The sequence below is a fragment of the Phytophthora cinnamomi genome, assembly GCF_018691715.1.
Source record: "Phytophthora cinnamomi strain GKB4 chromosome Unknown Contig48, whole genome shotgun sequence".
Taxonomy (NCBI): domain Eukaryota; phylum Oomycota; class Peronosporomycetes; order Peronosporales; family Peronosporaceae; genus Phytophthora; species Phytophthora cinnamomi.
This window is the reverse complement of record NW_027150981.1, coordinates 244,769-312,509: the sequence shown is the minus strand read 5'-3', so window position 1 is coordinate 312,509 and position 67,741 is coordinate 244,769. Positions and strand designations below refer to the sequence as shown.

The following is a 67,741-nucleotide window of genomic DNA, read 5'->3' as shown; positions in this document are numbered from 1 at the left end:
TGTGCGGTGGCTGCAAGATGGTGACCCCCCAAGGTGACACAGCTGACGGAGAACGAGTTCCTGGCCGTCAAGTTCCTAAAGGTGAGCACCGAGGCGCTGCCAACCCCTTTCATAGATGATAAACAGTTTTAGCAGATTTAGGAGGAAGATCAATTTACAAACAATACAGTTCTCTTTTTACCTTAAACTAGCTACTTGGTGTTTTATTTGATTTATATTATACTTGTGGACTCAAGTATAATTAATTCAAATTATTAACTAACTCCTACGCTTCCTCATACACGTGGCGCGACGTGTAAGCTAAAGTAGTGAGCCAAAGTAGGCCCACTACACCGAGGCACAGAACGTTGCTGCGCCTTTGCGCATTGAATGCAAACCAAGCTCGTCTCGATCAACACCTCTCCGGCGCAATTCTTCAGCCACTGAATCAAATTGTAGGAGGTGCAGCAAGCATTTGCGGAACCGCTCGTACTGATTGCTACCGGGAAATAGTTGATCGCCTTCATCGAACACTGTAGTGGACCAGAAGATACCTAAGGCAAGAACTGGAGAGATCGGTGGTCGGAGAGGATTGGCGTAAATGTGCCTGGGGTCGCGCGGCCTGCTACCATCTTGGTCGTTCTTTTGGTAAAATACACGCACAGTGCATCCCCACTCCACTCCATGTGTGCGTACCGAATCCCAAAAGCGTTAGCTGATCTGCACATCAGATTCCAGGCTACAATCATGTATGTTCGCGCGAAAATCATGTCGTTTGATGGAAACTTGAGAAGCTGTTCACACAAGTAGAGATACAATTCAAACGACAATGGATCCTTGCCTGTCTTCGCGCGCACTTTACCTCGCGACGCAGCACCCGCCATCTCACGCTTCAGTCCTTTGACGTAGCGGCGCAGGTTCTTCTCCATTTCGGGGGCCCATAGTCGCGATACAAATTGAAGAATCCTGCTCGATGGGTGTTGAGAGCGGAGTAGCTTAGACACAAACTGAAGGGGGGGGGCGTGATTCGTCACCATCAAGACTGAGAACTAAGTATTAAGTCCGATGTAAATTCCACTCTGATTTATTGTTAGACCGGGGCGCTAGCCCTTAGGACTAATGTGAACCACTCAAACAAAGGTCGACAGCTGATTGGCTGAAGATGGGGACTGGCTTTCCCACCTTTCAGCCAATCAGAGGATGGCAAGTCAGCACACGCTAGTCGTGTGCCGACCATGTCTATTTATGCAATATCGGAAAGATGTCTAGCTACTTATGTAAATGGAGGGCCCATTACACCTCATGCCACCTGCATTTACTGAGCGGCTAGGTGATTTGTCTGGGCTCTCTGTTAAACAAGTTCGTGGGCGCCTCAAACCCCTTCTTACTGAGAACAAGACGCTTCCTCAACACCTAGGTGTAAGCCAGTAACGGGCATACACCAGGCCCGTTACACCTGGTAGCACTTTGTAGTCCTTCCCATGACCAAGTTCGAGATGAGTGAGAACCAGCCCGCCGGTCCTCCAGCCATGACGCAGGAGCACGCAGCCTTCCCCCACCTCACGTCCATCGAGTGGCAGGCGCTCCACCGCCTTGCGGCGGTGTCAGGAGAAGTGGTCATCACGTCGCTGCACCCGACCAGCAGCGCCAAGCCATCCAAGAGTTCATGGTCCGCGAGCTCGCCGAAGCAAAGCGGCGAGTATCAACTCCCTCGCAACCCTCACGGAACGACGCCGTGAAGATGGAGACCTCTTCATATTCTGGGACGGTCCCAGATCGTCTTCCTCTGAACCGCTGGTCCAGAGAGATTGATATCGCAATCGCCTCGAGGTTGATCGAGGCACCGTCGGCCAAAGTGAATTTCCTACTATCCCGCCTCTCCGGCAAGGCCAAGGAATGGGCCCTCGGCAAGCTCGTCGTCGACCAACACGCGTTCCCGACTCTGGACACATTCCAGAGTGACCTTCGTCTCGCATTTGAACCACCACAAGACGAGTCACGCGTTCGAACGACGTTCTTCGCCCTCAAGCAAGGCAAGATGTCCATGCGCGACTATGTCCAGAAGACGCGCCATCTCGCTTCTTGCATCGTCACGAAGCCGATCGACATGGCGTCCCAGGTCCATGTCTTCGTATCCGGGATGCGCGAAGGGATGACGCGATACTGGCTTACGCGGGCCGAACCCGCGACACTGGAAGAAGCTTTCACCCTCGCGTTACGCGAGGACTACGTTGTGACATCGTCGTATGCAAGGACAACCCCCACAGAGACTAGTCAGCCGTTTCCTGAACCCATGGAGATCGACGCCGTTGAGGCGTCGCAGCGTCAGCAGTGGCCGTCCTCGAGGCGAGGACGAAGCAGCCGAGACGACCGTCCGATGGTTTGCTTCCGGTGCCGGAAGCCTGGACATCGCGCGGCGGTGTGCCGCGCGCCGGATCCCGTCGTTACCTACGTGGAACATTCCACGTCCGGCGAGGCAACCCCGGCCGCGCAACCAAAAACCGGTCGGGACCAGTAGGGGCGGGGTGCCCTACTGGTTGGAACGGAGGTCCGGGTCCACCGGTGGCAGACCGACCTCCTAGCCCCCCCCCCCCCCCCCCCCCCCCGGCGTTTCACGCACACTTCAATGCCACCGCTGCCAGCGGCGACTCGAGACTGATCATCGCCAGTCTGTTTGTCGCCGGCGCCCGGCGACCTCTCCGCGCACTCCTGGACTCAGGCGCGACGAACAACTTATTCCGCGCGCCGTGCCTGTCGGTGCTCCCCGATAGTGTTCGCGTCCGGAATGGTCCGGGCGAAGTGGTAATCAAGCTTGCTGACGGACAGGCTCGCCGCGTTGCGCGGCGCGAGGTCTCGTTGCCGTACACGTTCGACGGCTTTCACAGCAACGACGATTTTCTCGTGATCGAGATGAATTACGCGTTTGACTGTATCCTGGGCATCCCATGGTTGACCCGGTACCAGCCCCAGATCGACTGGCTGGCTCGTTCAGTCAAGCGTCCCCAAGACTTCGACGTGAGCGAGGTATTCACACATCTCGTGGTTGCACCAAGAGATTGGCCCCACGTCACAGTCGTGGACGGGGAGTCCACGACGCGCATTGTGCACAGAGCGAGCGATGGCCCTCTCTGCACGACCTGCGCAGTGCTGTTGACTGGCGAAGACGAGAAAGAACACGCGCGGGAGGGCGCGCGTGAGAGACAAGCAAGCGAGCATCCGCGCTTCTCGCGGATGAAGAACGAGGCGGTCGAGCAGTGGCTCCCGCGTACTACCGAGGCGGTGGAGCAGCGGCTCCCGCATGTCAACGAGGCGGTCGAGCAGCGGCTCCCGCATGTCAACGAGGCGGTCGAGCAGTGGCTCCCGCGTACTACCGAGGCGGTGGAGCAGTGGCTCCCACGTACTACCGAGGCGGTGGAGCAGCGGCTCCCGCAAACTATTGAGGCGGTCGAGCAGCGGCTCCCGCATGCTACTGGGGCGGTCGAGCAGCGGCTCCCGCATGTTACTGAGGCGGTCGAGCAGCGGCTCCCGCACGACGATTCAGCGGTTGGTCCGCAGTTACCTCCGCGCACGACCGGCGCGGTCGAGGACGAGCTCTCGCGCCTAGAGGAGGGTGCATCATCGTCCAGCGGGAGTGACACCTCAGTCTCGAGCAGGGGCTCGAGACGCACAAAGACCTCCCGCAGGTCGCGGCGACGATTGAAGCCTCGCCGGAGTTTCGCTGACCCACCTCCAGGACCGACTGAATCGGTCTGCGCAATCGAGTATGCGGACGGCGCTCCCAGCCAGACGCGCGTCATCGAAGTCGCGAGCCCACCTCGCGACGCCAAGTCCATCACCAGCCTCCCAGGCCTCTCCTGGAAGAAGTTCCTCCGAGACCTTAAGGCCGGGGACATCGAGCAAGTCTGTCTGATCACCGACGCTAACTCGGTGCCTCACGAGATTAACTCTGTTGAGTTCGACGACGCGTCGTCAAGACCTAAGAGCGCTGAACCAAAGTCAGCGCGCGAGGAGCGCTTCGCCGCGCAGTCTTGGGAAACGCTGAAGGCGTCTGGTAACCCGGTCCACGAGACAGCCCGCGAGTTTGCCGACGTCTTCCCAGACAAGGTCCCTGCGGCTCTGCCAGCGGATCGTGGCGTTCGCCACGAGATAGACCTCGCACCCGGTGCGAAGTATTGTGTGACACGGCAGTGGCCACTGCCGCGCGATCAAGTCAAGGCCATCGACGACTTCTTCGAAGGGCGCCGGCAAGCCGGTCACGTCCGCGAGAGTATCTCCCCACATTCGAGTCCGACATTCTGTGTGAAGAAGGCCACCGGTTGGCGCATCGTCCACGCTTTCAACAAGCTCAACGACGCCACCATCCCAGCACAGACCCCGATCCCCCGCAAGGACATGGTACTGGATTCCATGTCGGGCAGTGTCATCTTCAGTGCCATCGACCTGACCGATAGCTTTTATGAGATACTGATGCGCGAGAGTGACATCCCTCTCACAGCCGTCAGTACTCCCAGCGGAATGCTCTGGGAGTGGCTCGTCATGCCCCAAGGTCTGAAGAACGCACCCGCCACGTTCAATCGCATGGTTTCCCATGTGCTTCGCCCACTCCGCGACTTCGCGCCGAGTTACTTCGACGATATCTTCGTCCACAGTAGCGCTGAGGTTGGTCTCAGCGCGCTCGAAGTCCATATCCGGCACTTGAGGCAAGTCTTTCAAGTGATGAGAGAGAACTGTAACGGGGTTACACGTACAAGTGGCTGCAAGCCACTTGTGAATTTAACAGATAGGTTATCTGTTAAACGTTTTGGATACTTCCTCACATTGGTGTAAGACACACCGATGGATACATTGAAGTGGACCACCACAGTAAGTGGTCCACACATACCCAAAGATCCTATTGGTAGAAAGCAGCATCTTTCTACCAATCAGAGACATGCATATTAGCGGGGCTCTGACAGCCAGCCGCTGCCAACCCTTTCATAGATGATAAACAGTTTTTAGCAGATTTTAGAGGAAGATCAATTTACAAACAATACAGTTCTCATTTTACCTAATCTAAGTCACTTGGAATCCTTTTGTTACTTAACTTATATTTGTGTATTCAAATATAATTAACCTAAGTAAATACTAAGTACTTACGCTTCCTCATACACGTTGCGCAACGTGTAAGCTAAAGTAGTGAGTCAAGTTAGACCCACTACACCTGGTAGCACTTTGTAGTCCGTCCAACGACCGACTGCTTGACGTTCGTACGCGGCGTACGAACGCGGAGCCGAGAACCACATGAGCACGGAGGTGCCCATGGAGAGCTCCAACACGCCTGCAACGCATGTTGCACGCGCTGACTGCCCCCACCTGTCTGACCCAGAGTGGGAGGCCCTCCAACGACTGTCAACAGTCATTGGAGAAGCGGCGATAGCTACAATGCTGCGTACGCTATCGCCGACGGAGCAACATGGTGCTGCTCTGGGGTTCATCATGAAGGAGCAGCGTGACGCTGCCTCCTCAGTGACGGCGTCGTCAGGGACGACACCGCGTGCTCAACCATTAAAGTTGAGCGTAAGCAATTACGTGGGAAGAGAGGGCGAGCCTCTCCTCCGATGGCTTGTCGAACTCGACACAGCCATAGCGGCTCGACGTATCGTCGACCCGTTGTCAAAGGTTGCGTTCGCCATGTCATGTCTTGGCGGACGAGCGAGGAGTTGGGCGTACGGACGGCGACTCCCAGATCCTACGTGCTTCAGCACGTACGAAGTGTTCAAAGAGGAGCTCAAACAAGCGTTTGAGCCCCCGCAAAACGAGTTCCGGTCGAGGGCGGAGTTCCTCGACCTTCAGCAGGGTAAGCATGACGTCCATGCTTACGCGCAGCGCGCACGATATTTGGTATCAAATATCGTGACTAACCCGATTGACGAGGCGACCAAGGTCGTCACGTTCATGAAGGGGCTTAGAGATGGGCCTGTGAAGACCTATCTCTTCCGAGAGTACCCGAGTACTCTCGAAGCTGCAATAACGCTTGCCATGCAAGAAGAGTTTAGCCTGCGGCAGGCTAAACTCCATGTAAACGTACCGAGGCCGCAACCGCGCCCGGTAGCGAGGACGGGAGGTCCAGAACCAATGGACCTCTCGAATGCAACAACTGCTGGTTACCAGCAGCAGGGAGGTAACGTACGATGCTTCCGTTGCGGAAGGATCGGTCACTTTGCACGGGAGTGCACAGCTCCCATGCTCCCTGGAGGTGGTCGTCGTGGCGATGCTAGGCATCGCCGCGGACCAACAAAAAACGCGAACATCCAGTAGGCGCGGGGCGCCCTACTGGTAATGCAGTCGCGCGTGCCGACATCGGGCACGCGACACTGAGGACTGCAGCCCCCAGTGAGACCAGCTCTCACTGTAAGAAACAAGATGACAGGCCGAACCTAGTCATCTTGAAGGTTTACTCGAAGAGAGCGAGTGACTCTCTTCGAGCATTGGTAGACTCAGGCGCGTCGAACAACTTTGTTCGACTACGAAGCCTGTCAAGACTTGACTTCGAGGAGGTAGATACACCTCGAAGTCTTCTGGAGGTACGACTGGCAACAGGTGCCATCGTGAAGACCGAGAAGTGCGTCGTGAACGTGCGCTTCTCGTACAAACAACGAGTGTTTGTCGAACACTTTATCGTCCTGGACCTGGACGATAAATTCGACGTGGTAATGGGCATGCCGTGGCTTGCACGGCATGATCCGGTAATAAGCGTGTAAGGGGCAGTCCCTGACCCGAAGCGGTCAGGTCGACAACGACGCGTCGGCTCCGGGAGCCGACGCACCCTCAGTCATGAGGGGCTCCGCCAATGATTGGCGTCGAGGTGACGAAGGCGTGTCAACTCCGGGAGTTGACGCTGCAAACAGTGCGGGCGGTTGCAAACGTACCGCACTGACGCAATTTGCATGCTGTCGTGCAGCCGGGCTGCACGACGAAGCGCCATGCGATCAAGCCGGGCTTGATATCGCGCGCCCGCAGACAGGGTCTGCCGGCGAAGGACATTACCGTGCAGCCGGGCTGCACGAAGGAAAAATGCGGTCAAGCCGGGCTTGATACACGCGCCCGCGGACAGGGTCCGCCGGCGAACGACTGTCCACGGCCGGGCCTGGACAAGAAGAACAACTGTGCGGAGCCGGGCTCCGCACAACAAGAAGACGGCGCAAGCGGAGAACGCTGCGCAAGTCTCGGTCCGGGACCGAGACGCAACAAGAGCAGTCTGCTGGGCAGGCTGCGGCGGTGACGCCGAATGTCAAGACGCTAAGCGTCTTGACGCGCACCGATACTGGATTCCAGTATCGCGACATGGAACTCACTAGTCCTCCGACGACGGCGTCGGAGTTGACTTCGCTTCCAGCCATGAGTTGGAAGCGCTTCACACGCGACTTGCACGATGGACGCATCGAGCAAGTCTGCGTTCTTTCGGACAGCGAAAGAACGGCGAGCGAGAGCGAAGAGCTGAGGCAGCTCTTCATGGGAAGTACCACTGAGAGTGAAAACACTCTCAGTGCGAAGACGAAGCGAGAGCGCTTCGAGGAACAAGGTTGGGACTCGCTGAAGTCGAGTCCCTATTACGAATTGCTGAGGGAGTACAAAGACGTACTCCGGAGACATCCTGCGGAGCTTCCGCAGGATAAGGGCATTCAGCACGAGATTGATCTCGTGCCGGGCACGAAGTACTGTGTCACGCGGCAGTGGCCACTGCCGCGAGAGCAAGTGAAAGCGATCGACGACTTCTTTGAAAGTCGTCGTAAAAACAGGACAAGTGCGGGAATCAAAGTCCCCGCACAGTGCTCCGACGTTCTGTGTCAAGAAGCCACAGGGCGGATGGCGCATCGTTCATGCCTACAACAAGCTGAACGATGCGACGGTACCGGCGCAGACGCCGATACCACGAAAAGATGTTATCATCGATTCGATGGCCGGGAGCACCGTTTACAGTGCTCTCGACTTGCGAGATGGATTTTATCAAATCCTAATGCGTGAGAGCGATATCCCTCTCACGGCAGTGAGCACGCCAAGCGGCATGCTCTGGGAATGGCTAGTAATGCCACAGGGGCTTAAGAATGCCCCTGCGACTTTCAACAGGTGCGTGACGCACTTGTTGCGCTCGGTGCGCGACTTCGCACCGAGCTACTTCGATGATGTATTCATCCACAGCCGGGCTGTGGACGGGAAGACCGACGTAGAGATACATAGGGTGCATCTCCGGAAGCTACTTGAGCTTATGCGAAAGCATAAGCTCTACGCGAACCTGAAGAAGTGTATCTTCGGGGCGAGCGAGATACCCGTCCTCGGGTGTCTCGTAGGGAAGAATGGTGTTCGCCCTGACCCGGAAAAGGTCAGAGTGATAAATGAATGGCCAACGCCTTCAAGTGTCAAGGAACTGAGGCAGTTCCTGGCTTGGCCACGGCATACTTGTGCAAGTACGTGGAGGATTATGCGGGCAAGATCCGCCCGCTGTCACAGCTTCTTAAGAAAGAAGCTGTGTGGAATTGGACACCGATTGCCAAAAGGCATTCGATACAGTCAAGCGGGCTTGACTTGAGGCGCCGATCTTGGCAGTGGCTGACCAAGATCGCCCATTTCACGTAGTGTGTGACGCATCCGATTTCGCGATCGGATGCGCGTTATGCAGCACGATCACGAGGGCCGTGATCGTGTCGTCTACCAATCGCGTCAGCTGAAGCCAGCTGAGCGCAACTATCCGGTACATGACAAGGAACTCCTTGCCATGAAGTATGCACTCGCAAAGTTCCGAGTGTACTTGCTTGGGAGTAGACCATTTGTGGTCTACACCGACCATGCTTCACTGCGCACCGCAGTGAAGTCGCCACATTTCACAAAGAATGGCGAGATGGCTCTCATTCTTTGCGGAGTATAACTTCCGGGTCGAATACAAACCCGGAAGATTGAACGTGGTGGCCGACGCGTTATCACGTCGGCCGGACTATGCAGAAGCTGTTGACGTCAATGCCATTGACGCCATGCGATCGAGCAAACCCACATCATCTCTGTTGGATGATGTGAAGGCCGCGTACGCGCACGACGCGGACGCGAAGCTCTTGCTGGCCTATGGCACAGCGCCCTCTGACAAGTCCCGTCAGAAGCTGCCCAAGCACCTTCGAGCGCGTGCACACCGCTTTCGTGTGCACGACGGACTGCTACTCTAACGCAGTCGACGACAACGCGGATCGCGTTGTCGTGCCAAATGACCATGACCTGCGACTCAGGATCATGTACGAGTATCATGATGCCCCGACTGCGGGACATCTCGGACGTGAGAAGACTTACGTCCTTCTCACGCGCGACTTCTACTGGCACCACCAGTATAGTGGGTGCGCAAGTACATCCGTGCTTGCGAGGTATGCCAACGCGTAAAGCCTGCGCCATTCGCGCAGGCTCCACTGTAATCACTACCGACTCCGTCGGAGTGTTGGAAGTCCATGTCTTTGGACTTCATCTTTGGTCTTCCCCGGATAGCGGAGGGAACACCGGTGTTGTGGTCTTTGTAGACCGTTTCAGCAAGATGGTACATCTTGCTGCGGTGCCAGCAGAGGTGACCGCGAAGCAGACAGCCCGTCTGCTCGTCGACATGGTGTTCAAACACCATGGCATGCCGTCCGACATCGTGTCGGACAGAGACCCGCGCTTCACAGCGCACCTGTGGCAAGAAGTGTTTACACTTCTTGGGAGCCAGCTTTCCATGTCGACTGCGGATCATCCGCAGACGGACGGTCAAACCGAGCGCGTGAATCGCGTGCTCGTCGATATGTTGAAGAGCTACGCTCACTCGTTCCAATACTGGAGCGAGTGCCTATCGATGGCAGAGTTTGCCATCAATAACTCAGTGCATGCCTCAACAGGGCATACACCGTTCTACGTGAATGCCATGCGGCATCCACGCCTACCGAGTTTACTCGGAGTGATGGCTCCCACTTTAAGTGGGGGAGGATCTACGACTGCGATACAGCAGCCGCAGAAAGCCGCTGACACTTGCACAGTGTCAGCTGCAACAATGGACAAACCACATGAGTCTGCGCAGGGCGCAGACTCCCCCAACAACATGGTCAACGACCACGGGTCTGCGCAGGGCGCAGACACCGCAAAGAACCACGCAGAGGCCGGGCCTCTAGCGGAGAGCGAGCTGAATGACTTCAGCTCGGATGCAATCAGTTTCATCACCAAAAGACAAGCCGTGATTCGGTTTGTCCAAGACACAATGGCAGCTTCTGTTGATCAACAGAAGCTGAACGCAGACAATGTGGGCAGAGGCAACACAAATGAATTCAAAGTTGGTTCATTAGTTTTGTTAGCTACACAAAACCTGCCTAAACATGCAGTTTCGGATTTCGGAGCAAGCTTGCTTGCTCCGCGCTTCATCGGGCCGTTCACTGTGTTGGCACGGCACGGCAACGCATACACGCTAGACATACCGTCTAGCATGCGCCTCCATCCGACCTTTTACGTCGGACGGCTGAAGCCATACCGGCAGCACGAGCCATCTAGCTCGGCTGACCCGAAGCCTCGGCAGGAGCCGAGGCAGAAGCGGAGGACTTGGCCTCGGCGACGAGCAGCCTCTCCTCCAGCGCGCGGACGCGCTGGAGCAACCCCTTCATCTGGGTCCCCAGCTCGACCTGGATATTCGAGGCGGTCTGCGAGACCGCCGCGACTTGGGCCTTCTGGTTCGCCAGCTCCTGTTTTAGGGCGGCGAACTCAGCGCCCTGCAGACGCTCCACGACGGTCACCCGGTCGTGGAGAGGCGCATACTGATCAGCCCGGGGCTGATCATACCTGGGCGTGTTCCCACCCCGCCACCGCCGATCCGTGACGCCCGCGGCTCAACCCGCTGGATTGTTGAGCGGATTGTTGACCATAGTATCCCGAAAACGAACCCTCAAGGGGCTCGTTTTCGTATTCGGTGGAGAGGATTTCCTCCCCATCGAGATACATAGAGCCGCGGAACGTCTTGCTGGAGGACGTTCCGGAAATGGTGAGGGCGTACGAAGAGCAGTACGCGCTGGCGCAGCGGAGTAACACGAGCGCTGCGATCATCGCTAGCGCCCGAACCCTCACGTGCTAAGAACTTAGCACGGAGCTCTTGAGACTCTCGGGCACACGGAACGACGTGTACCCGTTCAGGTCGCGGTCGCTCAAGCGGACCGCGCCTGAAAGCACTTCGTGCACTGAAAGCCCTCGGGCACAGCGCACGGCACATTTGCTCTCCTCAGCAGCAACATGAAGTTGCTCCAGCTTTCCACGCTTCGAGTACGTCTCGAAGCGATCACGCGCTTGCTTAATCCGATCACGGTAAGCACTCGGCCTCTTGTTGAAGTTTTCAACAAAGGCGTTCCAGCTTTGACAAAGTGCCTGCCATTCGGGCACTTTGCTGCGAGAAGAGGTCTTCTTGCTTTGAAACCATCGGAGCTCATGAAAGAGTCCGATGTAGTAATCGCGCCTTTGATGCGTTTCCGCATCAAAGTACAGCTCGCCAGCCACAGCGTCATCTTTGATGGCGCTGCATACGTACAGCGGCACCTCATTCGGAGGTACCGAGTTCCCATACCGGTCCGCGATCTCGGACGCGGACGGCATCCACGGATCGCGCGCTGCAGGCGCAGCGCGCGGAGAGCCTTGAGCTTGAAATCACGCGCTGCAGCAGCAGCGCGCGGAGTACTGAGAGCCCCAGCGGAAGCGAGTGGGGTATCACGCTCAGTTCGCGAACGCTTCGAACTCGAAGCGTCCGATTCGTCCCCTTCACGCGGGCGAACGTTCTTGGCGTGAGGGTCGAGCGATTCGCTCGACACTGAGTCTTTACGCTTTGAGGGCGAGTCCTCCTCGTCCTCCATGTCTTCATCGTCGTCGTCGAAGTCGACGACGTCGCCGTACTTCGCCTTCTGACGCTCGAAGTAGTCGTCGATGGAGAGATGACTCCCCACCGACTTTGAGGTCTTCTTCTGTGGCGCGCTCATCGCTGAATGAGCGCGGATTTCTTCTCCAAACGCGGAGAATTGACGAATGGTCAATTCGGAAGATTGACGTGCGGAGACCCCGCGCGTCTAACCTTAAGGGGGGGATGGTGTAACGGGGTTACACGTACAAGTGGCTATAAGCCACTTGTGAATTTAACAGATAGGATATCTGTTAAAGGTTTTAGATACTTCCTCACCTTGGTGTAAGTCACACCAATGGATATATTGAAGTGGACCACCACAATGAGTGGTCCACACATACCCAAAGATCCTATTGGTAGAAAGCAGCATCTTTCTACCAATCAGAGACATGCATATTAGCGGGGCTCTGACAGCCAGCCGCTGCCAACCCTTTCATAGATGATAAACAGTTTTTAGCAGATTTTAGAGGAAGATCAATTTACAAACAATACAGTTCTCATTTTACCTAATCTAAGTCACTTGGAATCCTTTTGTTACTTAACTTATATTTGTGTATTCAAATATAATTAACCTAAGTAAATACTAAGTACTTACGCTTCCTCATACACGTTGCGCAACGTGTAAGCTAAAGTAGTGAGTCAAGTTAGACCCACTACAAGAACAAACTGTACGCCAACCTCAAGAAGTGTGTATTTGTGCACCGGAGATTCCGGTGCTCGGCTGTTACGTGAGCAAGAAGGGAGTACGAGCTGACCCGGAGAAGGTTTCATCCATTTGCTCATGGCCTACGCCCACAAGTCCCACTGAGCTCCGTCAGTGGCTGGGTCTCGCGAACTATCTGCACAAATACACGAAAGACTACGCCGGACTGATCCAGCCTCTATCATCCCTGTTGAAGAAAGACGCCACGTGGTCTTGGCGTCCCGAGCACCAAGCCGCATTCGACTCGGTGAAGAAGAGCTTGGCGTCTGCGCCAATACTAATGCTCCCGGACGATTCAAAGCCTTTCCACGTTGTGTGCGACGCTAGCGATTTCGCTATCGCGTGCGCGCTCATGCAGTTCGACAATGAAGGTCATGAGAGAGTCGTGAGTTACCAGTCACGACAGATGAAGCCGGCTGAGCGCAACTACCCCGTACACGACAAGGAGCTCCTTGCGATGCGGTATGCCCTGATAAAATTCAGAGTGTACCTGCTGGGCGAACAGGCATTCGCCGTATACACAAATTATGCATCGCTGCGGACAGCGATGAAGTCGCCGCATCTATCCCAGCGTATGGCGCGCTGGTTGTCGTTCTTCGCCGAGTACAACTTCGTCGTGCACTACAAGCCGGGCAAGAACAATATCCTCGCCGACGCGCTGTCTCGGCGCCCCGATTACGATCCTCGTGTCGTGTTGGGTCGTAAAGTGATTGACGACGAGAATGAAGGTGATGATCACTGCGCAGTGTGCGCAGCGTCAGGTATCAACCTGACGTCTGTGTCCCCCGAGATGGATTTACGCGATGAGATCGTCGCGGCGTACGCAGACGATGCGGTCTACGCCACCATCTCGGCGTACCTCCGCTCTCCCAGTGACGAGACACTGGGAGCCCTCTCGCGCAATACGCGCAACCAGATCGACCGCTACCATCTTGACAATGATCTGCTGTACTACAACATCGATCGTTTCGATGCTCCGCGAGTCATCGTACCCAACGACGACGATCTGCGAGCTCGCATCATTCACGAGTTTCACGATAGCCCCATGGGCGCACACTTGGGCCGCGAGAAGACCTTCGCGGCAGTATCCCGCGACTTTTACTGGCCCGCATGTACAAATGGGTGCGTAAGTGGGTCCGCACTTGTGATACCTGCCAACGAGTGAAGCCGTCCACAACAGGGTCCTCGAAGATGTTCTTCGGAGTTACACAACTTCTTTCGGGAGTTGGAGCAAGTTCTTACCCCTTGCCGAGTTTGCACTCAACAACGCTGAGCACGCCTCGACGGGGCTGACCCCGTTCTTCGCAAACAACGCGCGGCACCCGCGCGTCCCGGCTCTCCTCGCCGTGGGCCATCCCACGGTGTCTGGTGCCTCCACTCTGGGTGGGGATGATGACGGTGGCAATGATGAATATGTTGTGACGAGTGGGGCTCACGACCCCGAGTCACTGAACACGGTCACCCCTTCCAAGGCGAAACAGGCTCTCGCGACGCTGAGCTCCGCGGCGTCTCCTCTCGCAGCATGGACTGCGCGAACCCTGATTGACCCTGTAATACCGGCACTCAAGTCGCGGCCAACTACGCGCCGAAGTCCCCGGCGCGCCAGATCGATAACGCCGCCGTTTCGGCGTTCGTACAGCGACGGGCGTCAATCGCCCATTTTGTGCGCGATGCACTTCAAGATGCAGTGGATAAACAAAAAAAGAACGCGGACAGGCGCGGACGCAAGAATATGGCTACCTTCCGGATAGGAGAGCAAGTCCTCCTGTCGACCGACGGCATTCGCTCTTCCGCAGTTACCAATCTTGGCGCGAGCAAACTCGCGCCTCGTTTTATTGGACCCTTCAGAGTCGTGAAGGTTAACGGTGAAGCCTACACGTTGGATATTCCTACGTCATTACGATTACACCGACGTTCTACGTCGGGCGGCTCATGAAGTACCACCCCGCTGTTATCCCGTCGACACTGGATCCTCCGGCGCCGGCGCCGGAGCGTAAAGCGAACGCCCCTCTCGGCGCGCCGTCCGCACCGCCGACTGCCGCGGCTGTGTCCCCGTCCGCGGCGCTCCAAAGACGCGCATCTCCAACTCCCGAGTCCGCGCCAGTAACTTCCGGTTCGACTGGCGCGCCGCTTCAAGCTCCCTCCGTGTCTGTGCGATCTGCGCAGTCGCCTGCTCAGCCTCCACCTGAGCGTCCAGAGCACGATTTGCTGCAGCCTCCGCATCCCCCTGGAACACCCAGGCGTATGAGCTATCGCCGCGAACCCTCTCCGCCGATTGTTGGCTCGGCTGGCCAAATGTGCTGGATCGTGGATCACCTCGTGGCGCACGAGGACCCCCCTCGTGCGACGCCTCGTACCCGCGCTCGTACGAGTAGAACATCCACCCACGGGATTCCCCCCACGCGGCGCTATCGAGTCCGCTGGCTTGGTTATCCGCCGGACGAGGATACGTGGGAACCACGTTTATCTCTCCTCCGGGATGTCCCGGACGTGGTCCTCGAGTACGAGAGCGAGATCGCGAACGAGAGCGCCGCTGTCGCCGACCACGCGGCGACCAAGATCGCGACCGAGAACTCCATCGACGGCGACCCCACGGCGACCGAGATCGCGAACGACCACGAGCCGACGGGGATGCACCCCGCCGAGAACGAGCGCGGCGGCCTCCGCCGCGAATAGAAGCCACCGAGACCTCATTGAGCGCGCGCCGATACTTGGCGATCCACGACTGCTCCGCTTCACCGAGCGGCCGCTCGGCGACCTCGCGCGTCCAGTCCACCTCGGAGTAATGCTCCGAGCTGCCGCAGACGACACAACCCTCGCAGACTTGCACGTAACAGATCCGATCCTCATTCCACGCGTTGGTACACACGCGCGTACGAAGCTCCCGCAGCGAATGCTCACCAATGACTTCCTCGCGACCCGCGAGCCACGCCACGAAGTTGTCGTCCTCGCGGAGCTCGTCCGCGTGTCTGCCGTCATCCCCGTTGTCGTAGCCGTCTTCGCAGGCGTCATCCCCGATCTTTCCGCCGTCTCACTCGCACTTCGCTGCGTCCTGCCCCTCGCCGCGCAAGTCTGGTTGTGCTCGTGCGGTGCGCAGGAGCTGTGGTCCGCACGCATCGTGATCACTCAGTTAACGCCGCGCCAACTGACGTCTCAATTTCCAAGAATTCCCCGCTTATACTCACGTCTCGTGAGTGGTGCCTTGAGAGGAGGGTGATGTAATGGGCCCTCCATTTACATAAGTAGCTAGACATCTTTCCGATATTGCATAAGTAGGCATGGTCGGCACACGACTAGCGTGTGCTGACTCGTCATCCTCTGATTGGCTGAAAGGTGGGGAAGCCAGTCCCCATCTTCAGCCAATCAGCTGTCGACCTTTGTTTGAGTGGTTCACATTAGTCCTAAGGGCTAGCGCCCCGGTCTAATAATAAATCAAAGTTGAATTTACATCGGACTTAATACTTAGTTCTCAGTCTTACTGAGAACAAGATGCTTCCTCAACACCTAGGTGTAAGCCAGTAACGGGCATACACCAGGCCCGTTACATGAGGTTAGGCTTGTTAAAGAATATCCACGTGATAAAGCGACCGTATGAGTTCTGGTACACAGCTCGGGAGCGGGCGCTAACCGTGTTGCACTTGATCTCCCCAACCTTTCTCTCTAGCTCGCTCCACTCCACCGTCTCCATGGTTTTTAGCCGTTTTGCACTGGCTCTATACTGAAAGCCCCTTTATTAGGCGGTTCTCACGCTTTGCAATTGGAATTTTGCGGACAAATTGTCCTGGACAAAACGCTAGCAGGCAGTTGAGGTTCTGCATTTTCTGGAGAATTTTTTTTGTGTTGACCTGCCGTATTTTTTTTTCGTCAGCTCATCCCCCTTTCACTTTGGTTGGGAAAATTTGCAAATAGCTTGGGAGATGGTGTGTTTAACAAAGAGGTCTAAGGATATTGAGTGTTAAGAATCGAGGTGAAGTGACGACTGGTGGTTGGTTTGCTTGCTCGTTTAGCAGGGAATCGTTTCTATGTAATTGTGAAGAATTGGTGCTTGGACAACACGTAACGTCCGCGAGTTTCTTTGCACCCCAGGTTATGCCGGGCAAGCTGCTCGACTGCAGAGCTCATTCTTTCATTTGCACGCTTCCGAGCACCGCATCCAAGACCACCTACCCACCTACTACAACCATGCCTGAGCAAGTCGCCATCGGCATCAACGGCTTCGGCCGAATCGGCCGCATCGTGTGCCGCGCCGCCATCGAGAACCCCAAGACCAAGGTGGTGGCCATCAACGACCCGTTCATGGACCTGGAGTACATGGCGTACCTGTTCAAGTACGACTCGACGCACGGCAAGTTCGACGGCTCCGTGGAGACGAAGGACGGCAACCTGGTGGTGAACGGCGAGGTGATCCACGTGTTCGCGGCGCGCAACCCGGCCGAGATCCCGTGGGGCAAGGCCGGCGCCACGTACGTGTGCGAGTCGACGGGCGTGTTCACGACGACGGAGAAGGCCAAGGCCCACATCGAGGGCGGCTGCAAGAAGGTGGTGATCTCTGCGCCGCCCAAGGACGCCACGCCCATGTACGTGATGGGCGTGAACCACAAGGAGTACGACGGCTCGGCGCCCGTGGTGTCGAACGCGTCGTGCACGACGAACTGCCTGGCGCCGCTGGCCAAGGTGATCAACGACAAGTTCGGCATCGTGGAGGGTCTGATGACGACCGTGCACGCGACGACGGCGACGCAGCTTCCCGTGGATGGCCCTGCGAAGGGCGGCAAGGACTGGCGCGGCGGCCGTGGCTGCGGCCAGAACATCATCCCGTCGTCGACGGGCGCCGCCAAGGCTGTGGACAAGGTGCTGCCGGTGCTGAACGGCAAGCTGACGGGCATGGCGTTCCGCGTGCCGACGCCCGACGTGTCGGTGGTGGACCTGACATGCCGTCTGGAGAAGCCTGCGTCCATGGACGCGATCAAGGCCGCCGTGAAGGCCGCGTCGGAGGGCGAGCTGGCCGGCATCCTCGGTTACACGGAGGACCAGGTGGTGTCGAACGACTTCCTGCACGACAAGCACTCGAGCACGTTCGACGCGCTGGTGCCAAAGAGCTTCGTTTCGCGGTTATGATGTTTGAACTAGCTCTGGTGCCAAAGAGCTTCGTTTCGCGGTTATGATGTTTGAACTAGCTCTGGTGCCAAAGAGCTTCGTTTCGCGGTTATGATGTTTCCGCTAGTAGAGAACGCTCTCTCCGAAGGTACACTTGTTGCTACTGCTCCGTGCCACTTCCTTGCAAGCCTAGCGATGTTCGGGTACGTTGATTTGTTGGTACGCCACCATGCAAGTGTGTCGAACTTGTCCCGGTCTTTTTGTGATATCACTATAGTTTTAGCAGCAGCGAGATACTTGCCAAATTCTTCACTGCATGCCTGCTCTGTTCGTGATGCGGCACAGGGCTGAAGGGGTCCAAACATTGCGTCTCCAATATAGTCTGGGCTTCGTGTTTGCTCTGTAGAAAATTGCTGGGTATGCGGGGGTGTCGACGGAGTAACATTTGCGAGCTCAGCGACAGCTTTCATAAACTTTTCATCAGTTTGAAGTCGTTCATGTGGCCCCACGTGATTCATTGCCTTCGCTACGCGGGGATCCAGGTACGCAATCCAGGTCAAATCGGTGTTCTTTAGCTTACCAAATCGACTTTGAAACACGCGAAGAATAGTGGCTTGCACATCCGTCATCAACACTCGTACTTCATCGACATAAGCTTCGCTTCCAGCGCCATTTAGTTTGCCGTCCAAGAGATGCTTGTTCTGAAGAACAGTCTCAACACCAGTAATAGCAGACATGACAAGCGGTAGACTAGGATAACGTTGAGCACCTAGCATTGTCGACACTCTTGCAAACTGCCTCAGAAGGAGGCACATGCAGTCAATTGCCAGCCAATCCTTATGCTTTGGCTTCGAAAGCTTGTTGCGCATATCTTTAAACTCCACGTGCCCGTCTGCAGAATGCAAGTGTTGAAAAAATCCATCTAACGCTCCTTGAAGCTGTAGGCATCGCTCCAACATGTCGTAGCAGCTATTCCAGCGTGTTGGACAGTCGACAATCATGTTAACTGCAACAGAGTTGCTGTCACTTTTTTTCTGAATCTCAATGAGCCGGTTGCGTGCTTTCGCTGACCTTCTGAAGTACACAGACAACGATCGAAATGATTGAACGATTTCGCGCATAGTCTCCATGGCGTTTTTCTCCAGACCAATAAGTACTTCATCTGCAAACTCTAGAACTTCGTCAATTGCGTGGTCTCTAAGTCGCTCCATGTCACTTCTCTCATTTTCATCAAGGTCATCGTCGCCCTCATATTCAATGGTAGTTGAGTCTTCCTCGTCGTCAACAAGCGATACCCACGCTGGACGTTCTGTCTCGGATGACTTATTCTTCGATAGTGCTCCAGACACTACAAGGTGCAGCTCGTGTGCGATGCATGGTGTATTTTCAAAGTTTAATAGCTCGGCAGCACCTACAATATTGGTTCCTGAATCGTGAACGAATCGTGTGCATTCATTCCGGTTCAGATTCCATAAATGGATCATCGCCGTCAGTTTTGCTGCGATTACCCCACCTGTATGAATCCCAGGGATCTCCGTCACCTCCAGTGTCCAATTGCGAAGCTCAAATTCTTCTGTCACATAATGAATCGTGAAGGAGATATAGCTGTGACGAGGCTCGCTCGGATCTTTCCGGCGAACCCGTCAATTGCCCGCCGCCAACGCACTCTATGTCCCACGCACGACCCTTAGTGGATGGGTGAGGGCAGCTGGCTTCAAGGAACCGCCGCTTCAACAAGAACTGGCTCGGAGACCATGAACACACTCTCGGCCGAAGCCCCATGTGGCGATGCGGGCTCCAAAATCAGGGAATAGCCTCGCGGCTAGACCTCGATCTCAGACCACTCAACTCAGAACCTGAGATTAGATCTCAGATCCCAAGCTGGGTGAGGCGTGTGTTCCTCACTCTTGCAATCCCTTGACTTGGTTCTTCCTAAGGCTACGCTGTGGGCCCAGACTTGCGTCGGCCACACCAGCTGCCTCCGAACTCGACAGTTCCCAGATGCCCCCAGACGAAGCTTGCTCCTTGCTTGGAAGGCCCTTGTACGCACGTGCTGAGTCCGCTGTGCCCCGTTTTCTTGAATATAAACACGTTCACTCCACACACACTTAGTCCACTTCTCTTCTCAGGCCCTTGGACTCTGGGCCTTAACAGCCTCCTCCTTGCTCAGCGACTCCGGCTTCGAGTCGCTTCCAGTCACGACACTTCCTCCGGCGGCTCAGACTGAGAGCCGCACAACGGTCTTCACTCGCCCCTCAGACCAGAGTGGCCCCGAGAGTTGGCTCGGTCTGAGCCTGCCTTGATCCAGGGTTCTCGCTCTGCACCCTGGGACTTCCGCGCACCACGCCTTGATGTAGGCGACACAGCGAAGCTGGGAACCACTATCCCAGACTATTCGCGCCACACGGATACCACTAGCAACCCCAGAAACCACTATCCCAGGTGTTGCTCTGCGGAAACCTCAGAGCGGAGCACCTTCCGCCCGAAAATATGAAGCACCGCCAGGAAACCAGCCAACCAGCACGAAAAACCAGCAAAACCAACGTCCCGCGTGTGGAAATACAACAACGAAGGCAAACCGGGCCGAAACACGAAAAGGCTTGGTTGTTGAACTTGAATTTATTTGGAGTTAGCTGAGCTTGACCGTAGAACACTCGTAGCGACTCCACTTGACCTTGCGCGCGCCGCCGGGGGCAGGGACTTGGTCCCTGTGAAGCAACACGCCCGTCGGCGCAAGACGAACTCCGCAGCTTGCGGTCTTCGGGGCAAAACAAACTCTGATTATTATCATGCACATGCACATACAAAGGGCCTATCAAGTAAGGGTGCAAACATCTCCTGGGTACACCTTGAACAAGGGTGAGACACCCACTAAGCTACTGGCTTGGCGGCGCCCGTGAATGCGTCGGCCCTTCCATTGGCCTGTCTGTGTCAGTCATCACTTGATTACACTGATTACACCTGGGTGCAAATCAGTGATATCCTGATTACGCCAGGATCTTGTGGCCGGGATTGGGCGGACTTGGTCTGTCATCACCTGATTACACTGATTACTCTGGGTACAAATCAGTGTGTAATCAGGATGACGCCAAGATTCTGCGGCTCCCGTTGGCCCAAATCCATAGGCGACTGGTCAGGCCGAATCTTGTGTGCCCGACACCAGGGGCCGAAAAGCCACAACGGGGCGACCCTTCAGAGTGACCTTCCAAGCGGCAACCGCCAACTCCAAAGAGCAACTACCGCAGCTCCCAGACCGGCAACGTAGCCATCGCTGTGTACCCACTTCATAGGCGAGACCACGAAGTCGCACTTCAGGCCCTGCAGGCACGCCGTAGGCTTTTAGTCGCGTCCTAGGCTTGGAGCGTCAGCTGTCTTTCACCAGTTGCCACTTATCCTCACGAACATCGTGCATCCAGACACCAACTTGCGCCCACAATCACCGTGTCTCAGTTTTGGCACAAGTTGAGGGACTGCCGGGCTGAAAACCTGAGCTGAGGGCAAAAATACGATGTTGATTCCATACCCCAGCTGTCCAACCGATTTGACATGTCTCAATTCTGGCTCGAATTCTGGGACTCTGAGGCCGGGAATCTGAGCTGGGGGCAAAATTACGATGTTGATTCCATACCCCGGCTGTCCAACCAATTTGACGAGTCTCAGTTTTGGTTCAACTTCTGGGACTCTGAGTCTGGGAATCTGAGCTGGGGGCAAAATTACGATGTTGACTCCATATCTCAGTCGTGGCACCCCAAAGCCGAGATGAAATCAGACGCCGCACGCCACGCCTTCTTCCCAGACCCCAGACTGCACATCTCATGGTCTGGTCCACAGGCAAACCTCAGACCGAACTCCAAATCACCAAGTCTCAGACTTTTGCCACCACTCTCAGGTCTCAGAACTCCGGGCATTCCAAACTGTGAGATCACCAATCTGAGACCTGAGGTCTGAGACTTAAGCAACCATGGGACTTCAAATCACAGACCCAGAAGGCCAGGGCTCAATTCGTCACCCAGAGCCCGATCCAAGGCCTGGAGCCTCAGATCTGTGGCCTCTAGAGCGATTCTCAGACCTCAGACTCCAGACCGAATTCAAATCTCAGACCTGGGGATCTGGGGTCGCCGCAACTCAACGTTCGCAGAGCTCAGTTTCCAGATGTAGCCAGCACAACTTGAAGTATGTACAAAAACCAGACTTGGATCAAGAAATATCCACGTTTCAAGTGACATGTGGCCGGTACGTGGTAGGGTTTGGGCCTCTGACTGATGGGTCCTGGCCAAGAATTGGCTCGGACCTCGTCACACCCAGGTCTCAGCTGGGAGGCCTAGCTATTTCGCTGAGACTATTGCGACTCTGAAGCCACGATGACTGAAGTTGACTATGGATTGGCTTGACTCCTGTGAAGTTCGGATTGCGGTCACCCCGCTGAGCTACACTGAGCTCAGACGTCCCGGATAGACACCTGTTGATGGCTGGATGCGCGGCAAACAGAGCCGACTTGGTCTCAGCTGAACTCGCTGCAGCTCGGCTGGGAGTCGGCCAGCTTTGGTGGTGAAGGCGCTGAAGTCTCCAAGTCTCAGCTGGAAGAATTGAAGTCCCCGGGTCTCAGTTTGGATCACTGAGACTAGCTGGTCTCAGCTGAAGCCAGTTGGTTTCAGATCTCACTGCTCTGAGCTTGGGTGGTCTCAGCCGGAACAGCTGGAATCTGTATGTCTCGGCTCAGATGTTTCAGCGGGATGTGCTTGGGCTCAGCGGACGCTCCGGAGTCTCAGTTTGGCGACTCAGGTCTCAGATGATGCGGACACTGGTGGACATTTTTGCCGGGGGTCTCAGTTGGAATCTCGCCTGAGACTATGGGGGCTCAGAGTGGCCGATGGGTACACGGTGAATGCGCGCTGCTGGAGGGTCGCGTCATCAAATGATGACGGACTCATATATCAGCCGGGATGGGACCAGCTGTACCCAGGTACGACACACTTTCGACCAATGAGTCACCGGGGATCAGCTACCCATCACTGAAGCTTCGTTGAAGATCTGCCGAACCCATGCCTGACCACGCTGGATTTTGCTGAGCTCGGCCCATTATTGGCTAAAACTCAGGTTGAAGCGCCGAATGCCTTAGGCACACTGGCAGCTCTCAAGATGGTCTTAGCACCCTTTGTGGGTGCTCTCTGAGCGGCGCTGTGCGCCCCCACTGATAGGTCTTTGTTTGCATGTGTGATAATTGAATCAGAATCGAATTTGCCCCGAAGGACGCAAGTGGGAGTGTTTCCTAGTGTAAAAGGGTGCCGAGGACCGGTTCCATCAAAACTCAACCCCATATAGTCTTTTTGGGTGTGCCTCGGTGTGAGGAGGAGCTTAATTAGCTATTTTATATTATTACGTGATCTGGACGACATTACCGACACGTATTTCGTATTTCCCGGGAGTAAGTGACTCTCCTGAGGTTTCGGCGGAGCGACTACGCGGGGGCTGAGATTGGTTCAAGTCTTCAGTGCGGTTACTGAATTTCGCTCATTTTGGAGCGTGGTGCGCGGGCGTCCCTGGGTGCAGAGCGAGAACCCAGACTACGGACAGGCTCAAACCGAGCCAATTTTCTCGGGGCCATTCTAGGTCTGAGGGGCGAGTGAAGACCTGTGGAAGCGGCTCTCAGCTGGAGCCGCCGGAGGAAGTGAAGAAGCTACGGAGACCAGGTCCAAGGTCTCGGAAGAGGTGGACAAGTTACGTGTGGAGTGTCGTGTTTTGTATTGGAGAAAACCCGGGGCAGATTGGGTTGGACACGTGCGAACTGAGACCTGTTGAGTGGGGAGCAGGTTTCGTTTGGAGAGCGCTGGAGACATCTGAAGTGGGAACAAGGTTGCTGTGGCTGGCTGACGTCTGGGCCCAAAGCGTAGCCCTAGGAAGAACCGTCAAGGGGATCGCAAGGGAGGTGCACACGCCGCGCCTGACCAAGGACCGGAGCTGGGAAGTTTCATCCGAGCCGTTGTTGGGCTCAGCTGAGGTATTTCAGCTGAGACCTCAAGACTCTGAGCCTTCTGAGCTCTAGTCCGACGTTCGGCGGTCTACGTTTATTCAAGGTTCTATCTGGAAAGCCGGGAATTGGCCCGCACCTCGCCACATAGCTGTGAGCCGTTCGAGCCGTCCAGATATCACTAGTGATTGAGAAATAGAAACATGATGCTTCAATGTCATGGCGAACTGTGATTCTGAGGTCACCAGCAAAACGCACGATATAGCCTCGCAATTGATTCCGTTTAGGGATATCCACGCAGGCACGGCCAAGATCAAGAGTAACGTAGGAAACAAACTTCAAAAATCCCTCGTCTTCAACTATGACAAGCGGCCGAAAATGCGCTGCAATCCATTGCGCAAGCAGCATATTCACACGTTCCTGCTGCGCTGGGGTGATACTTCGAACATCTGTCACGGCTGCTAATCCCCGGGTGACTGTGCGTGACAAGAGTTCCGTGTTTTCATGTTGTTTCTGTTCATACTCGACCATCTCGGCACGGTGAAACTTCGACATGTGCGCAGAAATCTTGTGGTTTGAGGGTGCATAGTATATCGACACCATACACTTCTTGCAAAAAGCGAACGCAGCATAGCGATTTTGAGCTTCTGAATCGGCCAAGTCCCAATGATCTGGATGAAGAAACAAAGTGACAAACTGCCACAGTACTGGCTTGTGTTGACGTTGAGCAGTAAACAGTCGAGGTGGATTTACCGTGAAGTGTAATCCAGGTGCGCACAAGTCACGATAAGTTGCAGCCGGCTGTGATCTTGGGTCACGATGAGGAGGAGGGCCACTCAGTTTTGTGTTCTTATCAGAATTGGCGTCATAACTTGATGCGGGGCTGTCATGTGATTGGAACTCCACAATTCTGCGCTGACGGCGCGTATTTGTGCGGATGTCACCACTTGAGCGCTGAATCTTACGCGGTCGAGCTGGTGCAGACTTTGGGCTGGATGTTGTCCCTGTTCGATCGTTGGAAAGATTTCGGGGTCCTTGTAGCTTGGGATGGGTGTTTGCCGAGAGTCCTGGGCGGCGTCTTGGACGCGCCGCGGAGCTGGTATCGGCTGGCTGACTGCTCACGCAACGGAGTCTCGAATTCGTAATCGAGTCTGATCGTTTGAATAACGACCACGACTAGGTGTATAGTTGCGAGGCGTCCTCGCGCCATGACTCACAGCAACTAGAGGCGGTGTCTTGGACGCGCTGCGGAGCTGATAGCGGCTCGGGGAGCGATCACGCAACGGAGTTTCATAGTGAGTCTGACCACTTGAACAACGGCTACGACTGGGCAGCCATCTGTTAGGCGTCCTTGGCCCATAGTCCACAGCCTGCTGCATATCACTGCGTTCTCGTTCCAGATTGGAGCTGGTTGTTTGGCGGGCCGGATCCGGAGCTTGGAGCTCGTCCATCGCGTTCTTCAAAGTGAGGCGCCTCCGCAAGATCCTGCCCTGATTTCACTTGGAAATTGTATGATAGGTTTTCAGAGGTTAACGTAGGTTACGCAAGTTTCTGGAGGCAGTTTAGCTGGAGGTTAGTTTAGGTACGTTAACTTAACTGAGACGACAGCACTACTTGCAATTATCGCTTCGGTTTGTTGGGGACAAGAAATGTAGTGTCATCGGCAATCGAAGTTCAATTCGAACTACAGGTAGTACATGCATTTTCACAGTTAGTGCTAGCAGGAAACAGTACTTCAGGGTTCTTTGTTAGCCGAGAATGTCTGCAATATGCATTGTTCGTGTACTCGGACGCGAGTCGTCTCGATAGGTCTCTGAAGCCTGCTTTAGATGAGTAGGCTGCTGGTGTTGATATAGCGGTGAGGCGAAGGTGGACGCGAGGGCGGAACTGTCGTAATCCACGCCGTCGTCTACCAGCAGCGCCTTCGAAAGCACGAATGAAAGCTCACGCTGCTCGGGGAAAATCTCGGCCACGGCTGCAGCGAATTCCATCTTCTCACTGATGCTGGAGACCCGGCCAGTTCTTTTCTCAACCGAAAACATGATTTGAGATGGCACCTCGATCACTTTTCCGACAAGAGCGTCAACCAGCGGTCCACTGGAGACCAAGTGAGGAAAAACAGACTCGATGGTGTTGAAGGTGATGCGAAGCATGTATCGCGCGGTCGATTCAACCCGACACAGACTGCTCCTATCGTCGGAAAAGGCAGTTTTCGCTTTGCCCTCTTGGCAAAACTTCAACAGCTCGAAGCATTTGCTGAGAGCACACCATCGCTCTTTCACATGATTAGCTTCACTCGCTGCGCCAAGTTGCTCTTGTGAGGCGAATCGCTGCTGCCAGAAACTGCTTTGCAAGGCCTCAGATGCAGGATCCTTGTGGTAGCCAGAAGCAAAAGCGGTGAAGTACTCGGCCACGATCCTTTGGCAGAACTCATCGGAGCTGGATAAAGGGGCGTGTCGTGCTGGCATCTCCGATACATTTTGCTGTCCGTGACTTCCCGTCTCACTACTGCCCCGAGATGGTGCAGGTGGTTTCTCTTCCTCGTCCGGGTCGTCAATGACACCAAGCATGGCATTGGGCGTGATGAGCGCTCGTCCCAGTAGGACGTTCACGATGTATGGGTTCTTCACAGCTGCAGTGAAGGCCCCCACAAAGTCCATTTCCACGTCGTATCGGAAGCACTTGCCGGCGGCGTTGAAGTGGAACGTCGACCGGCCCTGTGCTTCGACCTCCCGGCCCACAAGCTGCGCCACGAGTCCCTCGTCCCCGAGGATGTGTGGGAACACCATCTCGATCGTGCGGCGCGTGACCTGGAACAGGAACCAGGCCTTGTCCGAGACCAGCACCGAGTCTTCGGCCACGACGATGGTGTCCACTTGCCCGCGGAGGCAGATGAAGCGCAGGAACGTGGAGTAGTTGGCCATCTGCTCCATGATAGCGTCGGGCCCGCACAGTCCGTAGCCCAAGTCCACCTCCTCGGCCATGACGCGCTGCATGAAGGCGCGCTGGTCGCGGTCGTCGGCTCTTTCGAGCGGGAGGACGCCCTTGCGGAACACGTGCAGGTACTCGTGCACCAGCCTGGACAGAGACCCCTCGGGCGAGTGGCGCTGCACCAGCGCCTTGGTGTGCAGGATGTCGCGCAGCGCCGCGAGGTTGCGCACGCTCTGCTGCAGGTTTTGCACGTCCAGCGTGAGGTTGAAGGCCGCGGAGCGCTCGTTGGGCACGGAGCCGTAGGGCCCCCACCCGCGCGTGCACTTGCGCGGCGTGCCGTCCTTCTTGAGCTTCCGGGGCCGCCACCGGCGCGGCCGGTTGGCACCAGCTTGTTGCGCTGCGCCCTCGGCCTCCGCCTCGCGAGCGTGAGCTGCGTCGTTTGGTGGACGCGTCGCCATTGGGATCGGATAGTGATGCACGGAAGAATTGGCGGAGGAGTCGAGTGCCAAAGATGTTGAGGAGAGTCGAGGGCGGATAATGTTGCGCGTAAATGGAAACTTCCACCCGTTAGCAACCAGGTTTTAACAGCTTTTGAAGCGATCCGGACGCTATATTATAAAAACCAAAATGGGGCCGCGCCAAGCACGGCAACAGAATCGTCTCTTCAGCGCCTCGTCGGCAACGCACACACTTTGCATGCACGCGCGCTGTGACAGGAATCTGGCAGACGACTCGCGATCTATTCACTACACCAGGTGCGTGAACTACATGCACCAGTCAGCTTAGTTGTCGATGGTGGCCATGTGCAGCACCAGGTCCACGAGGCGGTTCGAGTAGCCCCACTCGTTGTCGTACCACGACACCAGCTTCACGAACGTGTCGTTAAGAGCAATGCACGCGTCCGCGTCGAACGTGCTCGAGTGCTTGTCGTGCAGGAAGTCGTTCGACACCACCTGGTCCTCCGTGTAGCCGAGGATGCCGGCCAGCTCGCCCTCCGACGCGGCCTTCACGGCGGCCTTGATCGCGTCCATGGACGCAGGCTTCTCCAGACGGCACGTCAGGTCCACCACCGACACGTCGGGCGTCGGCACGCGGAACGCCATGCCCGTCAGCTTGCCGTTCAGCACCGGCAGCACCTTGCCCACGGCCTTGGCGGCGCCCGTCGACGACGGGATGATGTTCTGGCCGCAGCCACGGCCGCCGCGCCAGTCCTTGCCGCCCTTCGCAGGGCCGTCCACGGGAAGCTGCGTCGCCGTCGTCGCGTGCACGGTCGTCATCAGACCCTCCACGATGCCGAACTTGTCGTTGATCACCTTGGCCAGCGGCGCCAGGCAGTTCGTCGTGCACGACGCGTTCGACACCACGGGCGCCGAGCCGTCGTACTCCTTGTGGTTCACGCCCATCACGTACATGGGCGTGGCGTCCTTGGGCGGCGCAGAGATCACCACCTTCTTGCAGCCGCCCTCGATGTGGGCCTTGGCCTTCTCCGTCGTCGTGAACACGCCCGTCGACTCGCACACGTACGTGGCGCCGGCCTTGCCCCACGGGATCTCGGCCGGGTTGCGCGCCGCGAACACGTGGATCACCTCGCCGTTCACCACCAGGTTGCCGTCCTTCGTCTCCACGGAGCCGTCGAACTTGCCGTGCGTCGAGTCGTACTTGAACAGGTACGCCATGTACTCCAGGTCCATGAACGGGTCGTTGATGGCCACCACCTTGGTCTTGGGGTTCTCGATGGCGGCGCGGCACACGAGGCGGCCGATGCGGCCGAAGCCGTTGATGCCGATGGCGACTTGCTCAGGCATGGCTGTAGTAGGTGGGTAGGTGGTCTAGGATGCGGTGCTCGGAAGCGTGCAAATGAAAGAATGAGCTCTGCTGTCGAGCAGGTCGGCCGGCATAACCTGGTCTGCAAAGAAACTCGCGGACGTTACGTGTTGTCCAAGCACCAAAACTTCACAATTACATAGAAACGATTCCCTGCTAAACGAGCAAGCAAACCAACTAGGTATCAATCGCCACTTCACCTCGATTCTTAACATTCTGAGCATCCTTGAATGCTAAACACCGGTCCACGGCAGGAGAAGAACACACCACGTAAAACCTGAACTCAGCTCGGAGCTGAGCTCCAGTAGCTGGGAGTACGGCTTCGTCCGCCATGTTTTGTTCTCGGAGGAGGTCGGACCTTCATGCACACACGGCAGCGCGCTCGGCAAACAAGATGCAAGCCACCCGTGTTTTGTATACGGGTGAATCTGGTTACGCGTGAGCCGCAGCGGCTCGCGTTTGGTATGATTGCCTCGCGCCATGTTTGCCCCGGGGATCGACCATGCTATGCTGTCTGAGCGTCTTCTGGCGTTGCAGGAGTGTCGTCGTGTTGGTTGTTCTGCCATCGTACCGGTATTCGTCGCTGTTTGCGCAGGCGGACCCAAGCTTCGGGCCGAACCCAGGCAGCGAAACCAGCAAGCGGGCCGAGGACACACGTCACAGCTTTACAGCTTTGCAAGCGAGCTCGAGGCAGCGCATAATCCGAGCTGAGCGATTAATTTTTGTGATTTGGTCCGGTCTCTGCACGCATGAGCTTCAGCAGACTTTTTACGACGCCTCCCCATTGGCTCGTAAAAACTCCAACTTCACTCTACAGTATCGGCCCTGCCCTGTCACAGACCCGGTGCGTGTCAATGCGCCGGCTGACAGACGTCTCCGGATCCGCCGCCGGGGGCGACCAACGCGTATACTGCTGCTACTGCTCGACAGCAGAGCTCATTCTTCATTTTGCACGCTTCCGAGCACCGCATCCAAGACCACCTACCCACCTACTACAGCCATGCCTGAGCAAGTCGCCATCGGCATCAACGGCTTCGGCCGCATCGGCCGCCTCGTGTGCCGCGCCGCCATCGAGAACCCCAAGACCAAGGTGGTGGCCATCAACGACCCGTTCATGGACCTGGAGTACATGGCGTACCTGTTCAAGTACGACTCGACGCACGGCAAGTTCGACGGCTCCGTGGAGACGAAGGACGGCAACCTGGTGGTGAACGGCGAGGTGATCCACGTGTTCGCGGCGCGCAACCCGGCCGAGATCCCGTGGGGCAAGGCCGGCGCCACGTACGTGTGCGAGTCGACGGGCGTGTTCACGACGACGGAGAAGGCCAAGGCCCACATCGAGGGCGGCTGCAAGAAGGTGGTGATCTCTGCGCCGCCCAAGGACGCCACGCCCATGTACGTGATGGGCGTGAACCACAAGGAGTACGACGGCTCGGCGCCCGTGGTGTCGAACGCGTCGTGCACGACGAACTGCCTGGCGCCGCTGGCCAAGGTGATCAACGACAAGTTCGGCATCGTGGAGGGTCTGATGACGACCGTGCACGCGACGACGGCGACGCAGCTTCCCGTGGACGGCCCTGCGAAGGGCGGCAAGGACTGACGCGGCGGCGTGGCTGCGGCCAGAACATCATCCCGTCGTCGACGGGCGCCGCCAAGGCCGTGGGCAAGGTGCTGCCGGTGCTGAACGGCAAGCTGACGGGCATGGCGTTCCGCGTGCCGACGCCCGACGTGTCGGTGGTGGACCTGACGTGCCGTCTGGAGAAGCCTGCGTCCATGGACGCGATCAAGGCCGCCGTGAAGGCCGCGTCGGAGGGCGAGCTGGCCGGCATCCTCGGCTACACGGAGGACCAGGTGGTGTCGAACGACTTCCTGCACGACAAGCACTCGAGCACGTTCGACGCGGACGCGTGCATTGCTCTTAACGACACGTTCGTGAAGCTGGTGTCGTGGTACGACAACGAGTGGGGCTACTCGAACCGCCTCGTGGACCTGGTGCTGCACATGGCCACCATCGACAACTAAGCTGACTGGTGCATGTAGTTCACGCACCTGGTGTAGTGAATAGATCGCGAGTCGTCTGCCAGATTCCTGTCACAGCGCGCGTGCATGCAAAGTGTGTGCGTTGCCGACGAGGCGCTGAAGAGACGATTCTGTTGCCGTGCTTGGCGCGGCCTCATTTTGGTTTTTATAATATAGCGTCCGGATCGCTTCAAAAGCTGTTAAAACCTGGTTGCTAACGGGTGGAAGTTTCCATTTACGCGCAACATTATCCGCCCTCGACTCTCCTCAACATCTTTGGCACTCGACTCCTCCGCCAATTCTTCCGTGCATCACTATCCGATCCCAATGGCGACGCGTCCACCAAACGACGCAGCTCACGCTCGCGAGGCGGAGGCCGAGGGCGCAGCGCAACAAGCTGGTGCCAACCGGCCGCGCCGGTGGCGGCCCCGGAAGCTCAAGAAGGACGGCACGCCGCGCAAGTGCACGCGCGGGTGGGGGCCCTACGGCTCCGTGCCCAACGAGCGCTCCGCGGCCTTCAACCTCACGCTGGACGTGCAAAACCTGCAGCAGAGCGTGCGCAACCTCGCGGCGCTGCGCGACATCCTGCACACCAAGGCGCTGGTGCAGCGCCACTCGCCCGAGGGGTCTCTGTCCAGGCTGGTGCACGAGTACCTGCACGTGTTCCGCAAGGGCGTCCTCCCGCTCGAAAGAGCCGACGACCGCGACCAGCGCGTCATGGCCGAGGAGGTGGACTTGGGCTACGGACTGTGCGGGCCCGACGCTATCATGGAGCAGATGGCCAACTACTCCACGTTCCTGCGCTTCATCTGCCTCCGCGGGCAAGTGGACACCATCGTCGTGGCCGAAGACTCGGTGCTGGTCTCGGACAAGGCCTGGTTCCTGTTCCAGGTCACGCGCCGCACGATCGAGATGGTGTTCCCACACATCCTCGGGGACGAGGGACTCGTGGCGCAGCTTGTGGGCCGGGAGGTCGAAGCACAGGGCCGGTCGACGTTCCACTTCAACGCCGCCGGCAAGTGCTTCCGATACGACGTGGAAATGGACTTTGTGGGGGCCTTCACTGCAGCTGTGAAGAACCCATACATCGTGAACGTCCTACTGGGACGAGCGCTCATCACGCCCAATGCCATGCTTGGTGTCATTGACGACCCGGACGAGGAAGAGAAACCACCTGCACCATCTCGGGGCAGTAGTGAGACGGGAAGTCACGGACAGCAAAATGTATCGGAGATGCCAGCACGACACGCCCCTTTATCCAGCTCCGATGAGTTCTGCCAAAGGATCGTGGCCGAGTACTTCACCGCTTTTGCTTCTGGCTACCACAAGGATCCTGCATCTGAGGCCTTGCAAAGCAGTTTCTGGCAGCAGCGATTCGCCTCACAAGAGCAACTTGGCGCAGCGAGTGAAGCTAATCATGTGAAAGAGCGATGGTGTGCTCTCAGCAAATGCTTCGAGCTGTTGAAGTTTTGCCAAGAGGGCAAAGCGAAAACTGCCTTTTCCGACGATAGGAGCAGTCTGTGTCGGGTTGAATCGACCGCGCGATACATGCTTCGCATCACCTTCAACACCATCGAGTCTGTTTTTCCTCACTTGGTCTCCAGTGGACCGCTGGTTGACGCTCTTGTCGGAAAAGTGATCGAGGTGCCATCTCAAATCATGTTTTCGGTTGAGAAAAGAACTGGCCGGGTCTCCAGCATCAGTGAGAAGATGGAATTCGCTGCAGCCGTGGCCGAGATTTCCCCGAGCAGCGTGAGCTTTCATTCGTGCTTTCGAAGGCGCTGCTGGTAGACGACGGCGTGGATTACGACAGTTCCGCCCTCGCGTCCACCTTCGCCTCACCGCTATATCAACACCAGCAGCCTACTCATCTAAAGCAGGCTTCAGAGACCTATCGAGACGACTCGCGTTCGAGTACACGAACAATGAATATTGCAGACATTCTCGGCTAACAAAGAACCCTGAAGTACTGTTTCCTGCTAGCACTAACTGTGAAAATGCATGTACTACCTGTAGTTCGAATTGAACTTCGATTGCCGATGACACTACATTTCTTGTCCCCAACAAACCGAAGCGATAATTGCAAGAAAGAGAATGCTACCAAACAACGAAATTCTAACAATCAAAAATATACACACTCGGCTCAACAAGTCCAGGTTGGCAACCCAGCTCCAACACGAAGTACATCTCAAGCTAAGGCTTTATTGAAGAAATAACTACAGCACCAACCCGCTACGAATACGGTCTGCCAAACCAACTAAAAGCTTACGCTTAGTTGTCGATGGTGGCCATGTGCAGCACCAGGTCCACGAGGCGGTTCGAGTAGCCCCACTCGTTGTCGTACCACGACACCAGCTTCACGAACGTGTCGTTAAGAGCAATGCACGCGTCCGCGTCGAACGTGCTCGAGTGCTTGTCGTGCAGGAAGTCGTTCGACACCACCTGGTCCTCCGTGTAGCCGAGGATGCCGGCCAGCTCGCCCTCCGACGCAGCCTTCACGGCGGCCTTGATCGCGTCCATGGACGCAGGCTTCTCCAGACGGCACGTCAGGTCCACCACCGACACGTCGGGCGTCGGCACGCGGAACGCCATGCCCGTCAGCTTGCCGTTCAGCACCGGCAGCACCTTGCCCACGGCCTTGGCGGCGCCCGTCGACGACGGGATGATGTTCTGGCCGCAGCCACGGCCGCCGCGCCAGTCCTTGCCGCCCTTCGCAGGGCCGTCCACGGGAAGCTGCGTCGCCGTCGTCGCGTGCACGGTCGTCATCAGACCCTCCACGATGCCGAACTTGTCGTTGATCACCTTGGCCAGCGGCGCCAGGCAGTTCGTCGTGCACGACGCGTTCGACACCACGGGCGCCGAGCCGTCGTACTCCTTGTGGTTCACGCCCATCACGTACATGGGCGTGGCGTCCTTGGGCGGCGCAGAGATCACCACCTTCTTGCAGCCGCCCTCGATGTGGGCCTTGGCCTTCTCCGTCGTCGTGAACACGCCCGTCGACTCGCACACGTACGTGGCGCCGGCCTTGCCCCACGGGATCTCGGCCGGGTTGCGCGCCGCGAACACGTGGATCACCTCGCCGTTCACCACCAGGTTGCCGTCCTTCGTCTCCACGGAGCCGTCGAACTTGCCGTGCGTCGAGTCGTACTTGAACAGGTACGCCATGTACTCCAGGTCCATGAACGGGTCGTTGATGGCCACCACCTTGGTCTTGGGGTTCTCGATGGCGGCGCGGCACACGAGGCGGCCGATGCGGCCGAAGCCGTTGATGCCGATGGCGACTTGCTCAGGCATGGCTGTAGTAGGTGGGTAGGTGGTCTTGGATGCGGTGCTCGGAAGCGTGCAAAATGAAGAATGAGCTGTTGGTGCTGGCCGTCGAGGTCTCCTCGAGGGGGCCAAGCTGGTGCGGATACTTTGCTTCATCGGATCGCGGCCGGCCTGTCACTGCCAGCCGGTGACGCGCTTCTGCGCGCCATGGCGCGTTTTCGAGTGGGCAAGTCCCGGCTGGCGCTCTCCCTTTGACAAGCGCTGCACTGGTGCTTCCCAGCAGTGGCTCGCATCCAACCAGGCTGTTTGCTTCCGAAGCAAAAACCCGCACCTCGGTGCCTTCCTTGGCAGAGAAATGGGGGACGCCTCAAGTTCACTGGCGGCGAGAGGCGTTATTTTGGTTGCTGCCTTGGCATGACTGGGTTTAACTCGCCTGAGCAAGCAAGCTGCCCATTTCTCCAGTCAGCGCTGGGATTAACGAGGGATTTGGCTGGCCTGGCTAGGTTTGAGAGCTTTCGGGTTCGAGATCGATGCAGCCGATCTACATGTAGTGGTGTCGCTACCGGTATAGCAATGGAACTCTACTATATCCATGGACATTACTACTGCTGGTGTTGTTGCATGTACTACGAATGCATTCACGGCACATTCGCCTCCGTTCGGCTAGTTGGCCCGAACAAATACGACTCCTTCCGCCGTTGGCAAACCGCTAGTTCACACAACACTCGCCCACGATGCGGTCAACAATGGAGCGTTCTCGCTATCCCCGTGAGAGATAGAATGCCACCACCCATTTTTCGAAGGAGTCCTTGCGCCTGTCGCGTCGTCCAAGCATCACATGCGCCGCAAGTACACCGAATTCATTGGCACAGTGCACGAGTCCGGCAGGAGCGGGTCTACACAGCAACACATGCATTAACGACAGCAACATCAACGTTGCCAGCAGAACCCACGAGCACCGAAGCCCAAGACGTTGGTGCCGTACAGGTATCTCAAGTCACAAGCCTCGCGATGCGTGTCGAGCGTCGCCATCTGCGCGCATTGCAACCAAACCAAAAGACAAACGGTAGCGTGGCCAACACTGTCCCCGTCGCAGCGGGTCCTCTCCGACTGCACAGCACTTGCATGTATTACCTTGGCGCCGACCTTCTTGACAGCATGTCATGCTCAACCGTGCCATTCTTGACACACACCTCGCTTGTGTTCCAACCAACAAGAAGGACATTGCGTTGCACCCCATGCAGCTGCGGCCGTGGCACACAATCGCACCCAGGGCGCTAGCGGCAAGCTTGGCCAGTGGCCACCCAGGGCCTGGTCGAGGCGTGCCACGTACGTTGAAGACTCATGATCAACGCCATAGGCTGGGCGCAGGTCGAATCTTGTCTTGCCCTCTTTATGGCGATCGACATGAGTCTTCAACGTGCGTGGCAGTTGGCGCGTTTTTCTGTAAACGCGCATGGATTTGATGCTTTTCTGCTTGGAGCGCGATCTTTTGGATTTTTTACGAGCTCAACTACTTTTTACGGCGCTACCCCATTGGCTGACGCGCCAAACTAAGTTTTTACGCCACGTACCCCGTGTCACATACACGCCAAAATGTTCAACAGCGCCCTGAACTGTGAGCAAGCAAAGATACCGAGGTAGACCGGTGTCGTCACGGCAGGGGACCCGAACAACACATTGCTGAGACCTCGGCGGCAATACCATTCCACCAGCAACAGCTCATTCTTCATTTTGCACGCTTCCGAGCACCGCATCCAAGACCACCTACCCACCTACTACAGCCATGCCTGAGCAAGTCGCCATCGGCATCAACGGCTTCGGCCGCATCGGCCGCCTCGTGTGCCGCGCCGCCATCGAGAACCCCAAGACCAAGGTGGTGGCCATCAACGACCCGTTCATGGACCTGGAGTACATGGCGTACCTGTTCAAGTACGACTCGACGCACGGCAAGTTCGACGGCTCCGTGGAGACGAAGGACGGCAACCTGGTGGTGAACGGCGAGGTGATCCACGTGTTCGCGGCGCGCAACCCGGCCGAGATCCCGTGGGGCAAGGCCGGCGCCACGTACGTGTGCGAGTCGACGGGCGTGTTCACGACGACGGAGAAGGCCAAGGCCCACATCGAGGGCGGCTGCAAGAAGGTGGTGATCTCTGCGCCGCCCAAGGACGCCACGCCCATGTACGTGATGGGCGTGAACCACAAGGAGTACGACGGCTCGGCGCCCGTGGTGTCGAACGCGTCGTGCACGACGAACTGCCTGGCGCCGCTGGCCAAGGTGATCAACGACAAGTTCGGCATCGTGGAGGGTCTGATGACGACCGTGCACGCGACGACGGCGACGCAGCTTCCCGTGGACGGCCCTGCGAAGGGCGGCAAGGACTGGCGCGGCGGCCGTGGCTGCGGCCAGAACATCATCCCGTCGTCGACGGGCGCCGCCAAGGCCGTGGGCAAGGTGCTGCCGGTGCTGAACGGCAAGCTGACGGGCATGGCGTTCCGCGTGCCGACGCCCGACGTGTCGGTGGTGGACCTGACGTGCCGTCTGGAGAAGCCTGCGTCCATGGACGCGATCAAGGCCGCCGTGAAGGCCGCGTCGGAGGGCGAGCTGGCCGGCATCCTCGGCTACACGGAGGACCAGGTGGTGTCGAACGACTTCCTGCACGACAAGCACTCGAGCACGTTCGACGCGGACGCGTGCATTGCTCTTAACGACACGTTCGTGAAGCTGGTGTCGTGGTACGACAACGAGTGGGGCTACTCGAACCGCCTCGTGGACCTGGTGCTGCACATGGCCACCATCGACAACTAAGCGTAAGCTTTTAGTTGGTTTGGCAGACCGTATTCGTAGCCTGTTGATTTAGATATCTAATGATACTTTGGCTTTGACTTTGTATGCTTGTGGCTTGTAGCTGTGTGGGTTTGGTTTAAAGTTCTTTTGAGGTGTTAGAGGTGGAGTTTGTTGGTACGGTGGTGAACCTATACCAACCTTTAACCTCCGTTGTCAGGGTCGAGATTTCGCTAGCTTCTTACAAATACCTCACCACCTACGTCAGGTATGGTAGAGCGCAGGATTTTACAAATGAGTGCTACAACCACAGCTGCCCGAACATGCTCGAGGACGCGTTTGTACAAATGAAGCTGGTAAGGGGCAGCTCGTCGATTAGGTTGGCGTAAGCAAAGCAAACGCAACAATTTGAAGTACTTTGAACGCCATAAAGATGGACGAGCAATCTGTGCACGGTACATGTACTGGTCAAGATGGAGTCGCCACGTCCCCGTCTCGAAGACAGATTGCTAGTGACGACGTAGCAAGCGAAGCAACTCGCCTGAACAAGTCGAATTAAAATCGGGCTAATTTCTCCGTCTACTGAAGAGCGACCGACCGTTCAGCGCTATTGTCGTGCGTCGACCTGCGTTTCTCTGCAAAATTGGTGCTTGGTGACGCGCCACTTTTTACGCGCGGCTGCGATTGGCCGAGATTTTTTACGCGGTCCACCGCCGCGATAGTTTCTGCCCCTTGACAGCGCCTGAGCCTTGCGCTCACCGAGCGCGGCCTCCACCAAGCAGTCGATTGTGATCGATCACTGTGAGCAAGGAGTTCTTGCGCGCCTCTCCGTCATCTCCCGGCAGGCCTTGGGACTGCCATGTTGGCAGGCCGCGGCTCCGAACTCTCGTCCGAGGTATCTTTGCAGGCCCAAGCCATCGTCCCACTCTACTTTTTACGAGGCGCGGATCTATGTCCCCGACTTTTTACGTCAACGAGATTAGGGGCGGGTCGCAGTCAAAAAAAGAGGTCGCAGAAAGAGAACCCAAAAACGCCGCTATCGCAAGTCTTTTGGTCTCTTTTTCTGCTAACATCCTCTCGGCATGAATCCGGTATCCGGTTTCGACGGCATATACGCTGGGCCACCGTTCTACCTCCGCTGGGAAGCAACGCAGAGGTGGACATTTCCACACGAGTTGCGATCGCTAGTCTTAGCACACGGAGGCTCCATGTACAAGGCAGCTGAGCTAGTTGGCCATGGGAAAACGATTGCAGTGGCGTCTATCCACCAAGTGCTTGCAGTGCTGGAGACCTGGGTCGAGAGGACCATCACGCCACCGACGCGGGCGTCTGACTGGGAGCTGATTTGCAGTGAGTTTGAGCACCGGGTGTTGTTGGGGCTGTGGACGGGTGCCTAATACGAGTAAAACGTTTTGCGGACTATGACGGCTGGTACTGCCGTCGCGGGTATCCGGCATTTAACATGATGGGTGTCGTGGACACCGCAGCGATTCATGGCATATTCGCTACAGCAACGGAGCTCAAAACGACAAATCCGTATTTAATCGATCGATTTTGCCCGCGAGATGCTCGATACACTTCCCCCGGAACACACCTCGTTGGAGACGCGGGTTATCAACTTCTCACTAATGTATTGACCCCGTATTGCCTATAATTTGAACACGTATTGCGGTGGAGCAGTCGTTTGGAAGGCTCAAAGGCAAGTTTAGAGTGTTCAAATCGGATCTGTCACTACAAACGCCTACGGACATGGCGTTGATCATCAAAGGCTGCCTTGTACTTCACAACTGGATCATCGACCTCGATGGAACACCTGCACTTACTCCTGTGGCTATAGAAGACTGGATGGAGATCGACCGACATGGTGGGCTACAGAAGAAGTGGCGGGACATGAAAAGCCAGCTCGCGACAAGCGCGACGCAATTAGAGATTACCTGTTTGCTTGTCGCGTTGAGCAGTTCCTGCAGGTGTAGTTGTAGTGACAGCGTTATCAGCAGTACTCTGCATGAAGGCCAATATAGCAGCGTTTAGACGAGACCCATCAAGGGAGGCTTGCATCAGCTGGAGTGTTTTCTGTTGATTGACAACGAGAGCGGTGATCTGTTCTTCCATTCGAGCCAACTTGGTCATAAGCAGCTGAACGTCATGAGATGTCCCGTTTGAGTTCAATCGTAAGCTTAGTGACTCGGCCATCGACGCCACCGCGCTCGCCAGATCCATCTTACGCTTTCGAGCCTGACGTTTGTTGGCCGCGCCTTCAGTGACAATGGTGCGCGGTTGCCCTTCTGGCGAGGGTGAAGCCTCAATGGAGCCCGTTTGACCGAAGTCACGCTCCCTCTCAGATCGCCAAAGTACATGATCAGCGTAGGCCAGATGCTAGGATATTCGAGCGGATGTTCCGTGCTATTGCCGGTCTGGGGCTCACTGGCCTTGATGTTGTTGAATGTGGTCTTCAACCCCTGGAACTTGTTCTTGAGCTGCGATACTTTGCATGAGCGGCGGTTCTCCTCGTTAAAATCATCTAGAATGTGAGTCCAGGCTGCAACAGCTGCGCTTTGCTCTTCGAGCCCTTGAAGGCAGGGCCGTACTTGTGCATCCGGAGGAACAACAGCGACTCCACGAGAGCATCGCTCCACTCTATGCGCTCATCTGGTCTCTCCACTGTTGCCCCTTGGGCGTCTCCTAGACGGCTGCTTCTGTGAGGCTGGCGCTTAACTGTAGCAAAGTTATACTGACTTGGATGTGAATTTCTTAAGGGAAATGCGAAAATGTGCTGTGACCCGACCTCCACTTTATTAGCTATAAAAGAGCCAAAAAGAGAAGAGGTGCGACCCGCCCCTTATCAGGCGCCCCAAAAGCCGCTATCGCAAGTAACATCCGTCTGCCAAGGGTATCCGTTCCCAGAGGAACTACTGTAGCTAGTTTTTTTTGCGGCCCTGATGCTCTTTGCTTATGATCTACCAGGCAACGTCCCCCAACTTCACAGCAACAACAGTAGCTCACGGCATTTGTCCCCTTTTGCCTATAAGCCTAGAGCTTATCAACAACGACATTTTAGGCGGTAGACACCGTGTCGCAAACCACATTCGCTTCCCTCTCAAAAGCGCTTTATCAGTATACAGAGTGTACTCGAATTTACCGGTATCAAAACCAGGCCCGCACCTTCAACGTCAAACGCATCAAAGCCTCCCCTCATTCTCCAATTCGCGGGCTTCCACGCACAGCAAACACACCTCCACTCACTCCCCTCACCATGACTGAAGTCAACATCGGCATCAACGGCTTCGGCCGCATCGGCCGTCTTGTGTGCCGCGCCGCCATCGAGAACCCCAAGACCAAGGTGGTGGCCATCAACGACCCGTTCATGGACCTGGAGTACATGGCGTACCTGTTCAAGTACGACTCGACGCACGGCAAGTTCGACGGCACGGTCGAGACGAAGGACGGCAACCTGGTGGTGAACGGCCAGGTCATTCACGTCTTCGACGCTCGTAACCCGGCCGAGATCCCGTGGGGCAAGGCCGGCGCCACGTACGTGTGCGAGTCGACGGGCGTGTTCACGACGACGGAGAAGGCCAAGGCCCACATCGACGGTGGCTGCAAGAAGGTGGTGATCTCTGCGCCGCCCAAGGACGCCACGCCCATGTACGTGATGGGCGTGAACCACAAGGAGTATGACGGCTCGGCGCCCGTGGTGTCGAACGCGTCGTGCACGACGAACTGCCTGGCGCCGCTGGCCAAGGTGATCAACGACAAGTTCGGCATCGTGGAGGGTCTGATGACGACCGTGCACGCGACGACGGCGACGCAGCTTCCCGTGGACGGCCCTGCGAAGGGCGGCAAGGACTGGCGCGGCGGCCGTGGCTGCGGCCAGAACATCATCCCGTCGTCGACGGGCGCCGCCAAGGCCGTGGGCAAGGTGCTGCCGGTGCTGAACGGCAAGCTGACGGGCATGGCGTTCCGCGTGCCGACGCCCGACGTGTCGGTGGTGGACCTGACGTGCCGTCTGGAGAAGCCTGCGTCCATGGACGCGATCAAGGCCGCCGTGAAGGCCGCGTCGGAGGGCGAGCTGGCCGGCATCCTCGGCTACACGGAGGACCAGGTGGTGTCGAACGACTTCCTGCACGACAAGCACTCGAGCACGTTCGACGCGGACGCGTGCATTGCTCTTAACGACACGTTCGTGAAGCTGGTGTCGTGGTACGACAACGAGTGGGGCTACTCGAACCGCCTCGTGGACCTGGTGCTGCACATGGCCACCATCGACAAGTAAGTCGCGTCTCTTTGAAGAGACTGTGCCGAGGCGACGTTGAACCGGGTCTTGGAGCTCGGGGTTGTTCGTCAGCTTGCGATGAAGCAAGCGGGTTGGTGCATTTTATGAACTAGGTCCGTGGGAAGGGTTGTCGTGGACGCCTCGTACTAGGTCTGCAAGCGTGTCAGCTTGGTGATATCAGGACAATAACTAATAAAAAGTCATTGAGGCTCTTCATGCATTTCTTCACTACTTCACTTGTTGTACTTTTCTTTCCGTAGATTTTCTTTGCCACCGGAAATGGTTGGTCGGCCGCTCTTTGGCTGTGCTCACGAGCACAGGTAGAGTTGGCGTGGTGCTTGTTCTCAACGCTTGGGAGCGCACACGGCCTGAGCACAGGCGCTTTCGCCTTTAATGCGGTTCGACCTTGGCGCAGCTCCCATTCGTCATAACTGCCGAACTGGGACGTTGTAGACCCAGGCACGTGTCTAGCAATGCGCTCGACATAATTCCTTCGTTGCCATCGCCCTCGTCTCGGTACATGGCTACATGTGACAACATGCAACTTCAACGGTACAGTGTACCAATCCTGTTGGCGCCATTTATTCTTCGAGTGTGCGTGGTGTGGCGGGAAGACCGACCAATCAGCGCGCACTTCAAGTAAAATAGATATAAACCAATACATAAATAATACACCCGAGCAATTAGGTATTGGAAAACAAGTGATCCACACTCTCGATTCCGCACTATGAAGCGCAAGACGCGCTCAAACGCTGCGTCCCCGCGCTCCTCCCGGCGGCGCCGCAGCTCCGCCCGCTCTCCTTCTCCCGCTCCCGCCGAGTCTACTGCCGAGTCCGATGTCGCTGCTTCCCCTGCGCCCGCTCAAGAAGGAGAAGAAGCAGCGGAGGCTGTCAGCAGCCGCGGCCGTGCCGTCGTGTCCCGCGAGCGCGCGCTGTACTTCGCCACGGGCCAGCGCGCGCCCGCCGCCGCCGAGGAAGAAGAGGAGTCCTGGCCTGGCTACTTCGCCACGGCCAGGGCGCTGGACGACAACCGTCTGGCCGCACAGGCGGCGCGCAAGCAGCGCCAGCAGGGCGGCGGCGGCGACGGCGACGGGAACGCGCAGCAAAAGGTCGTGTGGACGCCCAAACGCGCCGCGCGTGCGTCCGTCTTGACGGCGGACAACGTGGTCCAGAGACTGAGGGACCTGGCGCTGCAGACGCTGGCCGAGCACGTGGAGCAGCTGCCCACGCTCGAGTACATCGACGCCACCGCGCGCCACCAAGTGGCCCGCGCGGTCGTCAAGCTCCGCCGCCTCAAGCCGGAGGTGCTGCCGCTCTTCATCTTCCCGGGCGTGACGGAGATCGACATCCCGGACTGCTCCAACATCGACGAGGACACGCTAATCCGCGCGCTCAAGGAGTGCGCGGCGCACGGCCTGGACCTGACGATCCTGAGGCTGGGGCTGTGCGGACGCTGCGTCTCGGACAGCGTCATTGACGAACTGGGGGACTCGCTGAAGGCCGTGGAGCAGCTGCAGGTGCAGGGCTGCTACCGACTGTCGGACGCTGGGTGCGAGGCGCTCGTGAGACGCTGCGCGCCGTCGCTGGACTCGTTCGAGATCTCGTGCAACCAGCGGATCACCAAAAAGTCCATTGACTACTTTTGTGAGCTGCAGAACTTGCACTCGCTGACGTTGTCCGAGTGCCCGCAGATCGATGACGCGAGCTTGGAGTCGCTCAAGAGTATGAAGAGCCTGCGCAAGCTTCGGCTGAACCAGATGGAGAGGCTCTCGGACGAGTTCATCTGCTCGCTGGCAAAGAGCTTGCCCGATCTGGAAGAGATCTCTATCGCGCGCTGCTCGCAGCTGACCAATGCTGCTGTGGTGGGGATTTTGGAAGCCTGTCGCGGCTTGAAGGTGCTTGACGTGTCGGACTTGCACCATATCACAGATGAGTGCTTCGAGCCCGTTCGAGCTCATGGCCACGCTCTCAGCCGTATATCGATGCGTTGCTGCTTGGGCTTAACCGATGTCGCACTTGAGCACATCGCGTTTGGGGCAAACACGTATCTTGAGACCCTCGAAATGTCCAGCGTTTCGGTATGATACTTCGTTTGGCGTTGGAGTTCGTGGCGTTAATCTCATTTTCTGTGGCGTTTTATCGTGCGTGCTGCAGCAAGCCACGGATGCAGCGATGATGGCGTTGCAGGAACACTGCGCTGCCAGCCTCACAACCCTCGATATATCATTTTGCAGGAATATATCTGAGGACGCACTGGGCGTTTTGGCTGACGGGACGGAGAACCTCCGGTCTCTGGTGCTCTGGGGGTGCACGCAGGTTCGTTTGTCATGCATTCGTTTGCCGGGGATAGTAGTCGAAATCTGACGTTTCCTATTTATTTTGTCAAGGTTACAGCTAGGTTTCTGACGTGCCACTCTCAGGACAAGCTGTTTGTTACCGGGCATCCTTTATTGACAGGGCTTTCTATTCGATATTAAGATGAGTTGCATCTTGCATGTGCTCATGAAGATCTCTTACTATTCATGAGGATGTCAGCAATACCTTTACCCATGTTTGAAGTGGGCTGAAACAGAAATGGTATCTAGACGCGCGACAGAAATGATGAGACGGCAAGGTTGACTATTAGAGCGCAGCTTTTCTTGTATCGAAAATGCACTGACGCGGCGTTTGTGTGCATGCGGTATTTTCTTTTTTGCTGCATGTCGATGGCGCACAGTCTCAGATTCAGCTGATGTCATTGGGTTCCCATGTCCCTCATCGCCGTTGCGGACTGTGCGATTGATACCTTTAAAAAGGGATTTCCCGTGAACTTCGCCAGCTCCACAATGCAATTTGCGCTCGAAAGCTGGAAGTTAACGGCTGGAGCATGATGGAGCTGCGGCACTCTCCGTACAACCGCAAGAAAAGCTCCAGAAAGTGAGTGATGTCTATTATACGGACTTGATTCGATTGACTGATGTGTTACCGTTCCTGCAGGCCGAAAGCAACGACCACCACCGCTGATCGCAACCACAGCGAATGGACCCCCGAAGAGGTAAGGTTCTTTGCCTACACTCCTTGCTTTCCGGTGGGCGTACCTCTAATGGTATTTCTTGCGCATTTGGAAGGATGACTTGCTTCGTGATGGCGTTTGCGAATTCGGGGGGAAGAAGTGGACAGCAATTTCAGAGCGGATAGTAGATCGGTCTGCAGATGATTGTAACAAGCGGTGGAATCAACTGCAGAGTGTCAACACTGCAAGGAAGCGACCATGGGATGAGGCTGAGGATAAGCAGATGATGGAACTGGTGGTGGAGTACGGGGCCAGCAAGTGGGCTGTGATCGCCTCCCACTTGCCAGGCCGAAATGGCAAGCAGTGTCGTGAGAGGTGAGTCTTGAGTGCAAGCTTAGCTCCCAGGTTTGATCCACTAACTGTTTGTTTGGCATGCACAAGGTGGCACAACCAACTAAACCCTGTCATTAAGAAGACGCCGTGGGCGGATGAGGAAAACGACGTTATCATCCATTTGCAAGCTGAGCACGGAAACGCCTGGGCTAAGATCGCGGCGCACTTGCCGGGTCGGACTGATAACGCAGTAAAAAATCACTGGTATTCCTCGCTGAAGGCAATTGCGAGGCGCGAGCGCGCGGCTGCTGTGGGTTTGCAGGAGCGTTCACGAAAGAAGTCGAAGAAGAAATCCAAGATACGCGAGAGGAAGAAGGCGGTGGTGGTGGTGGTGGACGTACAAGTTACTGCGGCTACGGACACTGAAGCTGTTGAAGACGCGGCTGACATGCCGTCTATTGTTGCGCCAGTAGCTACTCCAGCTGCCGATGTCCTCCCTTCGACCACCGCAGCACGGCCCCTGTCACCAGACTCGGTGACTGACCCTGTGGACATGGTCGCGTACGTGCAGTCGTACAGGGATGGCATGGTGCGAGCCCAGGCGGTGATCGACACCGTTATGGATCCGATGGGGATGGGGAGCTGCAAAGACACAAAGTGCAGCTCATTGTACGCTCCGGATTCATGCGGCACCGATACAACACCCGCGTTCTCCATGGCTAGCTGGTCGGTGAGTGACGAAGATCTTTATTCCTACTCGACCGCCAATGAGCCGCCTGCCGTCGACCCCACTTCTCCAGCGCAGCCGCCGTTCGGCTTGGATGAGTTGCTCTACGACTCATTGTACGACGTGTGTGGTTGCAATGGCTTGCAAACACCAGCGAGTCAGGAATCGTGTGGAGGTGTGTTGAATACGCCGTTGGGTGAGGTTGCACGTGTGTACCCCCAGCAAGAGCTGGCGATGAAGGAGTGGGAAACAAGCCCCACGAATTCGTTCGCGCCTGCATCGACAAGTTCTGCGTTCGTATCCACCGCAGCGTATGCGCAGCTTGACTTCGAGCAGACAGAACTCATGTCGCTTTCTGCTCCAAAGCTCACGATTGATGACGTCAAGCGCGAACCGCTTCCGGTGGAGTGCAGCTTCACAGACGATTTTTCTTGCTTCGCTGCATTTGTGGAAGTGTAAAGGCCGCCGATTCTGGCGAGAGCCAAACGATGTTTCTGTATCTCCATTCATGAGTGTAGGAGGGCGAGAGGTTTCGTGTAAAGGTGGCGTGACTTCATGTACTTTCATTCGATCATCTCACCATCGTGTTTGCTTGCATGTTTGTTTACCTAGTTTCATACACAAGTCGCGACCGTTTCTTGGGATCCGAAACGACGCGCAAGTGCACATTCGTGAGCTTGGCGACGCAGCATTATGACGGCGTCCGGGGACGTCTCGAGCACGAGCCCGAGCGAAGTTCACAGCGGCTCCGACAAGCCTGTCGATTCAGTTTCTCCTGCTCCTGTGAGCGACGACCACACTACCCAACGCAATGGCGACGATGATGAAGATGATGAGGAGTTCGGAGAGGACGAAGATGGAGGGAGAGAGGAGATCGTATTTCGGCCGGAGCCTCTGACCCAACAATTCGCGAGTCCCATGGAGATTGAGGCTGGTTTGCAGCTCATCGAGCTTTGTCGCGAAGGGAATTTGAGCGCCGTGATACAACGTGTTCGTGCTGGAGCCCCAGCTGGGTTTATCACGAAAACGGGATGGACACCGGTAGCTGCTGCAGCCTACAGCGGCTTCAACGATGTACTCCTGTATCTCCTGGACGTTGGTGCCGACAGCATGTACGAAACCTCAGGGCCCGGCCGGAAGTACCAGTTGTCGAACGGACATCCTAACTCCAGCAACCTCACAAAGGAAACGATTTGCAACACCCCACTGCACTGGGCGTGCTACAAGGGCCACGCCGACACGGTGTCGATTTTGCTGGCGGCAGGATACAGTCTTGAAACTACCGACTCCACAGGGAATCGGTGTCTCCACTTGGCATGCTCTGGAGGTCATCGTGAAGTAGTCGAGAGACTATTAGCCCAGTCAGCTGCAGTGGAGCCGCTCAATAAATACGGCAATCGACCACTGGACTTGGCCACGGAACCAAGTTGTCGCCGCCTACTTGCGCGATTCCAAGCACAAACTTCCTGCGAGTGGTGCAAGGAGACGTTCAGTCGTCTGCGTCGCCCCAGCCTCTGTCAGCATTGCCACAATGTCTTCTGTGACACAAAACCTTGTTCTTCGTGCTCGACGCCGTCGACTCAACCACCTTCCCCTGGAATTGAAGCAAACGGAAGCAGTAATACTGAGCATGATGCATCCGCGACCTCAGCCGTGCTCGCTCAAGCACGCAGTATGCGCTATTGTCAAGAGTGCGCTACTGAAATGGGGAAGGCCGAGCAGGACCTGCGTAATGTACTGGAGGCGAAGCTTGATTTAATTCGGCGCACCCTTGCTGTACTGGACCCGAGCATCGGTAGTAGCAATCGGCCCACCAGTTCTACTGATACTTTGAACGAAGGTGGTGAAGGCTTTGAAGAAAGCGCTGGTGAAGGAAGCAGCTTGGAATTAATAACTGAGGGTGGCGTCGCATCAACTGAGACTATTGAGGCCGGAGACACGACATCAGCAAGAGCAGACGCAACAAGTGAAGCTTCCCCATCGGATTCCCACCAAAACAGCGAACCTTCGACTCTCATGTTGCAAAATGGCTTCGATCCTTCTCCATCCAGCGAAGCTTCAACTCCCATTAACAACGACGACAACTTCGACGGCGAGCAGCGATCGTCAAGGTCAGCGCGACCGAAGCATAGATCATTGCCCAGCACTGAAATCATCTTGAGCGCTCTCACGCTCGCCCAAACTGACGCAGAAGCGCTCTACACGGCGTTGGAGGCTGCACAACTCAAGGCTGCGGACGTCAATTTGCTGCGAATTTCACGGCAAACCTACCGACAACTCGTAGCACACGTCACTCTACAGGAAGAAGTGAGAGCTCTACTCGCAGTGCGTCCGATTGGCACCCGCTCACTACTGGAATCCCTCAAGCGTGCTCTGCAACATGCAACTCGCGAACAAGTTCACGCTGTCATGCTGTCGGTAGCGCTGCAAATCATCCAGAGCGCCGAAGCCGAGTGCACACTCTTCGGGTGCCACGCACTTTGCGAGAAAATCGAGCGCGGTTCGCGTCGATATAGCAAAGACATCGCTCGCCTCGAAGCGAGCCTCGCCGAAGCTCAAGTCCGCGGCGCCAGCGACAAACTGGTAACTGCTGCTTGCGCCCTACGAGACCGTTTGAATGCCGAAGTGCGGCTGGAAGCTTGTCTCGTCCCATTCAAGGCTCCTTCTCCTGTTGAAGCTACAGTTGGGGGTGCCCCACCGCCCCAACCTGCACCAGGCAGTGGCGGATACGTCTTCGCCGATGGCACCACAGTCGACACATTGCTGCAAGCTCTGGAGTACCGCAGTCAACTGGTGTCAACTGCAGTGGACATTGGCGCTGCAGTGGACGGAGTGTCCTCTGTGCTACTGGAAGAGGCCAACAACCTGCTCAAACAACTGAAAAAGGAGGTGAAGGACGAAACCAAAGCTGAAGAGGAGCGCCGCAAAGCTGAAGAGGAAGCAGCGCTCAAAGCCGCCAAGAAGGGCAAGAAGAAGAAGGCGTAGGTCAGCCCAGCTCAACTCAATGCAGCAAACCGAACAAGATGAAGAGCTAATACAATGGCAACAACAACAATTCAATTGTCATTTCGATGTCGGTTCTCCGTCGTGGAAATAAAGGTAGTGAAGAGAACAGCTTCCTTCAGCAAAATAGGTTCATCGCTGCCTGCAACCTGTATTCTGAGACCTTGAAAAGACCCAAAAGTGGGTGGCAGTGTCAACCCCGACCTACCCCTCGCTTCCGTCACTGTGTTTTTCACCTAACTTGATCTCTCCGAAAAGCCCAGAAGCTTAGACAATGGAGCCGGCGTTCGAGGCGATACGCGGCCACAGGTCGGCGCACTCCTTGCCCACGGGGCCCGTGATGGCGGAACCCTTCATCTCACCCTTGGGGTTGACGATGACGCCGGCGTTGTCCTCGAAGTAGAGGAACACGCCGTCTTTGCGGCGCCAGGCCTTGCGCTGGCGGATGACCACGGCGGGCATGACCTTCTTACGGAGGTCCGGCTTACCCTTCTTCACGGTGGCCAGCACCATGTCGCCCACACCGGCGGCGGGCAGACGGTTCAGACGGCCCTTGATGCCGCACACCGCAATGATGTACAGGTTCTTGGCGCCCGAGTTGTCGGCGCAGTTCATCACGGCGCCCACGGGGAGACCCAGGGTCATACGGAACTTGTTGCCAGAGGCACCGCCACGTCCTGGTTGGGTTTTAAAAATTTAGCACCATACAGAGGATAAGATGTCTGCTCTGGTGGGTGGGGTGGCTGGGCAAGAGAGAGAGAGAGGGGAGGCAAAAACGTACCACGCTTAGTTGCCATTGTTGCTGCTTCCTTTTGAGAATCTCGACTGAAGTGCGGGCGGGGAGCGCCAAGCCCATGAACTGCGGCAGCCAACCAACGGTTCGAAGGGAGCTCGCACCCGATTGGCTCGATAGGGGATACCCAAAATACGTTGCTGCGATTCGAAACCCAATTCAACACGATTCAAATCCCAAAAGAGTCTAGGGGTAATAGCCAATAGAGCTGTCAGACCTGTTCAATTAGCCCGAAGGTGTCGAGGCTTCGAGGCGGCCATGGCGGACTACTGGGTGTCCCGGGAGCGACACTACTGCAAGTACTGCAATGTGTGGATGCAAAGCGACAAGCTGGTGCGTCGATCAACCTTGAGAGGTATCTCCTTCCGGCGATAAGCACCCTCTCTAACTGTGTATCATTTGCGAGCAGAGCATCAAGCACCATGAGCAGGGCCGCAAGCACAAGGAGAAGATGGAGGAGACGTTGAAGGCCAAGCGCCAGGCCAAGTCGGACGCCTCCAGCGCGCAGAAGGAGCTGCGCGAGCAGCTGCAGCAGATCGAGGAGGCCGCGCAGGCCAAGTACGAGCAGGATATGGCCGGGCGAGCGCCACCGCCGCCTCCGAGGCGACCGGGGCAGGGCCATGCACCGCCCCCGCCTCCCAGACGACCAGGACAGAGCGGCGGCAATGCGCCGCCTCCGCCACCTTCGAGGTCAGCGCAGGGAGCGGGTGGCAATGCCCCGCAGAGGAAGCCGCCGTCTTCCGGTGGTGGACAATACCGTCCTCCGCTTGTACAGGAGGAGGAACCTGAAGAGGAAGAGGAGGACGACAAGGGCGTCTACGCTGTGCGAGGCGTAGTGTATTTGGAGGGAAAGAAGCACGATGCGCAGCTCGAGACCGGAAGCGCGTGCCAAATCTGGGTCGAGGATGCCGAGCAGTGGATCGACGCGTTGGTGGAGCGGGCCACGGTGCACACGGTGCCCAACACCGAGCTCAGCTTTAGGCGCTTCACGGTCATGTACATGCTACCGCCGTCGGAAGACGCGGAGAAGAACGGGGAGAAGCCCAAGCCGGTGACGGAGCAGGAGGTGCTGGCGGATCGCTTGCGGATCCCGTTGCCGGCGAATGTGACGCTGGAAGCTGCGGAGAAAATGGTGGATCAGTGGCGCAATGGAGGAGACGCAGCAGGAGCAGAGGTTCAACCGCCTGTGGTCATTGACGAGACTACCGGAATGGGCGAGTGGAGTACCGTTGAAGTTCGGCAGATCGACGAGCGCCCCGAAGCTGTGGCGAAACGCGCGGAGGAGGCGGAAGCAGAGGCTGCGCGTCTTGCTGAGGAGCAGAAGCGGATGGATGCCCTCGAAGACTTCTCGTCGCAAGGAGACAACGCGCTAGGCGCGTTCAATCCGTGGGGAGGCAGCTACAAGGGTGTGAACCTTGACGGCAACGTTGAAGTCGCTGCAGATGGGTCTTCCTCCTCTATTGCTGCTGCACCTCACCGCGAGGAGGAGATTAACATCACTACAAACGGGAACGTCAGCTTCAAGAAGCGCGGCCAGAAGAAGCAGAAGCGCCGGAGGATACACACCGACGACGAGTAAACTTAACGTTAGTTTGAAAAACTGCAAGACATTTGACAGCCCCAGCCCATACACTTGTTGTTTGTGGGTTGTATTTTCTTGTAAATGGGGGGAGAGTTGTTCCTGCTTCGCTTAAAAAGTAACGAGACAGCCCACGCGCATGGTCATCCCATGCATACAGAGGCGACGACGGACGCAACCTTCTTCCTCGCACCGAAGGACGGAGGAAAGAGGAGCCACTCCACTCTACAGGTGGCCGCCGGCGGCCTTGATCTTCTCGGCGTCCAGGTAGGCCGTGCCGTAGGGCAGGAACTCGTCACTGTGGGTGCTGGCGATGCTCTTGTACTCGCTGGCCTGCTTGGTGATGTCGGCCACCTCGTCGTCCGAGAGGTCGCGCACGTACTTGGCCGGGTTGCCGGCCCAGAGCTGACCGGCCGGGATACGGCGGCCCGGGGGCACGACGCTGCCGGCGGCGATGATGGTGTTGGACTCCACCAGGGCGCCGTCCAGGATGATGGAGCCCATGCCGATGAGCGCGTTGTTCTCGACCGTGCACGAGTAGAGCGTGCAGCCGTGGCCGATGGTCACGTCGTTGCCGATGTTGGCGCCCGGGGCCAGCCCGGGCGTGGAGGAGCTGGCCGTGTGGATGACCGTGCGGTCCTGCACGTTGGTGCGGTTGCCGATGCGCACCTGGTTGAGGTCGCCGCGGATCACCACGTTGTAGAACACGGACGCGTCGTTGCAGATCTCCACGTCGCCCACGACCGTGGCGTTGGGGGCCACCCACACGTCGTGCGCGATCTTCGGCCGCTTGTCGTACAGCGCCATCACCTGGCGGTGGCGCGAGACTGCAGCGAGAGGAAAGATAGATGGATATATGTGAGCAGCTCTTTTAATGTAACGCTAGTGCTAGCAGGTCACGTACACTTCTCCTTGAAGGAGTTGTCGTTCAGCACGCGCAGGCCGAGGCGGTCCAGCGCCTGGCCGGTCTCGCGGACGCAGCGGCCCAGCTCGAAGGTCACCTTGCGCATCATGGTCGCTGGCTGCTGTGGGAAGAGGAAGCGGAAGCTGGGGCTGCGACGGCCGAACGAGCGGCTCTCGGAGGGAGACCACCAGCACGAGCTTGGCGTTTGTATGCGATACAAACGCCAAGATGGTGGGGCGGTCCGGACCGGTCCGGACCGCGGAGGAGGTGTGGACCACGTAATAGTATATGTCAGGGGTGAGGAGACGCGGGAACGAGTCAGGTGGACACTCGAGGTGGACAGATGCACATTCCCTACGTGTTTGTTTGATGCAATATTAATGAGCGGGCCAGACTGTAGTGTTTCATCCCTGTCTTAATTGTGCCTCTTTCTGTCCCTCCGTTATCTCTGCTTCTTGTCTCCGTCTCCTCTTCTCCTGCGATCTTCCCTCCAGTCTCGGCCGTTCGTGGCGCGGTCTCCGTCGTCGCAGCAGCAGCAACAACAACAACAACAATGCTCGGCATGCTGTGATTGCTATTGCTGGCTGCGCTCGAGTGAGTATGTATGACTTGCCTTTTTGATTTACAAAATCGTGCACTGGGACTCGTCGCTCTCTTCCAGCAGGCCGGAATCGCGCTCGATCTCCTTGATAAGATAAGTAAACACCTCGTCTGCACAAGAGCGGCGACACCAGACATCAGTATTATACATGTACATACACAACCGCCCACAAGCCTAGAGAAAGCAGCCTCCACCGCACTGATGTTTTCGTTGTCCTTGGCCGAGCACTCCACGAAGGGGCATTCCCAGTTGCTCGCCAGCGTCTGGCCTTCTTCTACCGTCACCTCTCTGCCATCAAAACCCCACCACACAACGCGTACAACGTCAGCAGCGCGTCGCCTCGTCAACTGCAGCGGGCGGCACTCGCCTGGCCTTCTCTAGATCCGACATGCTGCCCACCAGCACGCGCGGCGGCTTGGAGCCCAGCATGTTGACCAGCTTCTCGTTGATGAGCTTGAGCTTCTCGAACGACGTGCGCGAGCCGATCGAGTACACGAGCACGTAGCCGTGCACGCCCACGGACGCCGCCTGCGAGAAGTTGGCGTACTCGTCCTGCCACCACAGCAACGCAACGCAACGTCAGTCCAGTGCGTCAGCACGCGCCCCCACGCAGCACGCAGCCCACCATGCCGGCCGTGTCCACGATGTCCGTGACGAAGTGGGCGTTGCGCACGCGGATGGTCTTGTGGAAGGTGTTCTCGATGGTCGGGTCGTAGTTCTCCACGAAGCGGTTCTCCACGAAGCACGTGGTGAGCGACGACTTGCCCACGCCCGGGTAGCCCAGCACCGTGAGCTTGCGCTGCACCTCCACGGGCATCTCGACTGCTTCTTCCTGCTGCTCGCTCTGCCGCTGCCACGCGACTGAGACAGTGGAGCGCGCGACCGAATGAGCTGCGCACCGACCGGCTGGACTTCTCGCGCCGCGGATTTGCTCCGATTTACCACAGCCTGTAGTCCGATTTAAGCGGCGGATTGCGCAACTTGTAACGGCCACATTCTTAGTTTTTTTTTTTGCGGCGCCGTCCTAACACCAGACCCAACGCATTTCTGCCTCCAAACTGCAAGGCGTTGCAGGCTAGCACCACTCCTCCCTTGTATTAATACATGCAATACACGTAATAAAACTCGTCGCCAGTCCGAACAGTAGCCCCGAACACCAAAGCCCAGCAGCCCTCCACGTCACATCTGATCCGTCCTTATCTCCAGGGAGTCCGTATCCACTCGCACCACAACCTCCCTCAACCGCATCCTGCGATCGCTCTTCAACCCAGGGGTTCACCCCTCACTTCAACGACATCAGAGCGCCTGACCTCCTCAAAGGCGAAACCGCATCCAACGCGCCACTACCAGAGCCTGAGCCTGAGCCTGAGCCTGAACCTCGAAGCGATGGACGCAGCGCGCGGCGGCGGCTTCTTCTCCGCGCCAGGGGCGGGCGGCGCCACACGCGCCCGTCCCGTGAGCGCCGGCACGCGCGTGCGCCCCAAGCCGTCGGCGGCGGCGTCGCAGGACTTCTTCGCGTCGCTGGGCATCGACGCCACGTCGCGCGGCCGCACGGGCAGCAGCGCCAGCTCCAGCAGCAGCCGCAGCTACAGCAGCATGAGCACGAGCGTGCGTCCAGCCTCCGCCTCGGGCGCGTCGCTGTCCGCCGGGTGGCGGCCGCCCCCCATCGGCGGCCTGGGCGGCCCGAGGGCGCCGCCGCCCGCGCCCAGCGCCGGCGCCCTGCGCGTCGCCGGCGTGCAGCGCGCCGCCCCCACCACAACAGCATCCACTACTACAGTTACTACTACTGCTACTACTACTGCTGCTACTACTGCTGCTACTACTACTGCTGCTACTACTACTGCTGCTACTAGTGCTGCTGCTGCTGCTGCTACTGCTGCTGCTGCTGCTGCTAGCAGTGCGGGCAACAAGCCGGCGCAGCTGTTCTCGATGGAGGACGCCGAAGATCTTTACAGCGAGGACGGGTGGGGCTGCGACTCGCCCTCGGCGGTGCTGTCGAACCCGGAGAGGGACGACACGGCCGCGGGGGCGAGTAGTGCTGCTGCTGCTGCTGCTGCTCCGGCGCTCGCGGCGGCTGCGGCGGCGGCCGCGGAGGCGCCGGAGGACGAGTTCGCGTGGGGGGACGACGACGACGCCTTCGCGTCGCCTGTGGCCAAGGCGGCTGCGCCGTCGACGATGCCGCCGCCGGTGCAGTTGGAGACCTCTGCTGCCAGTGCGTTCGAGACGAAGACGGAGCTGACGGAGCCGACGCCGCCGCAAGCTGCGGGGTATTCGGCGGCGGAGTCGAGCAGCAGCGCGTTCGAAGCTACGAGCTTTATCATGACCCAGCCGCCGCCGCAGGAGACGAAGGCGGTGTTCGGACACGCCCAGGGTGAAGCGGCCATGCCGCCTCCGCCTGCGGCGGTGGCAGCGCCCGCGACGTCGTTTCCGGTTGAGGCGGGCCACAGTAGTTTCCAGACGGCGAGCTTCGCGGCTGCCCAAGTGCCGCCGCCGGCAGCGTCTGCTGTTGCTGCTGAGGTGCAGCAGGAAGAGCAGTGGGACGAGGACTGGGACCAGCACCAAGGAACTGGAGGTACTGCTGCAGAGTCCGAGACGACGATCGAGTCCACTATCACCAGCATGGCTTCTGTCACAACGACGACGACGACCACGACGATGATTCAAACGGAGACGGCGACTGCTCCGGTGGAGCTCTCTAGCCCTGGGGCTGCTGCAGGAGAGTTCTGGGGCGACGGCGATGAAGATGAGCTTTTCGATCACGATGACCACGCTGACGAAGAATGGGATGAGTCGATCAAGGGTCAGACCAATCTGCAGCAGAACGTTGCATGTAGCTCAAGCGAGAAACCCAATGCGGAACCCACTCTTGCTTTCCCCAGTCAAGATACATCGTTTTCGATGTCTGCTCCGCCACCACCACCCTCCACCTCGGTCATGGATGCTCCAGTCCAAGAGCAAGAGTCGATGCCCGTTCCGGAAGTAGGAACAAGTGCTTTCAATTACTCTGCGCCGGAACAGGTTGAAGGTGTTGCAATTGCTAGCCCGGAGGAGTCGATCAGTCAATCGCCTCCGGTTGCTGAAGGAACGACCACGTTAGAGTCTAATTCGTTGCCGCCGCCTCCGATGGAGAAACCGGCTGCGGGGTTCCAGGTGACAGACGCTACCCAGGAAGCTAAACCGACTGCATCATTAGATGCTGAAAGCTCACCCTTTTCGAGTGCGTTTGCTAAGCATGCCAGCCAAGGCGACGACTCTAACGTCTATCCTGAGGCACCACGCAGCGCTCGCTTTCTTCACACCCCAACTGGCACTGGTGGACCGTTTGGGCGTGTTCCATCACCTCAGGGCAATGAAAACTCTAATTTCCAGAGCGAGTTTTCGAGTGTGACTGATTCTGCTACGCACGATGTCCAGCAAACTGCTCAGAGCTCGTTGGCGTTCGAGGGTGATGATAAGGCTGAAACCTCGGATTCATACACGGAATCTAGTGTGAGGTGGGACGCTGGCTCAGTGCATGCTGGCGCTATGTCTTCTGAAGAGCATTCTGGCCATCACAGTACTCGCCAGGGCCAGAGTGACGAAGAAGAGCGGGACTCAGTTGTATCGTTCTCAGGAGAAAACTCATTTTTCCCATCCGCTGGACGACCTTCTTCTCTTTATGGCGGCTCTCAGTCCTCTTTTGCAAGTCATCGGATGTATCAGTCGTCAGTTGCGAGCACGGATCACGATGGCAGTTCTATAGCCTCGTTTGGAGTGTCGTCCGCTGGCGCTACGTTTGGCGGGTCGGAGCGTGTCAGCGAAGGAGGCGCTTTTTCGGATGGCACAGTGTCGGAAACGCCCAGCATGGTGGACTCGTCCAATGCTAGCACGGCATTTGGTACGGACTTTCCGTCAGTGAGTGAGGGGCAATTTTCGGCTCCAGGAACGACGATCGGTGGTTCAGACAATGCCAGTGACGGAGGATTTTCGGATGGCAATGCGTCCGAGACAACGAGCATGTGCGAATCTGTCAGCACGAACCCACGATTTGTATCGGAGTTTAGTTCTTCGAGTGGCCACTACGTGACAGAAGCAGTTGGGCGCCGAAACATGCAGGAGCCATTTGCATCATCTACGCCAGAGCCTGAGTCGGCGTTCGGTGATTCCGAACCAGCTCCAGCCGCGTCGATGTTTGGAGGTGATGATTCGTCTGCTGACGCCAACCCATTTGCAAGTGCACCGAGTGCTTTTCCTCCTTCGCATCAAGCGACCACAGTGCCGCCTGCAGCTACGTCGGCATCGGATAATGCCGTTCAAGAAGAGGGTGTACAGAGTGCCGCCTCACTGTTTGGTGCTACTGCTGGTGCTGATGTTCCTAACCCATTCAGCTCGTTTGGGGCAGCTCCTGCTGCGACTGTAGAGGAAGCAAAACCTATAGCTGAGCATGAATTGCCGACCTCAGACGCCGGTGACCTCTTCGGCTCGGGTTCAGCCTCGACCGGTTTCGAAAGCTCGTTTGCTCAGCCGGCACAAAAGTCGTATGGCTCAAGCTACCAGGCAGGGGATCAGGTACGCGTTGCTATCCAATTAGGCGTGTTGCATGCTTTACCGTCGGAGACGTTCGTTTTCGTCCCTAACATGATCTTGCTATCCACGTTTGATTGACCAGAGCTACAATCAAGCTGGGCGTGGTGGTTACACTGACAGTGCATCGGCATTTAGCTCCGCACAAAGTCAATATTCATCGCCAAGTCCTTTTGATCGACCTGCAACATCAAGCGTTTCCACGTCGAGTCCTTTTGAGTCCCAAAGTTCCAGCACCTACAACACTGCGGATCCGTTTGCTTCACGACATGATGCTCAGAATGGATTTGGAAATTCGGCGCCTTCCGCTGACAGCATCTTCAGTGGTGGAGGTGGATACAACAGCGGTGCCAATGCTGATCAGAGTGCTTCTTCGCACTTCGGTGGAAATGGAGCAGCTTCTGCGGACTCCGTGTTTAGCAGTCATTCACGGGCGGATAGCAGCAGCTCGGCAACAATGGATCACTTCGGACAGCAAACGAGTGCACAAGGTTTTAACACCTCATATGGAGGAAATCAGAACTACAGCCAATTTGCTCAAGGTGGCGCGACAATGCACGCGAACCAAAGCTCCGCGAGTGCGCCCGACCACTTCAGGCACCAGCCATCGACAAGCGTAGGCGATCATGCTCATGCTACAACAAACGCTTTCAGTGGGCAATCCTACGAGCAAGCTACTGGCGTTGGAGCGAGCTCGAGTGCTGCTACTTCCCACTTCAGTCGCCAATCGTCTGCAAGCAGTTTTACCAGCGGGTATAATGGGCAGGATCGCTACGGTGGCCAGCAAGTTGGGGGATCGGTTCCTAGAACCCCGGATAACTATAGCCACAAATCCGCGGCAGAAGCCTTTGCCAGCCCAGCCCAACCAACTTATGGTAGCCAGCAAGACAATCGCTACAGCAACCAGCAGTATGGACAAACATCGACTCCTGGGACACCGGATAACTACAGCCACCATTCAGCGGCTGAAGTTTTCGGCGGCGCGGGCACGGCTCAGCCACCGAATGCTAGCCAGCAGAGCAGCCACTACAGTAGCCACCAATTTGGTCAAACGTCGACTCCCGGAACTCCAGGTAGCTACAGCCATCACTCCGCTGCTGAAGTATTTGGAAGTGGAGGCGCAGCTCAGCAAGACTACAACCATGGGCACTATGGTCAAAACGCTTCACGTGGTCAGAGCGGAGGTTTCGGAGACCACACGAGATCATCGTCGAGTGCATCAGCTGATGCGTTCTTTGGACGGTCGTCGACAGTACAGGAAACGGGGTCAGGTTACCAGCAGCAAACAGCGCAAAGTCACGCTCAGCCTTCATTTTCGCGAAGCGGTAGCAACGCGTCATCACTCACAGAGCCGTATGGCTCGCATGTGTCGGCAAGTGCGACTCCGGTGCGAACGTTGGGTCACGCTCGCGACTTGAATACGTCGTTCGGCTCTATCGAAGATACAAGCTTTTCGCGTCATGCGTCTAGCTCTTCTATGAACCGGTATGGAAGCGAGCAGTCTTTTGAGCAGCAGAGAAACTTGCAGCAACACGATGAGAGCATATCATCGCGTCCTCCGGTTGATGCCAATTCATTCTTCGGCGCGGCGCCGTCCGTGACTACCGACGTAACAGCTTCTTCGTTCTTCGGGAGCTCAGCTTCCCAGGAATCGTCGGAGTTCCAGACATCGCAGTCCCAGGAGCCTGTTGATGCTAATTACTCCAGCGTTTCTGAAGCGCCGGCGGCCTCGCAATATGCGTCTCCGCCATGGCAAGAGTATGAGCAGGAGCAGCAACAACATTCACAAACTGAACCATCTCAGCACGAAGCCAGTAGTAGATTCTTTGGAGCTGGCGCGGCTGCTACACCTGTAGAGCCGAGCTTCAGTGCAGACATGGAATCGCGTAGTGTGAATGAGGTGCCTGCTGCATCAAGTGAGAGTATTCAGCAACACGATTCTAGCAGTTTTGGTGTCTCCGCGGATACCAACGTTGCAGCTGCTGTCGTTGACACACCGGAGAGTGTGCTGCCGCCTTCTACAAGCGAGGGCGATGCGAACCAGCCTCAAGCGTTTGATGGATTTGCAGATTCGAGTTCACAAGGGTTTGATGCGCAGACTTCGTCCAGTTTCTTCTCGTCGTCGCCGGGACCGGTGCCACAAGAAACTGCCACGACCTCTACGTATCAATTCGAGCAGAACAGCTATGGACAGAAGACACAAGAGCAGCAACAGCAGCGCGTACACGAAGCTGCAGCTGCCTCTTTAGAGTTTGCAGAGAGCCACTCTTCGTATCAGCAGTCTAGTGGTACCTCGTACAACACACCAAGTCCAGGAAACTACTTTGCCTCAGGTGCCCCAGGAGCCGGTGCTGCAACTCCTGCTGGTCACTCACTGCAGCACCAACAGCCGCAGTATCAAGCGCAGCAACCTCAATACCAGCAGTACCAACAGCATCAGGAACCGCCGCAACAGCAACAGCGCGCTGCTACTGATAAAGGTTACCAAGGTGGCGTGACTCAAAGTCATCCGCAACGGACAGGGTATCAACCTGCTGGTCGGCATGAATATGGAGCAGCAACCGGACACGGATACGCATCACCGAATATGCAACCATCCCACCCAGTCGCGGCTCCTGTCGTTAAAACCAGCAACAAGTACAAGGACCCATGCGTCGCCCCGCCATCGTGTTTGGTATCTTTCGGGTTTGGTGGCAACGTGGTGACCATGTTCCCGAAGAGGAAGCTGCGGCTAAACATCGCAGGAAGCGGCTACCGCAACAGTCCTCGAGGGCTTCAAGCGTACGTATTGCGAACAGCATGATATGATAGTGTAGAATAGGTGGATATTCTGACCTCACATTCTTGTGAAATGACTCTACACAGGCCGTCCGAGTTTGACAACGGTGGCAACTGTGAGCTCCGCAAGGGACCGGTAAATGTGTACCGCATGGACCAACTGCACCCGAAGGACAAGGAATTCGAGCAACTGGACAACTTCCCTGGTCCTCTAACAGACGATGTTTCTGATGAAGCAATTCTGGAATACCTTGATGAGCGACTGAAGCGGAGTGAAGCACCGACAAGCGCCGAAGAAGTTGAGGACGAAAACGACCGATTGCTGCTGGGTGTTCTGCGCGTCTTGGTCAAGTCCAACGGAAAGTTGCGTTCGGACCCAGGAACGCTCAACCCAAGCGACCCTAACTCACCCGAGGCTCAGCTGATTGCTTTGCTCTGTGAAAACAGCAAGTGGCGTTGTGGCAACCAGCCGCCAACTTTCCCTGCGACTCGGAAGGCTCAGTCTGTGACGGTATGAATTGATGTGTACCCGGATTTTTCGATTCTGCACTGATGCTAATAGGTTTATGTACTACTTGGTAGCACCCCGATCTTGCGCTAAAGCGTTCGAACGAGCTTCGCGAGCTGCTTTTGGTTGGCGACCGCAAGGGTGCAGTTTCTTCTGCTATGTCTGCGCAAATGTGGCCGGAGGCAATGCTGATCGCGTCGTTTACCGATAAGGAGGAGTACAGGGTAAGGAATGGCCCACCCCACTCAAGGAATATCTACTAGCCTACTAACGATCCTTCTTTTGTTTCGCTCATGACCAGCGAGTTTTACGCACGTACTTGGACGAAACATACGCTACGGGCGATCCGTGCCGCGCTCTGTTCATGTCCTTTGCAGACCAACAGGAGAAGAGTGTGCAAGAACCGAAGCGGCTACTACAAACCAATGCCCAGCAGCCTGCTGAATCGCTCATCCTGTCAGGATGGGTGTCTCACGCTCAAGTTCTTCTCGCGAATCGGACTGCGGATACCAACAAGATTCTGACCGAGCTTGGCGATCGGTTGTGGAACGAAGCTGGCGCGGTTGCAGCAGCACACGTTTGCTACCTGCTCGCTGGTATTCAAGTGGAAGCACCAATGCCCAGCTCGAAAATGGCGCTGCTGGGTGGAGACCATCGTACTCCCAAGGAAGCGCGGTTCTACGTGTCACCTGGTGCAGTGCAGCGCACAGAAATCTATGAGTGGGCTCAGAAGCACTCCAAGGGTGCGTCGGCCAACCTCATGATTCCTTTCCAGGGCTACAAGCTTATTTATGCCATGCTTCTGGCCGACCACGGCAAGCTCGAGGCGGCCTTCAAGTATGTATCATCGATGCTCGCTGTTATCAAGGCGGTGACGGCAACGATGAAGCCCGGCACATCCATGTACCTGGAAGGGATGAAGAACCAGCTTACCGTGCTGGATGATCGGTTGCGTCAGCACCTCGGCCAAGACCGTGTGGCCTCAGTGGCTGCATCAGCCAGTCGCGGCGGAGGACGCAAGCAAGGTGGCAAGTGGGGTCTCGGCAGTGCGTTGAGCATTATGGGCAAGATCGTGAACCGTGTGGTGGAAGGCAACGAGTCAGCTACTGCTGCACCCGCGGGCCCTAGCGCGACGACACCCGGTGGCTTGTACGCGAACGAGGCTACTCCCCCAGCAGCTAGCTACCCGAGTACTCCATCCGTTACCGCCCCGACGCCTTCACCTGCGCCTTCATACCCGCAACAGCACGTTCAGCAGACCCCGCCGACCAGCTCGCACGGACCTTCACCTGTGCCGGCCAACTTGTATGGCCACGCAACGCCGCCTGTGTCGCAGGGAAGCGCCCCAGGATCGTCGAACGGATACAACAGAGCTCCTGCAGCGACGCCAGCGGGTCCATACTCGAGACCAGGAGCCAACGCCATCCCCTCGTCAGGGCCGTTCTCCGGCAACGGGCGACTTGGACCTCAGCAGCATCAACAACAGGCGTCTGGCCCATTCTCTGGTAATGGGAAGCCTGCTCCGTCGGGACCATTCTCGAACAGCGGTCCGCCTTCGCGAGGCCATGGTACGGTGCCGTTGATGCGCTCGCAGCACTCGATGGAACCTCCTGGGAGCAACCACAGCACCCACAGTAACAGCAGCTTCAAGGGTATGCAGCCTGCTCCTGTGAACAACGTTCCACATCACCCACTCCAGCCGCCGCAACAGCAGCAGCAGCAGCAGCAGCCTCCGTTGTCGCAGTCGTCGCAGCATTCGCAGGACACGCCGACGGCGCGCCCCGCCTTCCAGAAGCCTGCCCCGATCGATGTATCGCACGACGACAACATGAGCCAGCCGAAGGCTCTTGCTGCTGGGTTGGCCGCTGAGGTGGCTGCTTCGCTTCCGCCTACGGATGCCGCGGCCTTGAGCGGCCCGTCAAGCGACAAGGGCAAGGCTAGCCCGAAGTTCAAGAGCGTCAAGAAGCCTGCGCGTTCCAAGACGCCGCCACCCAGCGGCAGTTCCAAGGGCTCCGGATGGCTGTCGGGTATCTCGTCCTTCATCGCCACGAAGATGAACCCTGAGGCCAAGGTGGCCAAGCTCGGCGAGCAGATGGAGGCGTACTATGACGAGAAGACGAAGCGCTGGGTGTTCCCGGGCGAGACGGCCAGCGAAGAGCCCACGATGCCGAGTGCCCCGCCGACTGGCCCGCTGCCCGGCAGCGCCCCCGCCTCCAGTGCTACGGGCGCGCCTCCTCCAGGCGCGAACTCTGCCCCCGGCTCCATGAGCAGCGGCCCCGCGCCCAGCGACGACCCGCTCGCGGCCTTGATGGCGCCGCCTCCGTCTCACATGCTGATGAAGAAGGACCCGCTGGCTGCCATGATGGCGCCACCCGCTCGCGGAGGCGTGTACGGCGCGCGTCGCGGCGGCTCGACGGCCCAGCGCAAGCCGCCGCGTCCGCAGTTCGCTGTCTTCAAGCCCACCGCTGCCTCGGCAGCCGCTCCGGACGAGCCGAGCGAGTAACATAACGACGGCGAGAGGAGAGGTGATGTAGCGGGACGACAACTCGTAGATGGCGCTGCAAGTCCAGAGGAGCTCCAGCCCTGCCAGTAAGAGTAAGTTCTGTCTGCAGCTCTTGCATTTAGATTCATGTCGTGCACGTTTTGCATTCTGCATCTGTTTCTCTGATCATTCACTGCTTCTTGTCCGACGCAGCGCTGGAGGGGGCAGTGCTGGACTGTTGCTGGGCCTGCTGCTTGATGTCCTCCACGCCGAAGAACCTGTCCAGCTGCTTGTCCGTGTACCTTTGGATCTGCCGCCACCACACACGAGTAGTGCATGAACGTTGTCAGAAGTGTATCAATCGAAGCGCTGGGTGGGTGGGTGGACAAGTGATGCGGCGCACCCCCGTGAAGACGTGCTCGTGCTCGCCGTGGCCTCTTCGCGAGCTGAAGTCGGTGAAGAGCACCAGCTTGGCTGTCATGGCCGCGCAGGCCACCCACGAGAAGACCTGCAGGGAGCGGTGGTAGCGGCGGTCGATCATCGCCTCAGCAGTGTTGGTTAATGGGATTCTTTTGGGGCTACCCAAAACAAATTTTACAGTTTTTTTTGCATCAAATTTATGTGCTATGCACCGCCTTTTGATAAATCTCCACAATGGACATCTACTATTAATAACTAAAATTTTGTTTATCTGATGGATACTTAACGTGCAACGCGGCTGTGTAGCAGCATACTTTGCGGTACACTTGCAATAATATCTCAGTACTAGGTCGTCTGCGACTTGGCTGGGAACACCTGTGCTGTGGAGAGCAGCTGCTGGCATTTGTACAGGACAAGTGTTGCTGCTCTAGACTGGGGGTGGCTGGATCTCCAGACTATAATAGCTCCAGATTAATAGAGCAGGCTAGGCTAAGTATATATCCAAGTTAATAGTAGTTTTGTTAGAGTAGCGGATGAGCTGGCTTGCGGAAACCAGCAGCTTTACAGCTACCCAAAATAATACAAGTATTCTTCTGCGAAGTGCACCGCTGAATAACTCTGCTGATGCTCGAGGACGACAAATAGTGAGAGGATATCTTCCTAGGGGTAGGGATCACTGTATTTGAGTGCACCATGCTATGGGGACGACGCCCCCTGCCGACTGCGATAACATTTTTTAAAATAAAATTTGTTGTTCTCCTAGTTCGTAAAAATAGGCAACGTCGCTACGGCACAATGGAGTCACCAGCACTGCAAGTCGAGCTCGAGGAGAGCGCCCACGCAACTTTGGACCGTTGTCGCGACGCACGTCCAGCCAACACAACTCGCGCTTACGCGCCAAAGCAAAAAGAGTTCAAAGTATGGTGTGATCGCAAGGGCTTCCATGAAACTACTCGCTACCAGGTTACTGCGGCAAAGATGCACTTGTTCCTACAAGAAGAAGTCGTCGATAGAAAAGTTAGGACCAAGGGCTCCGATCGGAAAATCAGCGCTGCTACAGTAGAAATGTATGTTAACGCTATATCAGATTTGTACAGCGATCAGCAAAGTCGTGGAGCGAACACACATCCACGTTCCCGAAACAACCTCATCAAGGCGCTGTTGATATCGCTGAAGCGCGAAAAACACGAAAAAAAAGATAAACTCGAGTACACCGATCGAGGCGTTGGGTCCCTGTTGGATGGCTACTGCACTACAAGCGACCTCGTCTCCATATCGCGATACTACATGAATTTAAATACTGGTCCGGATTTGCGAAACCGGATGAGTCATTTGTTGTGTCATGCGTGCCTTCTGAGAGGCGAGTCGGCACGTAACCTGGAGCCTCCCGATCTTTTCAGTGTGCTTCTTGAGCATGAAGGCTTCACCGAACGCGTTAGTGATGATCATGGACCAAGGGAAAACAAATCAGTTTGGCCGTCGAGAATTCGGATCATGTATTCGACATCACAATGTGGAGGTATGTCGTGTTGGAGCTCTCGGGTTTTACTTCTTCTTTCGCTGGTGCGTGCAAATGGAAGAAATTCCTGACTTTTTGAACCCAGCAAATGGTACGACATTAAGGTTATGAAGTCCCATAAGGATCCCACAAAAACGATGACGTACCGTTCCCACTATGACGCTACAGTGAAGCCTTTGCCGCGCTCGGTATGCATTCGAAGGCGAAGACACATGCTGCCCGTGGGTCAGGGGCCAGAATGGCTGAGCTTGCAGGGGCTACAGAGTCACAGATCAGGCGGTTAGGACGGTGGAATGCTTCAGCAATGGAAGGGTGCTACCTCAGTGCGTTGCCGAGGGAGGCTATGCGGTCGCTGACTGGGTTTCCACCTGACCGACGCACGTTCTACCTTGAACGTGCATCGCTAACACCACCCGATAGCCTCCAGCGTGCCGTTTTTCCGTTTGCCAAAAACTATATGGCGGCATACACGCAGTTGTGAGCACCTCATATATCAACTGGGGGCTTTTTAGATTTATTACTGTACCTGCGGGTGGTTTTTCTTCAAGATGCCGCGCTGCTCCGCGATCTGCATCCGGCACACAAGTTGTGGACTTGCTCTCCTTTCAACGCCGATGAGTTCGATGCATTTGCAGTCGAGTTGAAAACCAAAATGAAAACAGAGAAGTCACCTCAAACAATGCATGTACACGAGGTGGTTCCTGACTTAATGGAGCACCTAACTCAACAGCACCAACAAACATTTGCACACATCGACAACAAAATCAGCGAAGTTGGATCGTCGGTATTAAATATGAAACAAGCATTCACACACAACTTACCTCAGGATCAACAGTCCTACGACTCAGCGTTGACTGGGGTGCATCAGTCCCTGCGACGCCTCCTCCAGAAGCTTCATCTCATCCAGCGCAGGCGCCCCCGACGTAGAAGTTGCTGCGGTCGCTGAAGACCGTACATCAAGTATGGCAAGAATGGTCGGCGGGGATACACGGTGGTCCTGCAGTAAGAGACCTGGAAGAAAGACATGGCGCAGCTTGGCGCAGCAATCCTTCCGAAAAACGCTTCTTTTTCCGTTGAAAATGTATTATTGATCGCATAATTGTCCTAACAGAGCAGCAGAATATTAGTCCAGAACAAGCGGCATACATGTTGGAGAGTCAACGCACACAATCACAACTTACACTGAATGCATTGAGCGACAGCATGAGAACGAAGCAGTAGCAGCAGCTACAGAGCAAGCATTAATTAGATACCGCACACACGAATACTAATATTATATATACCAATTGCCCACTTACATCACACGTCCTGGCTACAACAGTGCACGCAACACGTTTCCATGACCATGCCATACGTTATAGTAGCTGCAGCATCACTCCGACACCGAAACACATCACCATGGCAGCTGCTCCGCAACACGCTATCATGGCTGCAGCTACAACGCAAGCGGCAATTAGCTGTCAGAAGCACTACTAGCAATATTACACAGTACATACCCATCGCGGTGTCGAGGCCGCAGGCCAACATGAGCAGCAACACCAATGTGGACGAGAGCGCCCGATGCCGTCCATCGCAGCCGCATACTTCAGCCCTGCAGCACGCGGCCGCCAGGCATGCACGCCATGGCAACTGCCACCACGGCTCAGCCAAGCGTCGCCTCCAAGCCTCGCCTCTCTGTTCACTAGGATACCACCTCCCGGCGCAGAGCTGGCCACCGCCGCCGCCACGTCCTCGCCGAAGCGCCGACTCAAACCGAACGCCAGCATCTCGTCGATCACGCGGCAGTCCTCCTCTACCAGCTTGCTCGGCGTGATCTCCTGCGCTCGAGATCGCAATAGTCAGTACATTTCAATACCCCTCCAGGCCTCTGTGCAGTCTAAGGACCTGCCTTGTAGATGAACTTGGTGCTGCTTCCAGAGCAGCCGTCGCAGACCACAGCCTCGCAGCGTCGGTAGTGGTGCCGCGCGACCGAGTGCCGTGTCTGGCCGCACCGCCAGCGCCGGTCCGCCGTTTCCTTGCTGGGCTTCTCGACCTCTTTTCTCTTTGGCGACTGAGAGCAAATATTAACCAATGAGTTACAGTGATTATAACTGCAGTTATCATGTAATGGAACTTCAGATAACTTCTGTTATCCAAGGGACGGGTCGGGGACGAGGCAGGGACGAGACGAAGACGGCGCCCCCATTCGACTTCCGATAATACTGTTATCTGAGAAGGATTCATTAGGACGCCTTCAGACATACTACGTGATGGATTCATTTTTCATACATGCCGCGCCGACAATTAACAGATTATTATCCAACTGCCCAAAGGATTCATTGAAATGTGCGACAAGAGTACATGTATTGATTCCTTTTCCTTTCTAACCCTTGTACTGTACTTGTAAAGCCACGGCTTGTGCCTGATGACCATGGATGGGCGAAGGCAACATGTAGTTGGAAGTTGTTCTGGTTACAGCGACAAGGACAGAACAGATAGATACATGCACAAGGCATCTGTCCAGTCTGACAAAGCTCCCTCCGACGTAGAGGACAGCTAAAGTTCGAAAAGCCAGATTCAGCAAGGACAGCGAGGCGCAGCGAAGACGGGCGATAGGTAAAGCCAGAACAGGCTACGTTTTGAGAGCGGTACCCCAGAAGGCGTGACACGGCCCCAGGAAGGGTGGGGCGACAGCAGGATAGACGGTATCCAGGATAGCAGACTTCCTAGTAACAAGGGCTACAGCGAGCCATAGCAGACTGGGTGACATCCAGGAGGGCAGACTTACCAAGGGCAAGAGCTCGGAGAAGTGGAAAATCATAGGATACATCGTAGCTAGCTGCTGGGCGCTAATATTTTCTCGCTTTGCAATCTACTTCGAGCTGAGCGATATGAAGTTTCGGGCTATGCAAGCCCAGAGTGCAGATCAAACTAGTTTTAGTATTTTGCACTAAAGGAAGAGGCGGTCGTTCAACGGTCGTTGTGCAAGCTTCGTTTATGGCCAGGGAATGCATACCATACGAACGAGTTCGGCCAAATGGAGGACGACACTGCATTGACGATGGCCGCACGAACGGCGGCGGTGCGCCGCCATCAACTACTGCAACCATCGTTGCCAGTCGCGAGCTCCCTCGAATCTGGTGTGTGTGCGTGCGTGTGTGTGTGTGTGGGGGGGGATTTGTGGCGAGGCGGGTGAGCGCCTTTTGCCGCCCAGGTGTATAGGACGATGTCACGGGGCCGCCCGTCCGGAGAATTACTCCTCCTTACGGATTTTCCCAATGGGATCAGACTCCGATAGCAGCACTAGGTGCTCCAAACGGAGGTGGCGTGTGACCTTGTGAATCCCTGTAGGTGTCGTTTATCTTCGATAGAACGAACTCCACCTCGTGAGTTGTCTTCACAATGATAAGGCCTTGGATGTAGAGCGCTTACGTTACTTCAAACGTAGGTCTCCACGACTGGGGTTGAGATCACAAGCAGATCCTTCCAGCCAAACCTTCAAAATCAGAGAGTTAATATGCAAATATACAAATATACAGCCGCTACTTATTCTTTGGGGGGCCCTTGAGCGGGGGGGGGGGGGGGGGGGGGGGGGGGGGGGCGTACACCGGTCTACTGGAGTTTCTTCCGGACCACCGGTCGAGTCCGAAAGCACCCTTCACTCGCGCGCACCAGCTCCCGCAAGGAGATAATTAGCTCCAGGCGGAAGACTTTCCAAACGTTCAACTCCAAAAAGGAGAACAACCTCCGGTCAGACAATATACAATCCTATCACACAGTAGTCAATCGATCGGATCTAGGGGT

General features: G+C 56.7%; 17 protein-coding genes across 17 annotated transcripts; 10 read left to right on the top strand and 7 right to left on the bottom strand.

The window, feature by feature from the left end:
- Nucleotides 1-16,682: 16,682 nt before the first annotated feature.
- Nucleotides 16,683-17,711, top strand: IUM83_19765 (glyceraldehyde-3-phosphate dehydrogenase; the record flags this gene model as incomplete). Its single annotated transcript, XM_067944829.1, has 1 exon — nt 16,683-17,711. The coding sequence occupies one exon, from the start codon at nt 16,683-16,685 to the stop codon at nt 17,709-17,711; it is 1,029 nt and encodes a 342-aa protein (XP_067790198.1).
- Nucleotides 17,712-25,406: 7,695 nt separating this feature from the next.
- IUM83_19764 (uncharacterized protein) lies at nt 25,407-27,047 on the bottom strand (the record flags this gene model as incomplete). The annotated part of the gene is made up of 1 exon (XM_067944828.1): nt 25,407-27,047. The coding sequence occupies one exon, from the start codon at nt 27,045-27,047 to the stop codon at nt 25,407-25,409; it is 1,641 nt and encodes a 546-aa protein (XP_067790199.1).
- Nucleotides 27,048-27,371: 324 nt separating this feature from the next.
- IUM83_19763 (glyceraldehyde-3-phosphate dehydrogenase) lies at nt 27,372-28,394 on the bottom strand (the record flags this gene model as incomplete). Its single annotated transcript, XM_067944827.1, has 1 exon — nt 27,372-28,394. The coding sequence occupies one exon, from the start codon at nt 28,392-28,394 to the stop codon at nt 27,372-27,374; it is 1,023 nt and encodes a 340-aa protein (XP_067790202.1).
- A 1,019-nt stretch (nt 28,395-29,413) lies between these two features.
- IUM83_19762 (glyceraldehyde-3-phosphate dehydrogenase) lies at nt 29,414-30,435 on the top strand (the record flags this gene model as incomplete). The annotated part of the gene is made up of 2 exons (XM_067944826.1): nt 29,414-29,950; nt 30,037-30,435. 2 exons carry the CDS (start codon nt 29,414-29,416, stop codon nt 30,433-30,435), a joined length of 936 nt encoding a protein of 311 aa, XP_067790187.1.
- A 324-nt stretch (nt 30,436-30,759) lies between these two features.
- Nucleotides 30,760-32,223, top strand: IUM83_19761 (uncharacterized protein; the record flags this gene model as incomplete). Its single annotated transcript, XM_067944825.1, has 1 exon — nt 30,760-32,223. The coding sequence occupies one exon, from the start codon at nt 30,760-30,762 to the stop codon at nt 32,221-32,223; it is 1,464 nt and encodes a 487-aa protein (XP_067790200.1).
- A 480-nt stretch (nt 32,224-32,703) lies between these two features.
- On the bottom strand, nt 32,704-33,726 carry IUM83_19760 (glyceraldehyde-3-phosphate dehydrogenase; the record flags this gene model as incomplete). The annotated part of the gene is made up of 1 exon (XM_067944824.1): nt 32,704-33,726. The coding sequence occupies one exon, from the start codon at nt 33,724-33,726 to the stop codon at nt 32,704-32,706; it is 1,023 nt and encodes a 340-aa protein (XP_067790201.1).
- A 1,759-nt stretch (nt 33,727-35,485) lies between these two features.
- On the top strand, nt 35,486-36,508 carry IUM83_19759 (glyceraldehyde-3-phosphate dehydrogenase; the record flags this gene model as incomplete). Its single annotated transcript, XM_067944823.1, has 1 exon — nt 35,486-36,508. The coding sequence occupies one exon, from the start codon at nt 35,486-35,488 to the stop codon at nt 36,506-36,508; it is 1,023 nt and encodes a 340-aa protein (XP_067790203.1).
- A 3,229-nt stretch (nt 36,509-39,737) lies between these two features.
- On the top strand, nt 39,738-40,757 carry IUM83_19758 (glyceraldehyde-3-phosphate dehydrogenase; the record flags this gene model as incomplete). Its single annotated transcript, XM_067944822.1, has 1 exon — nt 39,738-40,757. The coding sequence occupies one exon, from the start codon at nt 39,738-39,740 to the stop codon at nt 40,755-40,757; it is 1,020 nt and encodes a 339-aa protein (XP_067790210.1).
- Nucleotides 40,758-41,484: 727 nt separating this feature from the next.
- Nucleotides 41,485-43,233, top strand: IUM83_19757 (rni-like protein; the record flags this gene model as incomplete). The annotated part of the gene is made up of 3 exons (XM_067944821.1): nt 41,485-42,834; nt 42,911-43,072; nt 43,144-43,233. The coding sequence occupies 3 exons, from the start codon at nt 41,485-41,487 to the stop codon at nt 43,231-43,233; spliced, it is 1,602 nt and encodes a 533-aa protein (XP_067790209.1).
- A 389-nt stretch (nt 43,234-43,622) lies between these two features.
- Nucleotides 43,623-45,267, top strand: IUM83_19756 (myb domain protein 3r-5; the record flags this gene model as incomplete). The annotated part of the gene is made up of 4 exons (XM_067944820.1): nt 43,623-43,672; nt 43,733-43,790; nt 43,864-44,123; nt 44,190-45,267. The coding sequence occupies 4 exons, from the start codon at nt 43,623-43,625 to the stop codon at nt 45,265-45,267; spliced, it is 1,446 nt and encodes a 481-aa protein (XP_067790208.1).
- A 1,950-nt stretch (nt 45,268-47,217) lies between these two features.
- Nucleotides 47,218-47,793, top strand: IUM83_19755 (Ankyrin repeat protein; the record flags this gene model as incomplete). Its single annotated transcript, XM_067944819.1, has 1 exon — nt 47,218-47,793. One exon carries the CDS (start codon nt 47,218-47,220, stop codon nt 47,791-47,793), a length of 576 nt encoding a protein of 191 aa, XP_067790186.1.
- A 285-nt stretch (nt 47,794-48,078) lies between these two features.
- Nucleotides 48,079-48,608, bottom strand: IUM83_19754 (60S ribosomal protein L23; the record flags this gene model as incomplete). The annotated part of the gene is made up of 2 exons (XM_067944818.1): nt 48,079-48,488; nt 48,593-48,608. 2 exons carry the CDS (start codon nt 48,606-48,608, stop codon nt 48,079-48,081), a joined length of 426 nt encoding a protein of 141 aa, XP_067790197.1.
- Nucleotides 48,609-48,862: 254 nt separating this feature from the next.
- Nucleotides 48,863-50,183, top strand: IUM83_19753 (WW domain-binding protein 4; the record flags this gene model as incomplete). The annotated part of the gene is made up of 2 exons (XM_067944817.1): nt 48,863-48,937; nt 49,014-50,183. 2 exons carry the CDS (start codon nt 48,863-48,865, stop codon nt 50,181-50,183), a joined length of 1,245 nt encoding a protein of 414 aa, XP_067790207.1.
- A 225-nt stretch (nt 50,184-50,408) lies between these two features.
- IUM83_19752 (Dynactin 5) lies at nt 50,409-51,196 on the bottom strand (the record flags this gene model as incomplete). The annotated part of the gene is made up of 2 exons (XM_067944816.1): nt 50,409-51,010; nt 51,088-51,196. The coding sequence occupies 2 exons, from the start codon at nt 51,194-51,196 to the stop codon at nt 50,409-50,411; spliced, it is 711 nt and encodes a 236-aa protein (XP_067790206.1).
- A 513-nt stretch (nt 51,197-51,709) lies between these two features.
- IUM83_19751 (Ferrous iron transporter B) lies at nt 51,710-52,505 on the bottom strand (the record flags this gene model as incomplete). Its single annotated transcript, XM_067944815.1, has 4 exons — nt 51,710-51,798; nt 51,888-51,976; nt 52,056-52,240; nt 52,314-52,505. 4 exons carry the CDS (start codon nt 52,503-52,505, stop codon nt 51,710-51,712), a joined length of 555 nt encoding a protein of 184 aa, XP_067790205.1.
- A 569-nt stretch (nt 52,506-53,074) lies between these two features.
- Nucleotides 53,075-62,040, top strand: IUM83_19750 (putative COPII coat assembly protein SEC16; the record flags this gene model as incomplete). The annotated part of the gene is made up of 5 exons (XM_067944814.1): nt 53,075-54,488; nt 58,858-59,032; nt 59,117-59,165; nt 59,612-59,761; nt 59,839-62,040. 5 exons carry the CDS (start codon nt 53,075-53,077, stop codon nt 62,038-62,040), a joined length of 3,990 nt encoding a protein of 1,329 aa, XP_067790204.1.
- A 169-nt stretch (nt 62,041-62,209) lies between these two features.
- IUM83_19749 (Glycosyl hydrolase) lies at nt 62,210-62,560 on the bottom strand (the record flags this gene model as incomplete). The annotated part of the gene is made up of 2 exons (XM_067944813.1): nt 62,210-62,329; nt 62,423-62,560. 2 exons carry the CDS (start codon nt 62,558-62,560, stop codon nt 62,210-62,212), a joined length of 258 nt encoding a protein of 85 aa, XP_067790196.1.
- Nucleotides 62,561-67,741: the final 5,181 nt, after the last annotated feature.